The sequence below is a fragment of the Geotrypetes seraphini genome, chromosome 11, assembly GCF_902459505.1.
Source record: "Geotrypetes seraphini chromosome 11, aGeoSer1.1, whole genome shotgun sequence".
NCBI lineage: Eukaryota > Metazoa > Chordata > Amphibia > Gymnophiona > Dermophiidae > Geotrypetes > Geotrypetes seraphini.
This window is the reverse complement of record NC_047094.1, coordinates 20,283,453-20,355,541: the sequence shown is the minus strand read 5'-3', so window position 1 is coordinate 20,355,541 and position 72,089 is coordinate 20,283,453. Positions and strand designations below refer to the sequence as shown.

Below are 72,089 nucleotides of genomic sequence, written 5' to 3'. Positions count from 1 at the left end.
ATGGGGTAAGTGGGCAGTTATGTGGTTGGGCAGCATAGGGGGTGGGAGGGGGAACATGTAAGAAGAGGTAAGTGTTGAACTATTTTGGAGGTTCAGACAAATTTGTCAAAAAAGTGTGTTTTTAGTGATTTTCTGAATATGTGGTATGTTAGTGAATTCAGGATTAGGGTGTTGTTCCATATCCCTGTTTGGAAGGCAAGAGTCCTGTTGAGTAATCTTTTGAATCGGCATCTTTTGGGGGAGGGGAATGTAAAAAGGGAGTGTTCTGCGTGGAAAGCGGAGTTTGTCCTTTCAGATGAAGTGTTTCAGGAGGTAGGTGGGAGCGGTGCCGAAGAGAGTCTTGTAGCATAAGCAGCTGAATTTGAAGGTTATTCTAGCCTCAATGGGTAGCTAGTGAAGTTTCTTGTAATATGGGGTGATGTGTTCAGATTTTTTCAGGCCAAAGATTAGTCGAAAGGCCGTGTTCTGGATTAGCCTCAGTTTCTTGATGGATTTTGTGTGACCCTAAGTAGATTATGTTGCAGTAATCCAGTGATCTCAGGATCAGCGACTGGACCAACAGTCTAAATGATGCGAAATCAAAAAATGGTTTTAGTGTGCATAGTTTCCTTAGTAAGTGGAAGCATATTTTGATTAGGATCGTGGAGTGGGCTTCGAATGTCAGTTGTTGATCTAAGGTGACTCCTAGAATTTTAATGGTAGGATCAATTGGGAAGTTTCTTCCATTTAGGTTGATGGTTCAGTGGGATTGTTCGGAGGGGAGGTCATAAATATTTTGGGTTTTTCCGTGTTTAGTTTTAGGTTGGAATTTGTGGACCATTGTTCAACTTGGTTGATGATTGAAGAGACAAAGTGCCTGGTTTCAGTTGATAGGGTGGAGATGGGGACTACGATTGTGATGTCATCTGCGTAGATGTAAGATTGGAGGTTCAGCTTGGATATTTCTTGGCCTAGGGAGGACATGTATAGGTTGAATAGGGTGGGGGATAGGGGGGGAGCCTTGAGGGACACTACAGGCGTTGATCCATGTCTGGGAGTAGGTTTGCTCACTGATGACTTGATAGAATTGTTTTTATTAGGAAGCCTTTGAACTAGTTAAGTACGTGGCCCGAGATGCCTAGGTGTCAAGATGGCTGAGTAGGATGTCGTGGTCCACCAGGTCAAAGGCGCTGCTGAGGTCAAATTGGAGTATTAGTGCATATTTCCCTGAACTAAGTAGATGTGAGATGTGATCAATGATGGAGGCTAAGGTTGTTTCAATGCTGTAGTGCGAGCAGAATCCAGATTGGTATTCAGGAAGTATTGGGAATTTTTCCAGATAGTTCATAAGGGCAGCGTTGATCAGGGTAAGGAATGTTGGCTACAGGTCTGTAGTTGGAAGTTATGGATATGGGATCTGTGCCATTCTTTACAATGGGTATGATAAGGATGTGGCCGAGGTTGGTTGGGAATTCACCATTTGTCATTAGTTAAGAGATCCAGTCATAGAGCATGGTCTTGAAGGGGATGGGGGCTGCTCTCATGATAATGGGTGGACAGTTGTCTAGGCAGCAGAAGGTTTTGTAGTATTTATTATAGAGCTGGAGAAATAGGAACTAGTTAGGAATTTCAAAGTGGCTCCAAATCATGTCTCCTGGGATTGAGTCATATTGAGGGAGGGGGGGGGTTGGTGGATGGGGGCTGGGTGGGATGTTTGGAAGGAGGTTCTAAGGTTGAGAACTTTTGACGAAGAAATGTACGAAGTTATCAGCGGTTGGCAGTTGATTGGAAGGTTTTTATGGGTTGTCAGTTTCAAATAGTGAGTTGATCAGTTTAAACAGTTCTTTGCTGTTGGTTGTTGAAGTAAAAGTTGCATCATTGTTCCTTGGAAATTCTTTAGTATTCATGGATTTTGGATCTCCATGTTGCTTTGTCCTTTTCCATCTTCGTTTTGTTCCAGATTCTTTCAAGTTGATGTATTTTTCTTTTGATTGTAGCTAGCTTTGAGTCATACCACCCGTCAATTATGTGTTGTTTTTTTGCCTTTCTTTAGTGGAGCAATTTTGTCTAGGATTTGATTGCTGAGTGTTCCAGGTTGTGTTGAAGTCTTTTTCCAAGTCTGGGTTGGATAATAGTTCGAAATGGGACCAGAATTCAGTAGGATTGAGGGTAGGTCTGATGAATGTTGCTGGGTTGTCTTTTCTGTGTTTTGCTGGTCTGTTGGGGTATGGATTGGACCATAGTATTTGGAAGTTGGCTCTCAGGTGGTCCAACCAAATGGTGTCTGTCCAGGTAACGTTAGCTAGGCTGAGTGAAGAGTGAGGGGCTTTAGATGAGGAGATTAAGTCTGGGTGGTGGTTGTGGGGGAATGGAGGTACACTGAGTCACCTGCGCCATCAAAGAATCCTTCCTGTGCTGACACTACTGTGCCACAGGATACAAGTGGGACAAAGCTCTAGCAATTTTCAGAGAACCCTCTGGAGAGTCAAAAGGCTCCAGAGACCAGAATACTCACATCAGTGTGCCAGGGAAAGGTAGTTGACTGCAAACACACACCACATAGCAAGGAGGAAGAAGTGGACAGAGCCAGCTGAGTGACTAAATTCAATTCCTGCAACAACTCAGAAATGCGGTCTGCCAGGGCCGCAAACTTAAATAAGTGCAAGACAATAGAATCATCCATAGGATCTAAGATCGCAGAGAGAGCCGTAGAGCCATCATATAGCCCCTGATCTCCCACTCCAGGAAGCGCTGTACCTACAAACAACGGATCAATAAATATCAACATCTGGGCCCTCCAGATCAGGATCAAGTAGTGCAAAATCTGCAAGTTGAGGCAAGGCCTTGTCCAGAGGTACCATGCCACTAAGACGCCACAGAGGGGGACTGAGACTGTTCAGGGGGAGAACACTTGGTCTGAAACTTTGAGCACACCAATTTCATAAATTTAGAAAAAGTGTCTGGCTCCTGGGACAGAAACTCACTTTTAAATGACTTACATTTGTGTTTTTGGCTGCAGAGGATTCACAACCTGGCTGATGGAAGTACCAGCCATGCCAAGTCCTGAAAATGACAGCCATCTTGCCAGACTAGCCGAGTTTTTGGTCACCTGCTTCAGCAGGGGAGAAGCTAGTTTGGACACTGTAGCAGCACATGGTGCAAGGATGCTCTAAAAGCGATGAATTTGTGCAATCCTGGCAAGAATCCACATGAGGAGAGCCTAAGGACTCCATCCCAGCAGTTTTTCAGGCAAAATTTGCAGTTTTGAAGTAGGGAACTTTAGGGAAAAAACCCCTAAAAGTTAAAAAAAAACAAGATGGCTAAAAATCCAAGATGACCACCGTCAAAAAATTCATGCCAAAATTACAATATTCTTCACACTTCCAAAAAAGTTAAAAGAGCGATTTTAGGCTTTTTCAGGAGGGGGGGGGGGGGAACACCCAGAAACCTTCAAAACCCTACTTTTCCAACCTCCAGATTGCTAAGGGAGAAAAGAACCTCAGTATTGCACAGAAAAGTGAAAGGCGATAATAGCTGACCACCAGTGGTTACTAGCTACTGATATTAAATCAGACGGGGCAAACACATCATAGGTCTAAAAACTCCCATAAACTATAACACATTTCTATAAACACAATGTTTTAGTGTATATAGCCTGTAGAAAAAATTTCAAAATCCAAAGTACTTATCTTGGCAAACAAAGTCTTTAGATGCTTTTAGTACCTGAATGGCAGAGCTTCAACAATCCAAATGATAATCCATACTGTTGCTTTTTGTACTGAGCAGAATGCCAATGCTAAATAACAGGGGCTGTTTCACTACTGCTGCATCAGGGGAACCAAATACACTGCCAACTAACACACTACTATAACCAGTGGTGGTAACATAGTAGATGATGGCAGATAAAGACCCAAATGGTCCATCCAGTCTGCCCAACTGATCCAATTTAAATTTTTAATTTTTTCTTCTTAGCTATTTCTGGACAAGAATCCAAAGCTTTATCCTGTACTGTGCTTGGGTTCCTACTGCCGAAATCTCTGTTAATCTGCACCCATCTGCACCCTCCCAGCCATTGAAGCCCTCCCCAGCCCATCCTCCACCAAACGGCCATATACAGACACAGACCGTGCAAGTCTGCCCAGTACTGGCCTTAGTTCAATATTTAATATTATTTTCCGATTCTAAATCCTGTGTTCATCCCACGCTTCTTTGAACTCAGTCACCGTTTTACTCTCCACCACCTCTCTCGGGAACGCATTCCAGGCATCCACTACCCTCTCCGTAAAGTAGGTTGGTTGGTTATTACTGCCTTTCACTTTTTCTGTGCAACACTGAGGTTCTTTTCTCCGTTAGCAATCTGAAGTCCTTTTGTTTGCTCTATTTACTACTACTATATGAATGGGTTTTTTTTTTGTGTGAAGTTGTATTGTGTGCCATTCAACCATTTTTTTGATTATACTATAGCCAAAGCCAAGGTACCTTATATTAAAAGATGAACCTGCACACAGATGGAGTAATAGTGCTTCTGTCACAAAGCATATTTTATGCTGAGCTCCAGCACCTGGCACTTAAAATATGGCTTTCAGCACTAAAAATAACAAAAGTGATTTACTTCTTGAGCTTGCAAGCAGCACACTGATATAATAGCTGTTAATATTAGAGAAACCCAGAATTTGCAGAGACCTCCAATTGGAAGTACCTTTAAACAAGTAGGAAAGAAAATTAAACTCAACTGCACTTTATTCTTTAATGAAATGAACAAAATCAGCTCTCCCCACACCTTTAGCATATTGCAATAACTTGCATTGCCACGGTAACCAAAAAGCTCCCTTTGAACTGGGATCTCTGACACTGCAGAAAAAGTTCACTAACAAGCTGAAAAACACTGCAAAATAAAGAAACAGCAGATCAGAAAGATACCTTCATGCTCGCTTTCAGAAGGAAAAACTGGAGGGGGCAGCAGAGACCTTGGAGAAGGAGAAGGAGTTGAAAAGCTGTGATTGACATCTTCTGCGGTATGCTCATGAGCACAGATGGATAGTTCAGCATGACATCTACATTACACTGAAACAATGCTTGTAAGACATAAGCAACTGGAGCTTATTGTATACCACCAGTTTCCCCACTATACTTAAAATCTGCACTTCACAAAAATAAAAATAGGAACACACATAAATGAACTGCTGTAAAGCACAATATAATCCCTGAAATAGAAAGCACATAATTATAACATAAAACCCCCATATGCAACGTCCCAATTAGGTAATTAATTTAAGCAAGATATTTCAGATTATTTTCTGTTATCACCACCAGGGCAGAACAGAACAATTGAAGGGCAATGTCATCCTCATTCACCCCTTCAAAAGCAGAAAACAGGACAAGATGTTATACATCCAAAACAGTTCAGTAAGATTTTGAAAAGGTCTAGTAATTCTTCCAGTTTAAAAATCAGAATGAAATGCTGTTATCTCAGCAACGCAAACCTTCGCATGCCACTGCCCATAGGATATCTCCCTTCCCATTGTTGCCAATCTGATTACTAAGACAACAGCTCTAAGGCTGAACCCAGGGTTCCATCTGAACCCTCCACCCTGGGCTCTAAAGTTGGCTTCCAGATGATGATCACGTCTCTCCTTCCTTCACCAGCATCCCCAATCCTGGCAGGCTGGAATATGGAAGACAATACAGAAGTCCAATTGGGGATTTTTTTTTTCATGAAGTACACATGAAGCATTTAGCCAGCTCTTGGCAAGGGTCTGGCATGCAAGGCCTCCAATCAGCAAGTTACTCCTCCCACATGAAAGACAAAGGCCCTGATTTTATAAAGTCTGCCTAAAAGTTAGGCACTGATATTGGCATAACTTAATTGATCAATAGGATTTCTTGAAATAAAAACCATACTCTTCAAGAAATCCCTGAATAAGTCTTCATCAAGAATACCTTCTCCTATCTTCTTCCTGACTCTCTTGAGACTATCTGCCCTATTCTTTACCTTCACTAGTCATGACCACTGATCTCCTTTTGTAAAAGACCTACTATAAATCTTTTGTAATCCGCCTTGAACCGCAAGGTAATGGTGGAATAGAAATCTCTAATGTAATATTGGCATGCAACACCTCAGTTAGCTTTAAATGGACTTAACTGAACATTAGGCACCTAACTCGAAAAACTTGATTCTATTTTTTTAAAAAATTAGGCACCTACTTCAAAGCACCTTCACTATTAGGAGCAGATCATAGGCATGCTTTTTGAGTTAGGAACCTCTGTGAATTAGGTGCCGTTAGGCTCCAATATTGTGCCTAAATTTAGGTGAAGAAAACCCTGGCATAAGTTCGGTATGCCTAAGGCGCTAAGCGTGATTCTACAATAGATGCCAATACCGGCACCTAACTTTAGGTGGTCTTTTTTAAAATCAGGGCAGAAGAGTCTCTCTCCACTTTTGTTCAAGAGGTTATAAATGGATATCAAATCAAGCAGAGGAGTTAACACAGAAAGGTCTTTTTAGGGGATAAGGTATGAAGATGTGGCAAGTCATTTTAGCAGTCAAATCACCTTTATACACTAAGGATAGTCAACTGATTCAGTCTATGACATTTTTCAAACACAGCATAAAAAGGAGAAAAAAAAATATGAAGCAGAAAATAGGCAAATAGGAGATATGGCAAAATAGAGGCAAAAAAGCGGCTGATAGTAATAAAAGTTTGATTACACAATTAAACTAGCCACTCCAGGGAAACGCTCTTTCATAACTTAGGTGATTATTTTCAGCAACTATTCCACTTTATCACCGTATTTAACACTAGACTTATCCTATAAATCCAACTAAAATAATGTAATTAATGTGAAGTGCTCAGACCCACAACCAAAAATGCTTAGTGATAAACACAGCACCGGTTGCCAATAAGACCATCACAGCCTTCACTTTTGTCTAAACCGCCTTGATGTCATATAAAGTAACTTATTCTTAAATGTAAATCATAATTTGCTTAAGAATAAGTTACTTTATATGACATCAAGGCGGTTTAGACAAAAGTGAAGGCTGTGATGGTCTTATTGGCAACCGGTGCTGTGTTTATCACCAAGTATTTTTGGTTGTGGGTCTGAGCACTTCACATTAATTTAGTTGGATTTATAGGATAAGTCTAGTGTTAAATATGTTGATAAAGTGGAATAATTACACAATTAAACATCAAACTATAGAAGTGTCTATACCTCAATATAGCACAATCTCTATCAAAAATAATCCAGTTTAAAGTTAAGGACCTTGTCGCATCACAGAATTTTTCATTCATTGCCAGCTGCAGAGAGGGCATGTGATTCTGGGGATGTTACTTGCCAACTTTTAGGAGAGTGTGTGTGTGTGCGTGTGCTTTTTTTTTTTTGGGGGGGGACTATGCACTGGAGGTGCCTGGGGCATTTTCTTTGGACAAGGTCACCAAATAAAAGGTTTTAAAATCACATCATGCTTCCTAACCTTAAATATTTGGAAGCCATGTCTCTAAAAGTGAAAATAAAACCATGGATGGGGGAGGGGAGGAGGTACTTCTTCCCTCTTCCCCCTCAAAACCCCTATAAAATTTCCATAACTTATATAATTAATATTTGATTCTAAAATACTAAGATCTACTTTTACCAATCTACTTTTTTTTTTAATATTTAAATTACAAAACATAACCCCTTACAATAAACACACACTAAACCAGACTTCTTGGGTTACAAGTTTTCATTTCTTTATGTGAAAATGAATAATGGTACATATACATTAGATTAAACAATACCAGTTTGAACTATAAAATATTCTAGTTTCACATATTCAAATCATTTACACCATGTTTCACTAACTTTTTCCATACCTAGCTCAGATCGTAGCAGTTCTGGCTGCCAACTACAACTGTACAATGCTCTTCACATTATAAATACCTGACAGACGACTTTTACACACAATATAATAACCAAGATAGTCAAGGCACTCAATTATATAATCTGTTTTCATATTTGTTTTTACATCCTTCAAGAAATGTTTTCAACTCAAGTTGTTTACAAATGAATTTCTTTGTGCCCTATATTATCCATGCTCAGCCTTCCAATTCATACAGAGAAATCATGACACATAAGAATCATGTCAAGTACTGATCCCATACAATTTTCATGAACTGATTCTGGACTACACAAAAGGGGGCCAGTGCAAATTTTGTGAAATACAGTTAAGCTGAAATCTAAAATGCTCCTGGAAGAAATTTTACAGGGGGGGGGGGGGGGGGGGAGTGGAGTTCATGCACTTCAGTTACAGAAGGGGCCTATTTTCAGAACAGTTATTAGCAATTTCTTAACTGTTTCCCCAAACTTGCCCTTTAGGCACACCTAACTGGTCTGGCTCTCACAATCAACGGTAATGAACGCGTTCATCTCATGCATATTTCACTGTGGCAATCCTGACTGGCTAATATACCTCCAGGACAATTGAGATATGTTTCTGTAGAATGCATCATAGATTGACGTGTGTAAAGAAAGTTGGTCTCAGTTGGGCAATAATCACCAACAGAACTAGGAAAATCCAAAATCATGCTCAGTTTGTCACGGTCTGAATAAAAAATTGCCTAGGTGCCTACCTCGGAACCAAACGGAAAAGAAAATTACAGACAATTTTATAGCGCAATAAAAATATATTACCTTACACATATGTTTGCCTCTCTGTACATTCATGTGGACTAACGTAGCAACCACACTACTTTATAGTACACGCTGGCATTTATTTTCACCAGATGTTGTACACTGAGCCACAACCATGCAATGCAATTGACAAGGTCACATCTAATAGCCAAAGATACTGAATCCATTACAACCAGAATCCTTTGGACATATTACCCATAATAAAATTTAAACACAGAAATTAAGATTAACCCTCCACAGAATTTCTCCGTTAGAGTAAATCAAATTGAGCCTGTATACATAGCATGCTTCATTTGTTGTCAGGAAAGTTTGGTAATTTATGGTCCCTTCCCCACATAAAAGGAGAACTGAAATGTAGCATACATGTACGATATTCCATATTCTTAAGCATACCATTGAAAAACAAAATACCAAACACAAACCTTCAATCTAAGGTTATTTCACCAAGTATCCTGTCCCAAGGTTGGACTTCCCCAACACAATTTGTAGATATATTTTGGAGATAGCAAGTTTCCTGTAGACATGGACTAATCTTATAAATGATCTTACAAAATAGGCAGATTATGAATCTGCCTATTTCGGGATGCTTTGCATACCAAACAGTACCATTCATACAGTCTTAAAATCTGAACTTTAATAAAGCTCAAGTCTTGGCCGGTGCTAAAAGATTTCAAGCTTGTGCCATTTCAGCCCTTTTTAAAGATATCCTGTGTCCAATATGCACAATTATTTTGGTAACATTTTGCTTGACGTGCCACATTAAAGCAAATAGAACGAGCAAGCTCAGCTTGCCCCTTCTTCCAGAGGAAACCGTTAAATCCAGGGTTGGTAACTCAGTTGCCAAGATGTGAAGCAAGGTGGCATACACCTGACATGCTGATATTTGACTGCTGTAAATGCTAGCATTTTCATCATTTTGTAAATCTATGGGCAGGCTCTGCCAACTTCACGACCAGCCTTCTACTTCTATCTTGCTACTTGGGTGTCAGTAAAAGGGCCAACATGCCATGCCATGTCGACTGTCTTCATTATGACAGCAATGTTCCTCTTTTCTAGTCCAACAGGCTCTTCATTTCAAGGGCCTACTAGAAAAGGAGGGGAGGGTTTCCTCTATTTTTCTGGTGCTTCGCCAAACTCTGGGTGAAATGCACTTCTCAAAACAAAACGTTTTGTCACCCTCACTGTGGATAACTACTGGAAACCATCCCCGTGTCATTCTTTAAGGAAATTGGGAAGAATCAAGAGTATGAATGGGCACAGCCACTAACCCTCAAGCCTCGCACTGAAGAATGCTGGTGTAGAAGGGTTGAGGCAGACACTAAAGAATGACATGAGATGTTTCCAGCGGTTATCTGCAGGGACGGTGACAAATTCTGTTACTGTGCCATTCTCTAAGTGGGCACACAATTGAGATTTGTGGGTAACTAGTGCAGCATATTTCACGCAAATGAACTTATACTGAAATAAGACACTGATCACAAAGAAAGAAATTTGGGTATATTCAGTGGCGCACCGAGGATGGGAGGCACCCAGGGCAGTGGTGCCCCCCTCTCTGCATGCACCCCCCATCCCCCGTTCCTGTTTAGCTTCCCCGGTACGAGCAGCATCTCTTAACTTGCTGCCCATACAGCCGTCGGCTCTCCCCAGACATCACTTCCTAGGTGTGCGACCTGGAAGTCAGAGGGGAGCGCTGAGGCTGGTGCGAGTAACAGGTTGGAGCTGCTGCTTGTACCGACAAAGAGCTACAGCTACGGTGAATGGGAATTGAAGGTATGTGCACAGCAGGGGAAGAGTGGGAAGGAGCAGGGGTGGGGCGGAGAGGTGCCAGCACCCCCCCTACCATGCAAGGGTGACCCGTCAAAAGCACGCCGGATATTGGTGTGCCGACAATCCCACAACAACGTTTGCATGCAGAACTAATGTGCACTGCCACTTCTGCCAGTTTCAGGCCTTAAAGGTTTGCACCAACTACACTGAAAACTCCCATTCTCCTTTCTTTGCAAGTTTCCAGGGAAGGAACATGAACAGTTGAGTGTTCCTGAAAAGTGTACTGTTAGAAAAATATGCCTGATCCACGCACCACTTAGGCACAGGTATTTTTTCGTCTCGAAATGGCACATGCCTTTTATAGAAGCCCACAGATTTTATTTTAAAAGGTGCCATATATAGAAATCAGGCCTTAAGCCTTTATAAAATAGCTTTATACACTTACCCAATAGCACACAAATTTACTCCAGATCTAAGCCAGGCAGCGCCCCAGGTATACATATATGCAGGTTGCATAAAGAGATGCTATTTTTCAGTGCATTTATACATTTTGCCATGCATACCCCTGGATTGTATAATAACCATTTTAAACAAGCTTTATATAGAGAGTTACCTCTATATTAGCATATGTTAAATAAGGGTAAAAAAAGATTATGTACTTATCCTGGAAAGCTCTTTTCCAGTAAATAAGTGTGACATTCTAGACAGTAGGGTTATTTCCCTATAACCATGTGCTGCTGCAGAAAGAATCCACTCTGGATTTTTCACACTGCCTCTGCTATACTTCACTGGGCTCTCTAGCTCCACCTTCAGTTACTCCCCAAGCACGTAGAGCCACTCAATACACATGAAGTAGAGGCACCTGTAGTAAGAGGCCTAAACAAGTTGTTCTGCTCAAAACAAACTAAACTGCCAACACAGGCTTCAAAGGAGCTCAGAAACTATTCTCCAATAAATTGAAACATACATACAAATTCTTCCCAGCCCTCAAGGGCTGACTGGCATCCAAGAATCAGCTTAGAGAAGCAAAAAACAGACTGAAAACTGTAAGTAGGCACAGGAAGGACAGGGCAGGAGTCTAGGATCTCAGCTATCTACTAGAAAAGAGCTTACCAAGGTTAAGCACATAAATCTCTTTTTCCAGTGCAATAGGCGAGACATTCAGACAGGGATGTACAAAAGCAGCCTCCCCCCAAAAAAACAAACAAACCTAGGGTGGGCTTAACGTCCCTTAAGACCAAGAATCCAAAAGCTGAGTCCTGTCTTACCACCATGTTCACTCTGTAGAACTTGGCAAACGTGCGAAGCAAAGACCACATTGCCGCTCTGCAAATCCCCTCGAAACAGAGAGATCTAGCTTCGGCCAACGAAGCCACCACACTCCTGGTAGAACACGCCTTAATGGAAATAGACTATTTCTCTGAAAATGTAGGCTGATGAAATGGCCCTATTGATCCATCAGGAAATCGTAGCCTTGGAAGCGGGAGGGACCCGCTTAACTGAATGAGTCAGCACAAAAACAAATGGTCCGACACAAATAACACAGAAGAACTCTGCGCACATCCAGTTTCTTCAACAGGTAGTTCTGTGTCTTGAAACTTGTCGGCTGACAGGCAAGCAAACACTTCCCGATTAACATGGAAAGCCAAAACTACCTTCGGCAGGAAGGAACTGTCTGAAGGGAAACCCCCCTCTAAAATATGTAGGAAAGAATCCCTGCAAGACAAAACCTGCAATTCAGACATGCCGATGTAATGGCAACCAGAAAAAAAACCTGTCTTGAGCGTCAAGTCCAAGAGGGTAGAAGGGGATCAAAAGGAGCCTTGGTAAGGCTAGACAACACCAAGTTACGGTCCCAGGAAGAGAAAGGGTGCTTAACTGGCAGTTGGACATGAAAAGCCCCCTTCAAGAATCTAGTGAAATCAGGATGAGTCATCAAGGAAGACTTCCAGGATCTAAAACACAGGAGAGCCTGACTACTTGGACCCAACGAGAAGCCAAAGTGAGGCCTTTATCCAAACCAGCCTGAAGGCAGGCAAGAATTAGCAAGATTGGAGCTGAATAAAGGTCCACCTGGTCCTGGACACACCAATGTTGGAAGGCCTTCCATGCCTCAGGCTAAGCAGACAGCATAGACTTCAAGAGTATCAATCAGGGCAGAATATCCCTTATGCTCTAAGGCTGCGCACTCAAGAGCCATGCCGTAAGAGCAAAGTAAACCGGACCTTGCGTGTGAAGATTTGGATAGGTGCTCAGCCGACGGCTGCAATCCTTGTATAGCCTCATCAGATCCACATACCATGGTCTGCGAGGCCAATCTGGAGCCACCAGAATGACATGGCCCAGATGAGCTTCGATCCCAGAATGACCTGGCCATACAACGGCCAAAGAGTAAAAATATACAGGAGAATCTTCTGAGGCTACGACTGCACCAGAGCGTCGAGCCCCTCGCTTCCGCCTTCGATCTTCGACTAAAGCAGCAATCTGCTTTGTTTCTTTTCATGGCCATGAGATCGAAGTGGGGCCTCCTCCAGTGCTCCACTATTGCTTGGAACGCCTCTGGGGACAGGACCCACTCATCTGGATCCAGAGTGTCTGCTGAGGAAGTCTGCTTGAACGTTATCTACTCCCGCTTCCTGAGCCAAAGGAGTGCTCTGGGTCCCTCCCTAGAGATTAACGTAAGCTATTACCGTCACACTGTTGGAGAAGACACCGATTGCTTGGCCCTCCAGTTTCTTCTGGAATCTCGTCAGAGTTAGTCGAATACCTCTGAGCTCCAACCAGTTGATTGCAATCATTGCCCTGTTCAAGGGTGTTGGATACCCTCTCAGCAAAGTAGTCAATGTGCTCCCCAGCACCGAAGGCTGGAATCTGTCATCACCACGATCCAGGAGGCAATGTGTAGCAGTACACCCCTGCGGAGTGATTATGGGAGAAGCCACCAATCCATGTTTGCTCGGGTGTCCAGAGTCCAAGGTAGACGGTCTGCCCAGCAAGAGCAAAACATGCTGAAAGGATGGATGTGCTCCCTCACTCAAGGAATCATATCCAGCATGATAACCATGGATCCCAGAACCTGAAGATAATCTCATGTCGAAGGAGCCGGTCACTTCAGAAGGGAAGAAATCTGAACACACAGTTTCTACCTGTGGGCTTCTGGTAGCTAGACGCAGCCTGCTGCCATGTCAAAAAGGACTCCCAGGTATTCCATTGATTGTGTGAGTATCAGATGGCTCTTCCTGAAGTTAACAATCCAGCCCAGGTCTTCCAACACCTGGAGCACCTGTGCCACTGTGTGTCTGCAGCCTGGCCGATAGAAGTATCAACCATGCCGAGCCCCAAAAATGCCAGCTAGTTGAGCTTTTGGTCACAGCTTGAGCAGAGGAGAAGCTAAGTTGGGCACTGTAGCCCCTCCCTATCTGCACCCTGCAAAGATACTCTAACAGCACTAAATTTGCACGATCCTGGCACCAATGTGAGGAGAGCCCAAGGACTCAAACCCAGTTTTCCAGGCAAAATTTGCAGTTTTGAAGCAAGGAACTTAAAAAAAAAAAAAAAAAAAAGATCATTAAAAATCCAAGATGGCCACCATAAAAAAATTCACAACAAAATTGTGATATTTTACACACTTTCCAAAGAGTAAAAACAGCAATTGTAGGATTTTTCAGGAGGGGGAACATCCAGAAACCTTCAAAACCCCACTTTTTCAACTCCAATGTCTCTCACAGGCTGTCAAGCCTGTGTACTCACTGTGGCCAGACAGGATCAGTGCTGCAGCCTGTTTTTAGCTCTCATAGTAACTGGATTAGAAATATCACCATCACAATGCTGGAAATGCTTATACAAAGCTAATCTTCGGGCTGCCAGTCAGACTATGTCTGACTACACCTTCACCCCTGTGGACCAACAGATGTACACTGGGACGGACGGAGGTGCAACAACACTTCCAGCATCCTGCGAGACACCGCCGAGCCTCCTAAGGACGCCTAACAGCCTGCTTGCGATCCCTGATTAACAGGAGGCGAGACTACCTCAGGGACGGACCTGAGCTCCAGAGAAACTATGCAGGCTGGTTAACAGGTACCCAGAGGGATCAGCCTGTTGGCTATAGACCGAAGTCTATGAATTCTCAAGCAGGCAGAGCTTTAAAAAAATGCTCCAAGCACTAAAGGGGATGAAATTACATTAAAATAAAATGGGGCGAGCAGAACACTCCTGCAGGCACACATGCCCAAGGAAAAAAACTGAAGGTGGAGCTAGAGAGCCCTGTGAAGTATATAACGTAAGCAGAATGAAAAATCCAAAGTGGATCCCTTCTGCAGCAGCATGCAGCTATAGGGAAATAACCCTGTCTAGAATGTCTCACCTATTGCACTGGAATTATTATTCTATTATTGTATAAAGCATCTTTCACAATATATCTGGATTATGTTCAGTTTTATTCACTCATTCACAAAAAAAGGATAGCCAAAAAGTTTGGAACACACTAAAGGGCTGGAGGAAATTAAGCAAATAAAAAGGTGATCTAAAAAAAAAAAAAGCGCAGGTACAAACCAATCAAAGTGTATTTATAATTACCATCGCCACCACGCTCAAGGAAAAGAGAAAGAAAAAAAAAAAAGTTATAGCTAAAATACAAAAATCAAGTCTGAGTGGACATATTTTAAAGAGGGAAGAATAAAGAAAAAAAAAAGTGCCACATTTGAAGATTTTGAATGGGTTTTTCTTGAAAAACTGACTACAGAAGTTCTCACTTTTTTCTGAATCACATAGGTAAGCTCCTAGGCACTCAGAAAGTAGCTGCATTCAAGATCATTGGTCTTGTCAGTCTAACTCAAAAATGCAATGCTTCCTGACAATTTCTAATCAGTTAATAGTTAAATGCATTGAAAAGGCTTTCCAAAAAATAAAGTTGAAGCAAGCTACACAAGCATAAATTAGAAGACTAAAGGAATAAAAAAATAAGTTATACCATAAACTTTGTGCTTACTGTACAGTATTTATTCCAGTAACACCACCATCCTGAACATACTGGAAACAGGCATTAACAAAGTTCTTCCCAGAAAATACCCTACTTTCTGAGAAACTGAACCTGGTTAAATCTCTTCATTAGATTAATAATCTTGCTATTTTACTAAATTCAACTAAAAGCCCTATACAAACTGAATACCTGGGTCTATTACCTTATTTTGTTAAAAGAACAGCACTCATATTTGCAAATGCATAAGGTAATGCTCAAAAACAAAAAAAGGCTCAGAATTCTAGGCTTGAATGCAAGACAGGTATGAAAAAGTTTTCTATATCTATTCTAGAGTAACCATTTGTGACCGATTTGAAAAAAGACTGCCAAACACAGCTAAAATATTTGTGGACAAAAATCAGTTGAATACATCATATTGACTAACAATGCCCATTATTTACAAGATGTAAAAGCCCAAGAGAGCCACACATTGTACACTGCATTCCAGAGTAAATAGTCCCCTTCCCAACACAAAAAAGGGGAAAAAATGCCTTCAGTACATTTGGTCCTTTGATAGCAAATGACTCCTCTGGTTGTGCTCTTCATGCGGAGAAATAAAAAAGTGCAAAACAAGCCACTCAAAGTGCTGCTGCCTTTGAAGAAGACTTTTTCCCCACTTGGGTCACCTTTAATGAACATAATGAAACAAAAACCTTTATATAAACAGTTTATTTACTCTAAACAGCAACACAGACAGAACGCCATATAAACACAAAAGGAAGTGATGCAGAAGCAAGATGCTGGCTGACTTTGGATCCAAGGCTCTTAAGCAATACAACCTAGTTTCCGAAATATAGAAAAAAAATTAGGGGAGGGGAGGGGGGTGAAGGTTATGATCTCTTTCAACACAGCCAGCTAAAAGGCTAAATATAGTTCTAAACATTTTTGAAGCATGCCTGCATCAGATGGCAAAGTAAACTATAGATACTAGTGAATTTATAGAAGTATAAAAGTTTATAATTTTACAGCAGTTGAAATACTGACATCAATATTAAAATAAAAGCAAGTTTTACATCATAACAATCAAAAATACAAAAGACTGAAGGAAGAGACCCTGTAAGAAAAACTTGGGAAATTCAGCAAATTTAGAACTGTGTACAAGTGGCGAATATGGAAAATGGCACACACGACCCCTCCCCTAAGTGAGTATTAATTGTACATAGCATTAGATTTTGCAAAATTTGTAAACAAGTTCTTGCCAAACCAATCCCTTCCTTTTTTTTTTTTTGTGTTTGTTTTTAAGATGCCACAAGGTTGGTGCTTTATGATGGCGCAAACTTCTTCGCTTGTGCTCGAACCCTCTTTTCATATTCCACTCTGTTTTGGCTAGTGTAAAACAAAAGAAAGGGGAAGAATTACAATAGATAGTACAGAATAAACACACAACTGCCATTATCAAGTTCACATTTTATGTGAAAATTGCAGAAGACAGCCACCTGGTGAATTTGTTTGGTCTAGCCATTTCATTATCCTCCTCTGGGTTTCTATTTCCACTGCAACCAGCCTTAACCAGATGTAGCTAAATGTTCCTGATGTTGTTATACGATTACATGTTGCTTTTGCATTTTTAATCCTGCTCCCCTAAGTTACCACAGAAACTGTCCTGGGCAAAGAGCCATAGATTGTAGAATCATCTGAAACCCGGCATTTATCTATCTCGCTGGTTTAAGCTTTGCTGTACTTTCACATTCAGATGCTTTAAATGCTGGATGATGAGATTCTGAGCCCTGGTCTAGAGAATGATATGGGGAAGGGTTCCCATGGTCAACCGCAGCAAACCAGTTAATCTGTGGGAACAGGAAAAAATGTGGCCTGTTTATGGCGGGAATGGGAATAAGGCCTTCTACCGCCCCGCAAGAGCTGTAAACTGCCTTATTCCCGCGGGGGAAAAAAAATACATTGCACCAGAGTCAGCGCGGTAACACCCCCTCTCCCTATGGCTCAGTATCTCCTCCCCAGCTTCCCTCACGCCTACCTTACATAGTAACATAGAAGATGACGGCAGATAAAGACCCGAATGGTCCATCCAGTCTGCCCAATCTGATTCAATTTAAATTTTTTCTTCTTAGCTATTTCTGGGCAAGAATCCAAAGCTTTATCCTGTACTGGGCTTGGGTTCCAACTGCCGAAATCTCTACATGAATAAGTCAACTGTGCCACACTGAAAAATCTTCAGAAGCCTGCTCCGAGGCCTTCCTTCAGCCGACAAGTCCCTCTTTGATGTAAGTTCCGATTTTGTGAAAACCAGACGTTACATCAAGGAGGGACTTGTCAGCTGAAGGAAGGTCTCGGAGCAGGCCTCTGAAGATTTTTCATCATTGGCGTGGCTGGTTCATTTAGGTAATAGGTGCAAGGGGAGCTAGGAAGGAGGTGCCAATTGCCACTATTGCTGTATCCGTGGGGGTGGGGAGCTGGCTGGCTGAAGGACAGTGCTGGATATGGTCTTGGGGGGGGGGAAGAGAGGTGTTGGACATGGAGGGAAAGGAGAGAGAGAGAGAGGTACTGGACTTATGTGGAGGAAGGACTGGAACAGAAGAGAAAAGAGATATGTCAGACTTAAAGCTGAGCCGGTGGGAAGGGAAGGGAGAGGTAACGGATTTGCAGCTCAGAATTGGAGCTACAGGGAAGGGAGAGACGTTGAATCCTTGGGGAGTGTTGAGAGAAGGGAGAGAGGTACTGGACCACAGTGGGGGGAGGGGGGGGAACTGTAGGGAAGGGTAAGCTAGGTGTTCAATCCATGGTAGGTGCTGGACTTACAGGGAGGAGAGAGGGAAGGGAAAGATATGCTAAACCAAAGGGATGAAAGAAGTAAAATATTTAACAGTGAATAGGTGGAGGGAGGGAGGAGGAAAGAGGGCTAGAAGCACATTGGTGGAAGGGAGTAAGAGGAGAGAAGCTGGTCAGAGGGAGATCTACGAAGAGGGGAAGATGGTAGTTATGGATGGGAGCATAAGAAAAGGAACACAGAGGAATGCTGCATGGGGTGGTATATGGACACAGTCAGTGGGGCAGAATCTGGGCCCAAAAGTGCAACAGAATACAGTAACTACACAGAGAGATGGTGGACTTGGGAGGAGAGTATAGAACACAGAGGGGATAGGAATACAGAATAGTGTTGAAAACAGGGAGATGGGCACAAGGGAAATACTAGAAAGAGAAGTATAGGAGACAGAGACGGGAGATGCTGAACATGGGGGGGAAAAACAAACAAAGATGGAATATGAATGGTGGGCATGGGGAAATAAGACATGTCAAAAGGTCAGGAGACCTTGGTGAGTGAGTTAAGGGTAGACAGAAAAAAAAAAGAAACCAGAGCTCGAGACAAATGTGATGCGAAGAATAAAATGACCAGAAAACAAAAAGGTAGGAAAAAATATAATTTTATTTTCTATTTTGTGATTAGAATATATCAGGTTTGAAATATATATCCTGCTAAAGCTGGTGTTGGACATAACTGGGTACCACATAGCCCAGACCATGCTTCTTTAGCTTCCAGCTGGTTTAGGGCTCTCTGACCAGGGGGCAGTTGCCCTAGTTGCACTCCTGCCATGTGTGACTGAAATATTCTGTTTGCTTGAATATTCTACGTAGCATTCTGTAGTAATTTGACTTCAATTTTCTCGAAAGTGGAGGGGATATTTGTGAGGGGGGAGACAGGGGTTTTGTTGAACCTTGCTCTGTTATTTGTGATTTATAAAATGACAAATTGTACAGAATGTTTCTTTTTATACTTTGATAAAATAAATTCAATATAAAATCATAACTACTTGAGGCTTGAACAGATGGGATCAGATGGTTTGTGGGGACAGGGACAAATTTTTCCCCGCATCATTGTCTACCCTGGTCAAAAGGCAAAAGCAGATCTTCTGAATTCTGGAGGGCTCACATGGCAGCATAGGGCATTGTCACTGAGCTAAAGTGGACAAACAATTGATGAAATTCATGTCCCGAATCTTATGGATGCCAGAACTACAGGATGGACAAATAGAGAAACCAAGCACACTGCATGGTTTTCAACCCAGCAAAAAGTATGTTCTTAAGGTACTATACAATTAACTAGAAAAAAGAAATTTAACTGTGCTGCTCACTAGTAAGCAAGAAGCTGCCAGCTAGCTTTAATTTTGGTATAATCACGCTTGTCTCTACTCGCTCTCCTGCATCAAGTGGGCTTTTCATGTTTATGCTTCGGAACAGCCTTCCTTCATGTATCCAAGACACGATATTTTTACTAGCTTAGTCACATGACCAGTTATTTGGCTTTCCTTCTTTATTGCTTAACCCTCTCCATTAAACATAGTACTCTAACATTTTTTAAGCTCTAACTATTGGAGGGTGCCAATGCAGCATTCACTTTTCAGACCTAACACACCAGGTACTTACTTTAGGTTCAGAAAACAACCAATTTTAATTTTTCACATGAAATACTGTAAGGCCTGGAAAAAACAACTTTTTGGCATCATTCCATGGTTGTAAATACTGTATCTGTGGTATTTTCCCATCTGAATGTACCCAGTATGTGTGTTTTTACTATCATCTTTGAAAAAATCTTGAATATCGTTTTTGTTTAAAATGGACACCATTTTGCTGGCCTACATGGTTGACTAGGGGGATGCATACGGCCGCTTAGGTTTGCCTAAGGCTACTTCCAGGGCAAACCATGCCCACACCTAGCCTTAGGCGGGCCTCTCTAGACTCCCGGAGGCAATGCCAATGTAGGTGGCCTGCCTCAGGAGTTTAAAAAAAAAAAAGCGCCTGATCCCAATTGGCTGGTTAGACATCGGTAGGACGCCTACCGCTGCCTACAATCGGGACACCATTTGCAGAATCCGAACCCAAAAGTGCGACAGAATACTGTAATTACAATCACTTATATGCATCATACTGTAATCTACTTCATTTTTATGAGCAGAGAATAGCTATATTTTGGTACAATGTCAACAGGAAACTACTGTATATTCTACTAAAACAGTTATAAGTATTATATGTACATGGAGATGAAATTTAACCCTAGCTGTAGGATGAGTACAACAGCCTTCTAACTTATTCTGTAATAACCAGACTGGAAGGAGTTAGACCGTCTTGAGTGACTAGGTCACATTTTAGACTGCTGTTGATAATTTTACTACTGCTTTTTGGTTGTAAAATGTTGGACCATCCAAAGACTGAGGATTTTAGAAATGGCATTAATTCATGCTCAGACAAGCAGAAGATAGGGAAACTGCTTGAGTATCTGATTGTAAAACTGCTTAGATAATCCTGATGGTATATAAAACACAGCTATTATTGATATTTTTGATTTTTTTTTTTTAATTGCAGCTGATCAGCAATTTACTGCCATATTTATCAAAGCAGAATTGGATTATGGTAATACAAGCAGTTACAGGATATTGATCATTATTAGGATTTATTTAGCCACTTTAAGAAGAAATTCACCCATGGTGGGTACAGCAAGAATAAAGCCAAGACATAGGCGGTAAAAGTACACATTATCACATCTTAAGACAGCATAGATGTGTAAATGGAAGTGGAACAAAGGGACAGAAGATACAGGTCACCAACTTAAGGAAAAATTGCAATAGAGTTAAAAAAAAAAAAAAAAAGTACATGACATTAGTTAGAAGGGTAGATAAGTAAATTCAGTTAGTCTGTACAGCTGGTTTTAGTCTTTGTGTACAACTAGCTAGTAGCTTCTTAAAGGGTTGGGAAGAGGCAAAGTTTCTGCTTCCTGAAATAGAACCTTGCATTAAACAAAGCCTTTCTAGGCGTGTCAGGGCTACTCCTGAGTTACAGGTCAATGTAGATGCATAATCAGCTGGTTTTGCACAATTAGGGAAAAACCAAAAAGTACTAGGATACCGAGGGGACAACATAGGGGTCTCATGGTCAAATCACTTGACTACTTACTGAATTTAAGATTAAATTTAAAGTTCCGAACGTGATTTTTTAAATTTTACACCAGGACGGACTACAGTATTTGAAGGAGAACATTAAAAATCTGTTTACCTGTTATAGAACTGAGATTTGCACAGGACAGGTTGTTAAATGTGACAGCGATTGGCTCCTTTAAAAAAACAAACAAAAAAAAAAACACCTGACAAACTCCTGGAGTAAAGGACCATTAAAGTAGGCCTGGGGAAAGCCACTACTTATCCTTGGAACTAAGTAGCACAGAATATTGTGCCTGGCAGAGTCTCAAAAGTAGCATGTGACCTGGACTGGCCAGTGTGATACAGGATACTGAGTTAGATGGACTCTAGGTCTGACCCAGTAGGGAAATTCATGTTCTTAAAGAGTATGATACACAAAGATGTGCCAGTACTTCATCTGTCACAGGGTACAATTGTAGCACACACAGACAAAAAAGGAGGTATACATTATGCAAATTATTTGCAATTTATAACACAATTGTAATATATTTTTTTAAAAGGCTGTTTCAGATGATTAGGAGGAGGATAGAGTGGATAATGATAGGAATAAGTATGCATGTTTTATGTTGTGTTATTGCTTTAAGTTGCTTTGGATTCCTTTGAGGTAGATGGCTAATTTTACTTAAGTAGAGGGATCATGAACATAAGATGATGATGAAAAGAGAAGACTCAGTAGTTTAAGGAAATATTTCTTTTCAAAAAGGGTTGTGAAATATGGGACAGCCTCCCAGTGGAATATCTGAATTCAAGAACACATGGGCCAAGCACCAAGGATCTCAGAGTAGAAGGGCTTATAGAGCTAAGTAGTTTATAGGCTGTACAGACTTTAAATATGGCAAGACAACTGCAGATAAAGCACAGTTACTTACCGTAACAGGTGTTATCCAGGGACAGCAGGCATATATTCTCACATGTGGGTGACGTCATCTACGGAGCCCCAATGCGGAAGCATTTTCAAGCAAACTTGATTGAAGATTTAAGTTTGCTCTGCTGCTCCACACATGCGTGCCTTCCTGCTCCACTAGGGGGCGCATCCCCTCGTGGTCTCCAGTTCACTTAACTAGCAAAGAAGCCAACCTCGGGGAGGTGGGCGGGTTGTGAGAATATATGCCTGCTGTCCCTGGATAACACCTGTTACGGTAAGTAACTGTGCTTTATCCCAGGACAAGCAGGCATGATATTCTCACATGTGGGTGACCTCCAAGCTAGCTGAAAAGGGATGGAGGGAAGTTGGCAATTTAAGCAAATAGATTTCGCAATACTGATTGGCCGAACCGGCCATCGCTTCTGGACAGTGAGTCCAGACAGTAGTGGGAGGTGAAAGTATGAACCGAAGACCACGTGGCAGCCTTGCAGATTTCCTCAATAGGTGTGGACCTGAGGAACGCTATGGAGGCTGCCATCGCTCGGACCTTGTGTCCCGTTACTCGACCATGCAGCGCGAGACCAGCCTGAGCGTAGCAAAAGGTGATGCAATCGGCCAACCAGTTGGACAAGGTGCGCTTGGAAACTGGGTGGCCTAACCGGTTTGGGTCGAAGGACAAAAATAATTGTGGGACTTTCCGGTGTGGTTGAGTGCGTTGGAGGTAAAAGGCCAACGCTCTCTTACAGTCAAGAGTGTGAAGCGCCACCTCTCCGGGGTGAGAGTGGGGCTTGGGAAAAAACACGGGCAAGACGATGGACTGATTGAGGTGAAAATCAGACACTACTTTAGGCAGGAACTTTGGATGTGTGCGGAGTACTACCTTGTCATGGTGGAAAACAGTGAAGGGTGGGTCCGCTACCCTAACTCGCTCACTAACTCGCCGGGCGGAAGTGAGTGCAAGCAGGAAAATCACCTTCCACGTGAGGAATTTAGGATGGCATTTGTCTAGGGGCTCAAATGGAGGTTTCATTAGTTGAGCCAGAACCACGTTAAGGTCCCAAACCACCGGAGGGGGTTTGAGAGGAGGGTGGATATTCAGAAGAACCTTCATGAAGCGAGAGACTAAGGGGTGGAGCGAGAGGGCTTTTCCTTCCAGAGGCTGATGAAAGGCCGCAATCGCACTGAGATGTACTCGAATGGAGTTGGTCTTTAGGCCGGAGTGAGATAATTGAAGTAAATAGTCAAAGACCAGAGGGACGGGGACCGACACCGGGTCCTGGCTGTGAGAGGAGCACCAGGCTGAGAATCTGGTCCACTTTTGAGAATAGCAGGTTCTTGTCGAGGTCTTTCTAGAGGCCTCCAATATCTCCTTGACTGATTGAGACACGGGGAGAGAAGTCAGGGGGAAAGAAACCAAGCATTCAGATGAAGAGATTGAAGATTGGGATGTAACAGCGAACCCTGACTCTGTGATAGTAGAGAGGGAAACCGAGGCAGAGGCAGTGGATCTCTGACACTGAATTGAAGTAGAAGGGAAAACCAAGGCTGGCGTGGCCAGCGAGGGGCAATCAGGATCAGGGTGGCTTTCACTGTTTTCAGGTGGACCAGCGTCCGCAGGATCAGAGGGAACGGCGGGAACGCGTACAGAAACCTTCCCTCCCAGTCGAGGAGGAAGGCGTCGGCCTCGAGTCGGTCCGGGGAGTGTATCCGGGAGCAGAAGAGGGGCAGTTTGTGATTGTGGGGGGGATGCGAACAGATCTATTTGCGGCGTCCCCCACTTTTCGAACACCTGTCGTAGGGTCTGAGAGTGCAGTGACCACTTGTGTGGCTGGAGGAGGCGGTTGAGTCTGTCCGCCAGACAGTTTTGTTCTCCTTGTATGTACACCGCTCGAAGGAAGGTGTTGTTGGAGATTGCCCATTTCCAGAGGCGCATGGCTTCCCGACAGAGGGACCAAGACCCTGTACCCCCTTGTTTGTTTACGTAGTACATTGCTACCTGGTTGTCGGTTCGGATGAGAACCACCCGGTCGTGAAGCAGATGTTGAAAAGCTGCAGCTGCGAGATAGATGGCCCGGAGCTCTAGCACGTTGATGTGACAGCGGCGTTCTTCTGCTGACCACATCCCCTGAGTGCGGAGGCCATCCAGGTGGGCTCCCCAAGCGTACTCCGACGAGTCTGTGGTGAGTACCTTGCTGTGAGGAGGGGCGAGGAAGAGCAAACCTTTGGAAAGATTTGAAGAGTCGGCCCACCAGCGGAGTGATCGTTGCAAGGAAGGAGTCACTGTCACGGGACGATCGATCGGGTCCCGGTCTTGACGCCATTGAGAGGCCAGGGTCCATTGAGGGATTCTCAGATGGAGACGGGCGAAGAGTGTGACATGGACGGTGGAGGCCATGTGGCCCAGGAGAGTCATCATCTGTCGAACTGATACCGAGGTCATCAGTGAGATCCTTCGGCTCAGACTTACTAACGCCTCTAGACGCGGCGTGGGTAGGAAGGAACGGAGGCGAACCGTGTCCAGCGTGGCCCCGATGAATTGTAGGGACTGCGAGGGGCGTAGTTGGGATTTTGGGAAGTTTATCTCGAACCCCAGACTCTGTAGGTAGATAATAGTCTGTTGGGTCGCTGAGATAACCCCTTCCCTGGACGGGGCTTTGATGAGCCAGTCGTCCAGGTAGGGGAAAACCTGAAGACCCTGGGAGCGTAAGGTAGCTGGCGACCACCACAAGGCACTTGGTGAAGACCCGAGGTGATGATGCTAGGCCGGAGGGGAGGACTCGGTATTGCAGGTGCAGGTCTCCCACCTGAAAACGCAAGAATTTGCGGTGAGCGGGGTGCACTGGAACATGTGTGTACGCCTCCTTCAGATCGAGGGAGCAGAGCCAGTCGCCCTCGTCGATCAGGGGGTAGAGGGTTGGCAGGGAAAGCATCCGAAATTTTTCCCGTACCAGAAATTTGTTGAGGCGTCTCAAGTCTAGTATTGGGCGAAGGTCTCCCGTTTTTTTCGGTACCAGGAAGTAACGGGAGTAGAAGCCCTTCTCCCGTTGGCCGGGGGGAACCTCCTCCACTGCTCTCAGGTGAAGCAGATCTCGAGCTTCGGAGAGGAGTAGGGGTAGCTGCGTCCGGTTGGTAGGGCAATTCCTTGGGGGGTTGTCTGGAGGAATGGCCCGAAAGTTGAGAGAGTATCCTGATGAGATCACGCCAAGGACCCATGCGTCCGACGTGACTTGTTCCCAGCGAGGGTAAAAGACTTTGAGGCGACCCCCGATGGGAAGGAGGCCTGGGACTACGGCGGAGGGGGCCCGCCCCCTTCCGCGTATCCCGTCAAAAGGACGGGGACGGTTTGGTAGTCGCAGGCGGTTGGGACTTGGGCGGGGCCCGATGGTGGGCTTGCGGGCGCCTGGGCGGAGGCCGCGAGAAGGCAGGAGTGGATTTTTGTGGGTAGCGGCGCGGAGGGGCCCTGAACGGCCTGGACGTGGGCGGTCTAGGCTTTTGCCGCACGAGGGAGGCAAACGAGCGTTCGTGTTCGGAGAGGCGTTTTGTAGCCGCCTCGATAGTGTCATCGAACAGTTCTTTACCCACGCAGGGAAGGTTAGCCAACCGGTCCTGTAAGTTGGGGTCCATGTCGACCAGGCGCAACCAAGCTAGTCGGCGCATGGCGATAGCAAAGGCTGCCTCTCTGGAGGAGAGTTCGAAGCCATCGTAGGCCGCGTGAAATAGATGGAGGCGTAGGTTGGAGAGGGACTCTGCAAGCAGGCTAAACGCTCCTTGGCGGGAGGCCGGTAAGTCAGTCTCAAAGGCTCTCAGTAGTCCAATGAGATGTTTGAGATAGGATGTGAAGGTGAAAGTGTAGCTTTGCACCCTAGAGGCCATCATCGCATTTTGATATAGTCTCCTGCCGAACTTGTCTAGGGTTCGGCCTTCTCGGCCTGGGGGGACCGCCGCTGAGACCCTGGAGGGGTGAGCCTTCTTCAAGGAGGATTCTACCAACAGTGACTGGTGGGAGAGCTGCGGTTGTTCAAATCCCGGGAAGGGTACTGTACGGTATTTAGCCTCCATTTTGGAGGGTACTGCTGTGACCATATAGGAGGTCTCGAGGTTTCTGAAGAAAGCCTGTTGGAGTACCGGGTTAGGCGGTAAGCAAAGGGACTCTCTGGGCAGTGATGGCATATCCAGCTCTGCTAGGTACTCTTTAGAGTATCTGGAGTCGGACTGGAGGTCTAAGTCCAAAGCGTGGCCCATGTCCTGGACAAAGCGAGAGAAGGATGGGCGGGATGTTCCCGAGGCCCCTTGCGGGGTCGGTGAACGAGACCTCCATCGGGTGGAGAAGGATGGGGAGGCTTCCCTCGAGTATCGAGGCTCCTGCTCCGATCCACGCTCCGAGACCGGGGAAGCACTGTGAAAGTATTCCGGGGTCGTGGATCTCCGACGTCTCGAGGAGCCCCTCGGAGACGATGCCGGGGTACCGATCGATGACGAATCGGTGACCTCGACCCGGACTCCCTCGGTGAGAGTCTGAAACCTCGGATCGGAGCCCCGGTCCGAGGGGGGGTTCGGAGGATGTGCGGGTTGGAGAGTGATAGCTCCGTCACCCTCAGCGGTCCCGTACGAGGTGTAGGTGAACAGCCTCGTAGAGTGGGGGAACCTCGGGCCTTCTTGGAGGTACGGCGGTTCGAGGTTTCTGTCGTTTTAGCACGACGTTTTGCCCCGCGGCGATCTGTGGAGGGAGAGCGCCTCGGGTGTCTCGGTGAGGAGTCCGAGGAGGATGGGATGCGGCGAAGCTTGCGCGCTTTTCCTCGAGGTGGCTTGACGCGAGGCTCAGGCTGGTCTGGCACATGCGATGTCGAGGCCGGTTGTAGATGGGCCATTGCAGCGGACAGCTCCGATGAAATCATCGCTCGGAGTAGGTCCTGGAAAACGGGCACGGACAGCATCGAGGGCATGTCCACTGCCTCGGTGCGCTCCACCGGGGGCGACCTCGTATCAGAGTATTCCCGTGTGGTGGAGGCATGGCCCGAAGGCTTGGAGGGCTTCGCCGGGGCTGTGAGCATAGGACTTCCGCCATGCGTCGCCGGTGTCCCCGAAGCTGGTTTCTTCGCTGTTGCGGAACCTGAAGAGGGAAGAGGGGACTTACCCGGAGCCGAGGCTTTCTGTTGTCCCGAGGACTTCGGAGTCGAGTCTCGAGGCGATGCCGAGGTATTCGGGGCCGAGGTCAAGGCCGGGGCTGACCTCGAGGCTGAGGTAGAGGGTTGGTCGGCGGCGAAGAGATCCGCCAGCGGGCTTTTCTTCGGCGGAGGGCCCGGTTCTGGAAAGTAGCACACTGGGGGCAGGAGTCGGTTGGATGAGCGGCTCCCAGGCAGAGGATGCACCGGCGATGCGGGTCTGTGATGGAAAGGAGCCGCTCGCACTGGGTGCACTTTTTAAAGCCGGTCAAAGGCCGGGACATAGAATCGAAAGTGGCCGCGGCTCAAATAGCCACGCGGCCACGGGGACCGGGAAGCCTCCGGGTCGGTCAAAAACGAAGCAGGAACAAGTTGAATAAGAAGAAAATTCGCGCACAGCGACTTAATCGAGAAAAAAATAAGAAAATCGCGGTGCTAGAGGCAGTTGGGGCAGAGCCTGAAAAAACACGACTTCTAGGCTCAGCGGAAAATTTTGAACTGGAGACCACGAGGGGATGCGCCCCCTAGTGGAGCAGGAAGGCACGCATGCGTGGAGCAGCAGAGCAAACTTAAATCTTCAATCAAGTTTGCTTGAAAATGCTTCCGCATCGGGGCTCCGTAGATGACGTCACCCACATGTGAGAATATCATGCCTGCTTGTCCTGGGATAAAGTGCTATTTTCAAGTATTAATCTCCTTTACTTTTTTTCTTGGCTCAGTTACTCTTAGAATGCATCAGTCGGATAGGCCATAAAGTACCATGAGTCAGCAGCACAGAACATACCAAAGTACATAAGCTGGAATAGTTAGTCAGGCTTTCAGGATATCCACAAAAATATACATGTGCATGTTTGCATATATCAGGTCACCTCTATATGCAGCTCTTCTGCAAATTCACAGGCTACTGGATCCATAAGGCAATGTGGCAGCAAGAGGTTGCTGTACACCCTATACAAGTCACTGAAGATTTGGGGACATATTACTAATATTTTAGAATCTGAGATTCCTTTAACTTGGTACCATTTTGTATATCAAAGATCCCCTAGATAAATATAAAAGAAGTCTCTTTTTAATTATGACAAGTACAGCTATACAATTGATTACATGTAACTGGAAAAACTGGGATCGTCTCAATTTTGTATTCTGGTGGGCAAGTTTATGTCAAATATATATGAAAAAATGAGAGCTGATCAGTTAGGGAATTTAAAAAAAAAAACTTTAATCTAATATGGGGTCCATTAACATCTTTTGTAGATTTAATATAATTATACATTTTGTTGTTAGAAGAATTGCACCTCCAGGGAGGGAGGGGGGAGGGTGGGAGGAATATAAGGGTTATAATCAAATATTATTATGGATGGGGGCAGGGTGGTTTATAAGTTTAAAATATATCTAAGTGGATAAATGTGTAATTTTATGTTTAAAATATGTAGTGAATTACGGAATTATGATAAATTTATAGATACGTGAATGATAAAGAATAGTTTAGGTGGGGGGTTATTGATCTGTAAGAATCTTGTAATATTTTAAGTGATGTCTATAGTGTAAATGTTATTTATTGTTCTTCACTTATTGAAATTTTAAAATGAATAAAGGTTATTAAAAAAAAAAAAAAAAGATTTAAGGATCAATTTCTCAAACCACAATGCATATTTGTAAACAGGAGCTACTTATTAATCTGTGATGAGGGATAACTGTATTAATACGTAGACCATTAAAAGGGTTCAAGTCCTACTAATGGAGTCCAGCCCATTTGAAGAAGAGAGGAACCAAACAGCTTCAGAAAATGGCATGTAATTTAAATTTGCATGCTAATTTTTAAAAATTTCAAGCAGCTAGACAGGTGAAAGTAACACCAAGAGTTTTTCTTTCTCTTCCCTTATAAGCAGAGAATGGGAGACAAAGTCTCTGTGAATCAAACCTTCAGGAGTTGTAAATTGAAAGAAGTTAAAACATGCATCCCAGTTTAGCCCAAATTCAATCCAGTGGCAACGCTTCTTGCTGTTTTGTATACTAACCAGTAAATTGTGTAAGCCTCTGCTTGAGCGGGATCTTGAATATTTGGTTCATTTAGAAGTTCTTGAATTCCTAACAAAATCTAAAGAAGAAAATTGCAGGATGTACAACTTTACAAGGTTTTCCTCAAAATCAGCAGTACACACACACAAACAACTAACATTTGGTACATTAAAACAAAATGTTAATTTCACAAAGGGGTCAAGTTAGACATGGAAGCAAGTCACTTCACCTGTTTAATTGTGATTGCTGGCCTCCAATCCTTGTCTTCCTCTAAGATTGACAGACATACTGTGCCCGAAGGATATACATTTGGGTGAAATAATGGTGGTTCAAATTTACCTAGAAAAAAACCCAAGATATTAAACATTTCCTGATAAAGTGTGCACAGACTGTAATCCATAATTTGAACATGGTTTTCGTCCCAATTTCAGTTTCAATGATTTCTAAGGTTCAAGGCTTATTATCTCAGAATCGATATTTACTACAAATTGACCTTCCTGCTGCTTTTGATGTAGTAAACCATATCTTGATTCAATTACTCTTAGATATAGGATTACAAGAAAAAAAATTCTAAGCTGGTTTAAAGGATTTCATACATTATGCTTTTATGTGGTAAACTTTGAAGGTAAGACATCTGCTGCATGGATGCCATATTGTGGTGTCATGCAGGGCTCGTTATCTCCGATTCTTTTCAACATTTATATGACCACATTAAAACACTATAAATTAAGTTCCATCGCGATTATGCTCACTTATAAGAACTTAAGAATTACCGCTGCTGGGTCAGACCAGTGGTCCATCGTGCCCAGCAATCTGCTCACGCGGCAGCCCTCTGGTCAAAAACCAGTGCCCTGAGACTAGCCCTACCTGCGTACATTCTGGTTCAGCAGGAACTTGTCTAACTTTGTCTTGAATCCCCTATGATAGACTCCGAAGAGCGTTCCAGTTTTCTATCACTCTCTGGGTGAAGAATTTCCTTATGTTCATACGGAATCTATCCCCTTTCAACTTTAGAGTGTGCCCTCTCGTTCTCCCTACCTTGGAGAGGGTGAACAACCTGCCCTTATCTACTAAGTCTATTCCCATCAGTAGCTTGAATGTTTCGATCATGTCCCCTCTCAATCTCCTCTGTTCGAGGGAGAAGAGGTCCAGTTTCTCTAATCTTTCACTGTACAGCAGCTCCTCCAACCCCTTAACCATCTTAGTTGCTTTTCTCTGGACCCTTTCCAGTAGTACTATGTCCTTCTTCATGTATGGGACCAGTATTGGACGCAGTACTCCAGGTGAGGGCGCACCATGGCCCGGTACAGCGGCATGATAACCTTCTCTGATCTGTTCGTGATCCCCTTCTTTATCATTCCTAGCATGCTGTTTGCTCTTTGACGCTGCCGCACATTGCGTGGACGGCTTCATCAACTTGTCGATCAGAAATCCTAAGTCCCTTTCCTGGGAGGACTCTCCAAGTACCGCCCCGGACATCCTGTATTTGTGCATGAGATTTTTGTTACTGACATGCATCACTTTACACTTATCCACATTGAACCTCATTTGCCATGTCGATGCCCATTCCTCGAACCTGATTACGTCACGTTGCAGATCTTAGCAATTCCCCTGCGTCTTCACTACCCTGAATAACTTCGTATCGTCCACAAATTTAATCACCTCGCTCGTCGTACCTATGTCCAGATCGTTTATAAAGATGTTGAAGAGCACGGGTCCAAGCACCGAGCCCTGCGGCACCCCACTGGTGATGCTCTTCCAGTCCAAGTATTGTCCATTTACCCCCACTCTGTTTCTTATGCTCTAGCCCACAGTTCTTCAACTGCCGGTCCGCGGACCGGTGTCGGTCCGCAGAAAATTTCTGGCGGTCCACGCAGGGCTGGCGAGATCAATTCAGCAGTTAAATTTCCTGCCGACTGCAGTTCCTGCTCACTAATGTTCCTCCCAGCCTCATGCGATTAAGACAGGCTGCCAAAGTCGGGGCCTTCCCTCTCTGAGTCTCGCCTGTTTGGAAACAGGAAGTTGAAACAAAATAGGCGGGACTCAGAGAGTGAAGGTCCCGACGTGGCAGCCTGTCTTGATCGCCGCCCCTGCCCAGTTGCTGAAGAGGGCCGTGGAGAGAGCTGCAGATTCAGGTGCAGGTGGAGGGAGATGGTCAGCGTGTGCGAGCAAGATCCTGGGGAGCCTTCACAGTGACTTCCTCCCCTCCCACCAGCTCTCCTACTTGCCAGGGCAGTGATTTACCGGCAACTTCCTGCAGGCAAGTACTGAGAGCTGCTGGAAGGGGAGATCGCCACTGTAGGAGGCAGGGAAGCTGCTGGATAAAGGGAGAGCTGTTACTGGACTTGGAGAGAGTTAGAAGGAAAGATGCTGCTGGGAGGGGAGGAGGGAAAGGGATGGGAAGAGAAGAGAGTTAATGTTGAATAGAGGGAGGAGGGAAGGGAGAAGAAGGAGAGATGCTGCTGGAAGGGGAGGAGGGAAAGGGATGGGAAGAGTTAATGTTGAATAGAGGGAGGAGGGAAAGGAGAAGAAGGAGAGATGCTGCTGGGAGGGGAGGAGGGAAAGGGATGGGAAGAGAGTTAATGTTGGATAGAGGGAGGAGGGAAGGGAGAAGGAAAAAAAGGAAGGAGGGAAGGGAGAAAGAAAAAAGGAAGGAAACAGCTGGCAGGGAGATTACAGGAGGGGAAGGGGGTCAGGGTGGAATGGAGAGATCAGATGAGGGAAAGGGGAGAGAGAGGAATGAGAAAGTAGAGAGACATTGATGCTGGAAAGGGGGTCAGCAGAGAAATGAGAGAGGGATAAAGATGCTAGATCTGGTGTAGGAGAGATAAAAATGAAGAAGGCAGTGAAGCTGGAATGAATGATGTCAAAAAGGAGAGGAGGAATAGGCTGGATGGACAGGGAAGAGGGGCATAGAAATAAGTCAGATACATATGGAAGGGGGAGAGGGCAGACAATGGATGGAACGGGCAGATGCTGGAAGGAAAAGAGTGAAAAGAAGATGAAAGCAGAAACCAGAGACAACAAAAGGTAGAAAAAAATAATTTTATTTCTATTTTGTCATTAGAATATATCAGATTTGAAATATATATCCTGCTAGAGACATAACTGGGGACTGCAGTATTCTGTTAGCATGATATTTCTATGTAGCATTCTATAATAACTTGGCTTGTTCAGTTTTCTTGATAGTAGAGGGGATATATGTGAAGGGGAGGGGAGACAGGGGTTTTGTTGGTCCGTGTTCTGTATATTTGTATTTATAAAATCACAATTGTTCAGAATATTGTTTCTTTTTATACTTTAATAAAATACGTTTAACATAAAATCATAATTGCGGCTTGTGCAGATGGGATCAGATGGTTTGCGGGGACCGAGCTCGCGGAGATGGGGCGTAAAATGGGTTTTTTAATTTTTGTCCTAGTAGTTTGCCGGTCCACAAAATAATTCTTTTATTTCTGCCGGTCCACGAGTGTAAAAAGGTTGAAGAACACTGCTCTAGCCAGTTTTTAATCCACGTGAGTATTTCACCCTCGATTCCATGGCTCGCAATTTTCTGAAGTAGTTGTTCATGTGGAACCTTATTGCACGCCTTCTGAAAGTCCAGATATACAATGTTGACCGGGTCGCCCTTGTCTATCTGCCTCTTTACTCCCTTGAAGAAGTGCAGCAAGTTTGTCAAACAAGATCTGCCTTTGCTGAAACCGTGCTGGCTGGTCCTTATCAGATCCTGTCCGTCAAGGTGATCAATGATGCGGTCCTTTATCAGCGCCTATACCATCTTTCCTGGTACCAAGGTCCCCCAGGACAGGTTTGGGAACCACTGTACTAGAGTAATGGGTGTTTTGGATTCTTCTTTTTTCAATACCAGGTAAATAATCTTACCAAAAAAAGTTTCTTTAGTCTTCGCACGCTGAGAAAAGTTAATCATCTGTTCCATCAAGATCATTTTGCAGTATTGGTTCAAACTATTATCTTGGCACATTCTGGATTACTGTAATTTCATTTATGTGGAATTAAGCAAAGGAAACAAGAGACGTCTGCAACTGATTCAAAATGCTGCAGCAAAATTGATTTTGGAAAAAAAAAATTCAGTCATGTGTCACCTCTGTTGAGGAAATTACATTGGCTTCCATTTCAATTGAGAGTTCGATTTAAATGTGCTTGTATAATCTTTAAAATTTTACATGGACTATTTGTTCCTTTGATGTCTTTATCTCTAAACACCATGAGATCTTTGGGCACGAGAACAACTTATATGTATAAGCTCTCCTTTCCTTCATTAAGAGGAATTAAGTCTATTAGTAAAATTTCGCATTCCTTTCCATGCTTACTAACAGTAATATGGAATGGACTACCTCCTCAAATTAGATTGCTTTTATCTCTTCAGATCTTTCACAAAACCTTAAAAACCACTATGTTTCATCGCTTTAGGCTATAAGCTCCAATGAATGTTAATAGATTTTTTCTTTGTGATCTAATTATGTAAACCGAATTCAGCTCCTACTTTTAGGAGATGATTCAGTATATAAGACTAAGAATTAAATTAAATGCAGCATTAAGTCTTTCCATCTCAAATTCAAGTTCAAGAACACCAGAGATTACATAATTTCTCAAGACTGACTCTTGGAGATATCCCGAATCCTGCTGCTCTTTATTTCCCAGTGTGACAACATTACTTAATGGTCTAAGCCGAGATAGAGACCTGAAATAGTTGTCAGTGGTTCAGAACTAATTAAGCTCCCTACAAACACAAACTCCGGATCCGACTGCTGGGCTCACGGTGAAGAAATGTTCCAAACTCAGCTACACCGAAGAGGACATGCGAGGTAGGACCCAACAAGGACCCCTTTCTTTTAGTATGAGGCATTGCAGGAAAATTCAGCGAAGAAAGTCAGCGACTAAGCAGAACGCAGAGCTCACCGTGTTCATGCTGCCATCTTGATTCTCCCCAGGTTCCAGACCAATTCATTTTTGCCTATAATCCTCTCCTGACCATGAAGCATTTCACTTCCTAGAGGCCCAGATGATGTGGCTAACAGCTTCCAACTGATAAAAGTGGGCAAGCAAATTCTTAGCTACAGTACTCATCTATTACTGGTTGTGGGAAATGTAGTATGGCAGGGCTGCCCAAGTCCAGTCCTCGAGATCTACTGGCAGGTCAGGTTATCAGGATATCCACAATGAACATGCACAAGAAAGATTTGCATACCAAGAAGGCAGTGCAGGCAAATCTCTCTCATGCATATTCAACGTGGATATCCTGAAAATCTGGTCTGCCAGTAGATCTTGAGGACCAGACTTGGGCAGCCCTGTAGTATGGTATGAAACAAACATCTATATGTCCCATTACATTTGCATCAGCTGTCCCCTACACATAGCACCAATATAATGTATTGTACCCCTTCCCACTGCTATCTCCCCTCCACCCTTTCCATGTCACAGCAATTCTAAAACTATATAATCAAGTAGCACTTTATTCCAACTTAGACATTTACAGATTTTCCAGGACACATCTCCTCAGGATTCAAGAGTTTAAGTGCTAGCATTACAGAAGCTTTAGTCTCCCTCTAAGACATGGGAAATGCAGAAGATAATTGCAATCCATGCAAAAGGAAACCTTCCCAGATGTCCTTTCACTTTCTCCAGCTGTGGCAGTACTGGGGAATGTCATTCCTTACAGAGGGGAGACAACTTCCATCTTGTTTGCCTACAGAACAAAAGTAAAATGAAGGCTGTGCAGGTGACAGGGGGTTGTACAGTACTTGGAGGTTTGATTAAATGAGGATCTAGAATAGAGAATGACACGGTGGCGGTTTACCCGCGGCCACCGCATTTTAGCCGCGGGTCACCCGCCGAAAACGGGGAAGAAAACTAGCAGTCGCTGCGACGACGGGGACAAGGCCATTCACCGCCCGCGGGGCGGTGAATGGTCTTGTCTCCGCAGTGAGGTATCAAGGATCGCGCGGTCCCCGCAGCCACCGCCCGCCCGCCCGTAGCATTTAGCCAGCTCCCTCCCTCCACCTCACCTTAAATTTCGAGTTTTCCGGCTTCCTTTTTTCCGAGCCGCACGTGTTCAAAAATCCGTGCACGCGCGGCTGCGCGAGTCAATCAATCTTCTCCTCTGACGCAACCGGAAACAGGAAGTTGCAGGAGAGGAGAAGTTTGATTGACTCGCGCAGCCGCGCGTGCACGGATTTTTGAACACGTGCGGCTCGGAAAAAAGGAAGCCGGAAAACTCGAAATTTAAGGTGAGGTGGAGGGAGGGAGCTGGCTAAATGCACGGCTTTTTGAACGCGTGCGGCTAGGGAAAAAGGAAGCCGGCAAACTCGGAACGAATATAAGGCGAGGTGGAGGGAGGGTGGGGGCTGCTGGACCATTCTTCATTACTTTGCCATACTAATTCCATTCTATGTTAGGTGCCACGGACTCAGATTCGAGTCCTAGCGATGATGAGTTAAAGATCCCAAAAGAAGCCAACTTCTAAATCCAGTGGTTAGAGCTACACTACACTCCTTGTGACCCTGGGCAAGTCACTTAATCCCTATTGCTTCTGACACAATGGGCAGTTCCAAAGACCAAGACTGGCCAGTGTCAAAGACAGGATGCTGAGCTTGATAGACCCTTAGTCTCCACTGTTTTTAGTGATCAAAAAAGTTCTATGTTTCTATAATCACCCTAATTCTGTTATCATTGGACTAGATATTCAAAATGATTTAAATGGCCAGGACAGGCTCCTGGCTGTTCAAATCATCTGTCCAGGGCTAACCAGGCATTTTCAATCTTCATGTTCAGCCCAAATGGTGTCACACAATTCAGCAAAAATACCCAATGTTGTTCCTCATAATTTAAATATTGCTCATAGAAGGAACAACATTGGGTATTTTTGCAAATGGAAGTTGGAGGGTTAATTCCCTTGAAACAGCCAATTGAGTGAAACATGAATTCATGCTGGGACACAAGATAGGTTGAATTTGTTTTGAATTTAAAAAGAAAAATGATCAATGAAGAATACTATAATGGCAAGAAAATATAATGATAAAACAGCAACTAATTTTGCCTATTTTTATATATTAAAAAAGTACTACATAAGGTGAATGTCCATATTGCTGTCTGTTGTTCTGCTGAGCACTGGCATTGAAACAGCAAAATGCATTTATTGCATACTTGTCCTCTGTCGCAAACATTATGGTGGTATATTAGTTGTGTTAATAAAAATTTATAAACAAAGCCCTGCCAGCTGAACATCTCTTTCTCTAGTTCAGCAGCAGGAACTTTGATTTATAAGAATGGAATACGCTAAATATTAGAGTACTAAGGCTTATATGGATGCTGCGGGGACGGTGACGGGGCGGTGAATGGGATGGCAGTGGCGGTGACGGGGCGGTGAAAGGGATGGCAGTGACGGTGACGGGGCGGTGAATGGAATGGCGGTGACGGTGACGGGGCGGTGCAGAGGATGGTGGGCCGGGGACGGGGACAGATTTTTTCCCCGTGTCATTCTCTAATCTAGAAGACAGACAAAACTACCAAGTTGATGTATTGAACGGTGTCATACGACTCTGGAACACTCTTATCAGAAGAGCAATAGCCTACATAAAAGCCTAGGCCTCATCAAGAGAGTCAAACAGATAAGATGTCTTGTAACTCGTTTTAAGGAGCCATCTGCAGGATTTTGGATTAGGGCACTAGTGAAGGAAAAAGTAGGTATCATTCCTATGCACACCACCAACCACCACCAATTTGATTACAGTAAGCCCAGTAGGGTAGCCCTATGCTGCCGCCAACTCCTACATGAAGCAGAACCAATGCTGGATTAAATGCTGCTTGTGGGGTGGCTCACAGGCCATATTAATCCATGGTAGCCAGCAATCTGTGGTACAGAAGTATCACAGGCAGATGATCCCTGTGGTAATCAAAAATATAGTTAAGGACTCACCTTTTTCAGCATCTTGATAACTACCCTCACTATCTCCATAGGAATCAGTCTTGTGCCAGTTACTTTTTACATAAATAAATTCTTAACAAACTACCACTTTTGTTATTAAAAATAACACACCAATAGTAAGAATATCCCTTTCAATTTACTTACATTTGGGGGGTGAAGATGGGTAATCATCCTTAAAAAGCATCCTTAATTTAAATAAGCCTCCTTCCCATGGCGTCTAAAAATAAAATAAAAAATCTTTTAAATCCAGAATTGCAAGTAACCGCTAAAATTGAGATGGAGGGATGCTTTCCTTGGAGAGTGAGTGAAGTGGAGGAGAAATTTTATTTGCATCACAGAATCTTCTTTATAAGGCATGGAAACCTCTCTGAGCATCCACTAAGATTTTCACACTTCAGAACATCAACTAGTACGTTAACCTAGTTGTTAAAAGCACCGTGCAGACATTCAAGGAAGCCCATTGAAACCCCACTGCTGGAAAATTAGGTTTATACCTTCAATAATCTTCTGTTAGCCCCTGGAGGATTCCATACACTAGGTAGTCTGGACCTAGCTGGCTCACTAGTTCCTGTATGATGTTCCCTCCATGGCCTCTGGTTGGTCGGGTAATCCACCAGATAGCGATGCATCCCGGCCTGGTGTCTAGTGGCTCTGGATTGGCCTCACTGCCTGTGGTATGTGGATCTCGTACATATTCAGTGGGACGAGACACTCCGGCTCCCTCCATAGATATCTTCTCAGTTGGGGACCGGTGTCCATGGATACCCATGGTGTTTTGGTCTTAAGGCATGGTTCTTGAGCACTCAGCCTTGATGAAGCACGGTTATTCAGAGGTAGTTATCTCGACTCTTTTGTGCTTGAAGAAACTCTCTACTATGGCTTCTTCTGCAAAGCCTGGAAGGCTTTCTCACAGCGAGGTGCTAGGAATCAAGTGGAGCCTGAGAAGGCTCCCTGTTCGGTAGTTCTGGTTTTCCTTCAGGAGGATTTAGACAAATGGCTGGCAGTGGCCTCCCTGAAAATTCAAGTTGCAGGCTTTTCGTGTTTTCAAGCATGCTCTTCCAGATGTGACTAGGTGTATGAGGGGGACGTTTCATCTGCGTTTTCTTTTCCCTTGGTGGAATCCTACCATCATTTTACTGGGCCTTGGTGAGGCCCCTTTTGAATCACTACAGGACGAATTTCTTCTGGACCTAACGATCAAAATGTTTTTTTCTAGTCTCCATTGTCTCAGCATGGTGTATTTTGGACTTTATGCTCTTTCGTGCATGGAACCCTTTCTCCATCTTACAGATAGGGATGTTCCTTCGTACTGTACCTTTCTTCTTGCTGACAGTGGTCAGCTTTCCATGTCAACTAGGAGGTTAGGTTGCCTGCATTTCATCCAACAGATTTGGAGTGCAAAGATCAGATCTTGCGCAAATTAGATGTCCAGAGGATCTTGCTCCTTTATTTGGAAAGGACTATTGAGTTAAGGCTGTCTGATCACTTTTTTGTTCTCACTGCTGCACCTCACCTGGTAAGCCGGCATTCAAGTCTTCAATCGCTTGATGGATTAGAATGGTCATTTCCGTGACTTCTGTCACCTGCGGCAAGCAGTTGCCAATGTCGCTTAAAGCGCATTCAACGAGAAGTGTAGCTGTATCATTGGTGGGGGGGAGGGGCATCTCAAGCGATTCATCCTGATGAAATTTGCAGGGCAGTTTCTTGGTCCTCTTCACACTTTTGCCCAGTTTTACCGAGTTGTTGCAGTGGCGCGTTCTGATGCCATTTTTCAGGACCTTGGGTTTGAGAGCAGGTTCTTCTGTCCTTCCCTACCTACCGTGGTTTTGGTATGTCACCTAGTGTATGGAATCCAGAAGGGACGTATCGGAATGCTCCTTGTGATATTGGGCAAGTCACTTAACCTTTCACTGCCTCAGGTACAAACTTACAATTTAATGCCTTCTGGGGACAACGAAATACCTAGTGTACCTGAAGTAAGCTCACCTCGAGCTACTACTGAAAAACAAAAAAAGTTTAAATCTAAATTTAAAAATGTACACCAACATATTTAACATGGATTTTAAAAGTGTAAATTGTTCTTACCTGATAAAATTTTCTTTCCATGATTCCTGCTAAACCAGTACAGACTGATGGGTTATGCTACCCTTCTAGCAGCTGGAGGTAAAGAACCTGGAACTTTCCAGTGACAGAGTATAAGGCAGGGTGCAGCACTGGAACTTGCTAAATACTACTGACAGCATTGCAGAATGAAAAATTCAGCTATATACATGAAAATTAGAGACCCCCCACCAACCTAAAGATTCCTATAGATCCCCTCTGCAAAGCACCAATGAGCAACAGACTAAAAGAACAGATGAGCAGAAACTGCCTATAAGGTTGCCATCCGCTCACATGGTAACTGAATCAGTCTAGCAAAAAATCAAGTAGAAAAGTTACAAGACCAGACCAAAATTTCAACTTCCTGATCCTGCTGGACCAGTATGTACCAAAGCTTCAGGACCATGGGCAGGAGGAAGACAAGGTTCCCTTTGAATGTCACTCTCAAAAATGCAATCTTTCCTGGCATGCAAATCCAGACTGTAGTGCTTAAAAGAATGCAAGGAAAATCACAATCATCACTCTGCAAATATTTTCTGGAGTGACCGCCCCAGATGCGCTGAGCTCTCAACCCTTAATCACCCACCTTGATACATCTTTGAAAAAGGACAATTCAGATGCTGTTTCACCCTTATATGGCCCACCAAACAAGATGTCCGATTTCTTAGAAATATGACCTTCAAATAATATAGAGCCTATAATGTTCAATTTAAGTATAGTTCAAGTTAAGTATACTAGGAAGCCCAAATTTCTCATTCTGAGAAAAAAAGCTGGCAGAGTTGATTGACATGAAAAGGAGAAAGCACCTTAGGAAGACAAGCAGAACTGTACATAAACTAGGAGGGAAAAAGAGCTTGCAATTCAGAGATACTGCCACCAAAAAGTACTGCCTTTAAGATAAGGTCTTTCACCAAAGTTCACTTCACCAGCTTGAAGAGTGAATATGCAGAAGCATTCAATTCCAAATTCCGATCCCACTACAGAACTACTGGCTGGAGAGGAAGATTAAATCCACTGGACCCTGTATAAACATCTCATTGACTCACCCCTTGCATCAGGGCAACACTGCCACTTTAACTCTGAAGGAGCTTTGGGTCAGTCCTTTATCAAGGACTCGAAGAAAGGCTAAAATGGTTAGAACATCTATCCATTAAGTGGAGAACCCCCAACCAAACATCATAACAGACACCAGACCCATGCATCTTCCAGAGAAATTAAAAACCTGTGTTTTTGCATTAACACTGTGCTCCTTAAACAGATAATTTCATAGACCAGAGTGTAAACCAAAAAGGGACTTGGCTCCCCTATGAGCACCAGATTGACAAAGCAGCTCCTGAAGACAACTAACAGTGGATCCCCCAATGGGATTAGCTTAATGCACCACAGCCTGCAAGGCCAGTCTGGCAGAATGAGGATGATCAGACTCTGTTGGTTGTCATCCTCAGAAGGATGTGTCCAAATGGTAACCAAGGAAGAAAGCTGTATAAAAGGACTCTCCTGGGCCAGGAATTGAGAACTGCATTATTCCCACTGAACCACTGCCTTCAAATGACGGATGCAATGAAATCAGACTGAATGACTAACACCTTACCACCAACTGGGAGACCCATGGGCCCAATCCCCATTCTCTTGTATTCAGCACATACACCAGAGGAGAAAGACCACCTGCACAGTCTACATTTCAGCTATGTTGGTCTCCCAGCAGAACAAACTCCTCAAGAGTCAGCAAAATGGCTCTGGCTTCCAGCCTGCTGATGCTCCAAGAAGGCTCCATATACAAACCATGTACACTGGATCATTTGGTCCTGGCAGTGGACCTCCCATCCCAACAGGTACATATCAGTAGTCCAAAAGGGCTCCAAATTCAGTCCCAATAGAAGGCTGCTAAGGGAGATCCACCAATTAGGTCCCAATCGCACTGAAGACAGAAAGACCATAACTCTTGGAACTGGGGACATCACCTGGAGAGGATAAGCTAAAGTAGCCTAATAGAGCCCTTGCTCAAGGGCCACCTCCCAAGCCCACCACCATGGAGCCCAAAACATGCAAGTTAAACATCCTAAACCCGGACAGCACTGCAGAAAAGTATCCCCTGGATATGATCCTCTAGAGCAGTGTTTTTCAACCGCTGTTCCGCGGCACACTAGTGTGCCGTGAGATGTTGCCTGGTGTGCCGTACGGTCAGGGCCGCCATCAGGGCAGTACCACCAGTCCTGCATTCAGGGGCCCGGAGCTGACAGGGGGCCTGGGCTCCCCCAGGGTCCTAGGCCACAGTCTAGGGAGAGGGGCGGTCCGCCCCACGTGGACAGGAGTTCAATACATCTCGAGCCGCGAGGCTCGTCTTCTGTTCCTGCCTGCCCTGCAGCTAACATATAGCCGATCGCAAGCGTTCCCCGATGTCAGCGCTGACGTCGGAGGGAGGGCTTAAGCAAAGCCTGCCCTCCGACGTCAGCGCTGACGTCGGAGAATACTTCCGTTCGGCTATTTGTGCGCGGCAGGGCAGGCAGGAAGCAGAAGACAAGCCTCGCGGCTTGAGCTTCGTTTTGCTGAGAAAGTTGCAAAGATGGGCTGGGAGGCAAACACGGAACACAAAAGGGGGGAGGGAGTGCGTTTTGGACACAAGGCATGAACTTGGGAGAGAGGAAGGGAGGGAAAGAGATGCTGAGGTGGGGGAGGGAATGGGTTTTTGGACACAAGGCATGAACTTGGGAGAGAGGAAGGGAGGGAAAGAGATGCTGAGGTGGGGGAGGGAATGGGTTTTTGGACACAGAAGGCATGGACTTTGGAGAGAGGAAGGGAGGGAAAGAGATGGTTGTGTACACGGGGAATAGAAGAAAGGAGAATTTTTGGTCATAGGGAGGGAGTGAGGTACAGATAGTGGCATACCAGGGTGGGGGGGGCGGTCTGCCCCACCCCGGGTTTACGTCCCAAGGGGGTGCACAGCTGGCCACCCTCCAGTGTTGTCCCTAGGCCGGCAAACTGCGGCTCTTTAGGCACTTGAGTGCCACCGCCGCCATCGGGAACAGGCCGGCGCCAAGTTCTCCCTGCTTTTCCCTGTGGGGCCGGCCAACTCTCGCCACTCGCGTCAATTCTGACGTCAGAGAGGACATTCTGGGCCAGCCAATCGTGGCTGGCCTAGAACGTCCTCTCCGACGTTAGAATTGACGACGGGTGGTGAGAGTTGGTCGGCCCCGCGGGGAAGAGAAGCAGGGAGAACTTGGCGCCGGCCTGTTCCCGATGGCGGCGGTGGCACTCAAATGAATTACTTTATATATAGTCAATATAGGCACAGAGTTAAATTTTTTAACATTTTCTAATGGTGGTGTGCCTCGTGATTTTTTTCATGAAACAAGTGTGCCTTTGCCCAAAAAAGGTTGAAAAACACTGCTCTAGAGTCATAACACCTTTCCTAAACCAGTCTCAAACCAGGTCCCTAGATATTAAGAGGGGGTGACGGAATAGTTCACTACCAAACTAGCATTTTGAAATCACTTTTCAAGTTGCGACTCTGGATCCCTTCCCTCAGAGTTGGCACAATCTGCCAATTTTACAGGTATGGATAGACTAAATCCTTTACTTCAGACAAAGACAGCTACCACCATCACTATCTTTTTTTTTTTTTTTTGGGGGGGGGGGGAGGGAGAAGGAGGTCATCGACTCTATGGCTAACCCAAGCCTTGGATTGGAAATACTTGTTGAATACACAGAACTCTTAATGTTGATATAAAGAACTATGCCTCAGTAACGTCCAGAAAGGTAAGGAACTCTATACAAAAATGGGAAAAACTCAAAGACCTCCCCTCCCCAGAAATCACAAAATATATGGAGCGTCTCCTTCAACTCCATTCCCCCACCAAAACCTGTTTGATGGCCCCCAAGTTTAGCCAAGGCCTTGAAGCAGCTCCCAACACCCCCTTCTTTATCAGTGAGCCACCAAGAAATACCATAAAGACACTGGAAAGGGGTTCTACCACCTCTAAAGTCAAATGAGGTTCCCCCCCCTAGGAGCAATAGGAGTGCGACCCCAAACAAAGCATCAGGAGATCTTATGTACCAGCCCATGCAAGCCTCATTATCTATGGATCATACTGGGCATGCCAACATGGCAGGCGCAGACTGAGAAAACTCCTCAGACCCACTACTGCAACTATGTCTCCTAGCTCAGGGTTTGTTTTTTTCTGCCACATTTTTAAAAAAAGAACTTCCAGCAGTGAAACACCTGTAGACTGATCCCTGTGTGCCAAACACCCACCCATATGCTCAGCCTAATGGCCACAGGCTGCAGGATCGTGTCCCAGGCCTGAAGAAAGAATTTCTACTGTACCACTCCACACTGCAGACTATACTGAAATTCCAAGGCTGCACCACTCATACTATGAAGATCAAAGTTTTCAGCCTCCATCTGCTGGACTGGTAAAATAGCCCAGTCTGAAATAATCTAGCAGATAAGAGAAGAGTCTTTAGCTGTCTAAAGACTATTTAAGGATTTAAACACCTACACCTCGTTTCTTTCAAATGAAATCTATTCATTCAACTTTACATTTGCAAAGCCAACAATACAGTTACACATATAGACAAAGCAGAGTAGAAATAAAAGGGGTGGGAGGTAGCAAGACACTCTCACAATCAGTAACTTTCAGGCTGGATGGGTGAGGGCACAGCATGTTCTGTCTGATGTAGTTTGCAGGTACTTTTTTTTTTTGGGGGGGGGGTGATTTGCGAGGAAAAACAGCTAAGTGAACATTGGGGAAAGAAAAAAATAAAGGATATATGGCTTAAAAAAAGGGCTAAAGTGGCAGAGCTGCAACATTTAAGGTTGCTATTCAGCCTCAACTATCAGGTTATATTGACCTATAAGGTGAATATTACAATACTAAATCATAACATGCATCATCTCATCCATTACAATATATGAGCTGCCAGATCAAAAAGCTCAATCAAAAAATCTGGTATCACAATCCATATGCCTATCTTAGAGCTAGAACTGGCTGGTCCAGTTCTCTCATTCCCTACATGGAATTTCAGCACTAAGACTTGGAACCCAAGCACAGTACTGGGTAGAGCTTTGGATTCTTGCCCAGAAATAGCTAAGAAGAAAAATTAAAAAAAAATAAAATAAAATTTAAATTGAATCAGGTTGGGCAGACTGGATGGACCATTCGGGTCTTTATCTGCTGTCATCTATGTTACTATGGTAAAAAGCATAGCTACAAATTCATACAGGCAATGGCTAACACTAGGACAAGATCAGCCTGATATACATGAGTTACCAGGGGCAAGGCGATGGGTAGGGGAAGAGAGAAGGTTGGTTCTAACATATCACCCATGGAAAGAAGTTAGACATTCAAACTAGTCACCGAGAAAAGCTAGGTCGCACAGTTGCTAGGATGTATAAATGAACTTTCATAAGTGTAAATGTATCTGATCACCAAGAAACAAACAAACATTTATAAATAAATGCCAAACAGAAGCCCTTACCCCTTTCTTTCCTGGGATAGCACACTCCCAGTTCATCAAATTCATTGTGCCATCTGGATTCTTTGTTGGTACTGCCACAAACCCCTAATTAAAATAGGGGGAAAAAATTCAAACTTAGAATTTAAAAGTTTGTAAATTGCAGCTTATGCATAAATACATGGCTGAAATAAAACCTCTATAATTATTCCACCTTGACTAACGCATTCACCTTCTATAATGCAGTGTGGAAACTCCCTTCCAAGATGGTGAGGAGAGTGTGGCGCAGTGGTTAAGAGCTACAGCCTTGGCACCCTGAGGTTGTGTGTTCAAACCTATGTTGTTCCTTGTGACCCCCTGGGCAAGTCACTTAATCCTCCACTGCCCCAGGTACATTAGATAGATTGTGAGCCCACTGGGACAGGCAGGAAAAAAATGCTCGAATAAATTCAGGTACTCGAGCTCCACTGGGAGAACAGTATAGAAAACTGAACAAATAAAAAATAAATAAATGCCTAACCTCAGTCGGCATCGGTTTAGTGCAGGGCCCCCTCATTTACAGATATGGAGCTGTGAAGTACTTACAAATGGATGGTCTTTTCGCCAAGCTTTCCTCTCCTGTGCAAGCCTGCTCAGGGCTATACCAGACATATTCAAAATCCCTACAGAAAAAGAAATAAAAAGGTTTATTTTATATGGCTAAAATGTCTGCTCTCATTTTGAAAGGATAAGAAAAATCAAGTTATTTCAAATCACTTTTAAGCCTTTAATTAAGCATGAATGATTTCTGTTAAAAATAGTAACAGAGACAGAATACATAAACATTACCAGCCATGGTAGAAGAAAAATTGTAATCCCTGCATACTAACTCCACCTAGTGTTTCCTATTTATGTTACAAAAACACCCAATTGAAGAAACAGAGCTGCAAAGACACTATTTAAAAATTACATATACAAGTGTGATTATTGCTTTTAGAGCATAGAGTACTTTGACCCTTCCAGAAAAACAAAAAGTCTATGCACTATACTTATTGGTCCTTTTTAATAAAGGGTTATGCCACTGTGAAAGAATTGCACAATATTAATTTTTCTATCATTAATTAAATCTGTTGTCCTAGTTTTGTGTGCTACAGAGATACTCAATACCAATTTTTTCTGAAAAACTGTGTTTACTTCGCAAAATAAAGATGCATTTAATATATAGACAGAACATTATAATAAACATAACACCTAGTCCCCAAAGAATTAAACGAATAGGACGTTAATTTGAAATTATAAGCGTTTTTCTAATCTTACTCTTCTTATTTTTCTTTTCCTTTAAAAGGCCATTAATATTTAAACTATTAACCAATCCAAACATTATCTTCATATCCTGAAAGATTTTAAAAATAATTAAAGCATTTTTAATCAATTTTTATTATATTCTTTCTTAAATGATCCCTTCCTTGTGTGCAAATCTTAAATGTTTTTTTTTTCTATAAATTGTAATTCTACCCATTACCCAATTGTTCCAGTTTGTATTAATTTGTAATAGAACAAAAATGATTAGTATGTATTATCTTATCTTATTTGTATTTGTCATCCCTACCTTTTTTCTATATATTAGAAATATGTAATACGCATTGAAATATTGGATATTGCGTAATGTACACTTTTGCAGTAATGTACACTTTTGCAGAATTTTGTTCTTACACACAAGTCAAAGGGATTTCCCCAATTAAGCTGTGGGTTGTTTTTTTTTTGTTTTTTTTTAACAGGGCTCTTAAAGCTGCAGTAGCAGCAAAAACAAGCTATATTCCCTAAAACAGGGAAGAACTGACAGGTTTCCAAAGACAACACCTGGGGTTGCAGGTGAGCCTTGGGGAGGGGGTGTCACCCCAACAGGGGTGCTAGGCAGACTCCAGAGGACTGGAACCAAAGCCACAACTGGCCGCACTATTTAAACTAGAGGCTGCAGAACCAAACTCTACACTCGACTAGGTACAAACAAATCCATAACACTAGGAGAGACTCAGGCTCAATCACGCTGCATGGTTGTGACCAGCATCAAATAGCAACCTACTACCTGATGAAGGTAGAGAAAAATACTGGATTTTTCCAGGGGTACCACAGCTTATTCAATCTTCTCTATCGCCACCTGCTGGTAGGAAGCGATAACCCATTTGGGCAGAACAGTGAGCTAATACCAAGTGGCAGATGAAATTTAATGTGGACTAATACAAAGTGATGCCATTGGGAAGAATAACCTCAGGTCCTTAATCACAGTTACTGGTTAGCGCCCAAGAAAAGGATCTGGGTATTGTAGACAATACGATGAAACCTTCCACCCAATGTGTGGCGGCAGCCAAAAAAGCAAACAGGATGCTGGGAATTATTTTAAAAAAGGGATGGTTAACAAGACTAAGGGCTTCTTTTACGAAGGTGCGCTAAGCATTTTAGCGCATGCACGCCAAAAAATCTACCGCCTGCTCAAAAGGAGGTGGTAGCAGCTAGTGAACGCTATTCTGCGCATTAAGGCCCTATTGCGCCTTCATAAAAGGAGCCTTAAGAATGTCATAATGCCCCTGTATCGGTCCATGGTGCGACCTCATTTGGAGTACTGTGTTCAATTCTGGTCTCCTTATCTCAAGATAGATATAGTGGTGCTAGAAAAGGTTCAAAGAAGAGCGACCAAGATAGTAAAGGGGATGGAACTCCACTCATATGAGGAAAGACTAAAATGGTTAGGGCTCTTCAGCTTGGAAGAGGGGAGATATGATTGAAATCTACAAAATCCTGAGTGGAGTAGAATAGGTACAAGTGGATTGATTTTTCACTCCGTCAAAAATTACAAAGACTAGTGACACTCTAAGTTGAAATACTTTTAAAACCAATAGGAGGAAATTTGTTTTCACTCAGAGAATAGTTAAGCTCCGGAACGCGTTGCCAGAGGATGTGGTAAGAGAGGATAGCGTAGCTGGTTTTAAGAAAGGTTTGGACAAGTTCCTGGAGGAAAAGTCCATAGTCTGTTATTGAGAAAGACAAGGGGGAAGCCACTACTTGCCCTGTATTGATAGCACAGAATATTGCTACACCTTGGGTTTTAGCCAGGTACTAGTGACCTGGATTGGCCACTGTGAGAACGGGCTACTGGGCTCGATGGACCATTGGTCTGACCCAGTAAGGCTATTCTTATGTTCTTATATTTCATACACATTTTATTTCCTTTGTGTATTATTTCCGTATGCTTTGTGCTTTCCCATATTAAATTTACTTTCCATTATTGTATTTGCTTTTAGACCTTGATCAACTAGCCACCGCCTCCTCACTGAAGAACCTTGTGTCAGTGGATTTTCTCTTGGGGTCTTTGACCGCCCGATAATTTTTAGATTTTCAAGTCAGTTTTGAAGCAGCAACGAGAACGGCTAACTCCCGATGCCGAGACTTGTCTTCACAGCCTTACTCCAAGGCAGTTGACTTCAATGTCCAGCTCTACCTCAGCTCTTTCGGTGCTGCTGCCATCGGCAGAACTGAGTAAGAAAGCTAAGTAGGAAAAGCACTATTCTCCTTCCAATGCTGTTGCATCACAAGCATCTTTATCAAAGCAGCAACAACTAGATGCCTCTACACATGTGCAGTAGTCGGTACAGAATGCACAGGCGCCTGTTCCAGTATCTGTGCAGCAATCAGCACAATTTATGCCGCCTACCGCACAAGCGCCATCTTTACAGCAGCAAGCACATTTTATGCCACCTACTGCACAGCCGCTCCACTTCCAACAGGCACCATATGTACTAACTACCGTACAGGCCCCTGTCCTCTAACATCTGAATATGTTGCTATGGAATGGGCTAGCCAGGCTACTACAGTTGCACACTGCTAAATCCCATCAACACACCCCTAGTCTCGACTGGGTTTGAGCAAGGTAAGATATTGCAGACTGTTGCTCTCAGACTTCTGCACATGCATTATGTACGCTTAATGAAGACATCAATGACACATGCTTATCACCTGCGGCTATGGCCACATTAACATGGGGGTGAGGGGGACACAACGTATTGTCTGACTCCCAATGATCTTCATGGCATCAACGTCAATGTTCTCCCCCCTCCTGGAGGTCAAAACTCTACTCCTAAACATAGCGCGACCAGACATCCTGCTAGACGCTCCCCTTGTCACTCACCACCACTGTTCCAGGTCCATGGGGCAATATGATAAGAACCATGATGCTGACTTGTCTCTCTTCCTGTTGCTAGCAAGTTCCGAGTCCCGACTAGAACAATTCTCCAATGGCAGTCTTTCAAATTCAGCTTCACTGCCTGATCAGACTTTTACCCCTTGCCAGTCTGTCCTTTACCAAGTTTATTAGACAAATGGGGAAGGATCTCCCAATTAAGATGAGCCTGAAATAGAACCTACCAAATAATTCAGAGAGGCACTCAATTACAAGCAGTTACTGAAACACTGCCTGAAGGTTTCTCTACACAACCTTATGAAAAAGGCCTTGCTCACCTTCTATACCAATTGCTCCAAAGAGATTGGATTCCCTGTGTTCAACAAACCACAGCTACCATATCATAATACTTCTAGCTCATTGAGAGGTCTAGTTAAAGTATCCCCAAATCTAACAGACTGCAAACAGTGCCTACATTGAAGATAAAAAGTAAAAACCATAAATTATCCAAATCATATTTTTTCTTTAATATTAGTAAAAGATTTGATCGTACCCTGGATCACAAGTTGTGACAGGGTACCCAGTCCCAGACTTTGCCATTTACTAGCAGGGATTACAGAGACAAGCTCTCTTTGGAAAGAACAAATATAGCAGAAACCCCCCCCCCCACACACCTCCACTGGGACCCTATCTAGACTTAATAAAGTGCCCCTAGGTATCAAACACATGTTGCGTAAAGGGGTTATTTGTTGATGAATTGCTCTATGCCTTAGAATTTATCCAAAGATGTTCCCCTAAATTGCCACGAGAAAAATTGGCCTGTTTAAACTGCATATATGGTTTCATATGTTCCCCAGGCTGCTAGTCCCAGAAACGTCTAATCTGTGAAGCTATACAACAGCTCTTTAAAATCAGGTACTCCTAGCCCTCCTGATTCTCTCCTAATTAGAAGTAGTGCGTGAAAAAAACACATACATTTACCTCCTCCTATAAAATTGATAATATCTTGCTATTTCTTTAACAATTTCTATCCCATCGGCACAGGTAGCGTCTGGAAAAAATATAACAGTTGAGGTAGCACACTCATTTTAATTATAGCTAGGCTCTGCAACACAGAAAGTTCTCCCTAGTAAATCAAGATTAAATAAAGTGGAAAGGTCTCCTGAGATTTTGACCCATATTTAAAGCAAATATGAGCCCACTTAAATGGAAAATTCTCCCGAGTTTGTTCCCAATCTTCCCCTTGGAGATTGATGAGAGCTTTCTTGTCAAGATTGGCCTAAAAACCTGAGACTTCCCCAAACTGTTTCATTTCCCTTAAGATCATCGGCAAGGATGTCAGGGGTTGGACAACCATTAGTATGACATCTGCAAATAAAGATTTTTTATTGACCTGCCTCCACTGGAATCCCTTGTTATATCAGGGTTCTCCTGAATCTTGTGAGCAAAGGGCTCCATCACCAATATGAATAAGGGGGATAAGGGACACTTCTGTCTAATACTCTGTCCTAAAGCAAAAGCATTCGTATATTGTCCATTATCTTTATTTGATCTTGGGAATTAGCATATAATGTTAATATCCCATCTCCAATCTTCAGCTATGCAAACAAAATCCCAATGCACGTGGCCAAATACTTTCTCAGCATCAACCACTAGTAGGATAGCCAGGATTATGCTTGTATTAGGCACTCCAGATTAAGTGAAGGACCCTTTTAACATCATCCAACATTTGGTGTCCTAGTACGAAACCTGCTTATCAGGAGAGATTAATGATGGGAGAAAAGGAACTAGTCTATTTGCAAAAAGTTTTACAATCTACATTGATTAGAGATATAGGGACATATCCCTCCCTGGTTTGTACAGAATAGTAATACCTACAGTATTCATTGTTGATGGAATAGCTTGATCTCAGAGAATTGAATACCCTCACCAAAAGGCCCCCCCAAATACCTCAAATGTTTTATATAAACTGTTGGTGAAGCCAGCTATTCCTGGACTTTTACCTGCTAATAAGTCCTTTATAACAGAGGAGACTTCAGTTAAAAAAAATAGGTTCATCCTGCTTTTTACCTTGCCTGAGAGGATATGGTAGGTAATTGATGAACATTCTGTAGAAATGTTTGAAGTGAAAAAAGTATCTTTGGCATAAAGTTGGCTATAAAATTGTATACACCTTTGATCAACTTGATCCAACTTAAGTAGAATCTCTCCCTTGCTCCCCCGAATTTTGTAGATATTATTTTGTAATTTTGTCTGAATCTACTAGCTAACAATTTCCCCGCTTTATTCCCCCATTCATAATATTTGTCATAGCATTCGCAATTAAACTCCACCGACTAACTGGAGTTTAACCTTTTCTCAGATTCTAGTTCTGTTTACTAATGACTTTATCTTATTGGATTGGTATTATCTTCCAGAGAGGTTACCTGAGTATTCAGCCATTTCTCTTTTCTCTCAGTACTGCTTTAAGCCCTTCTCATAAAATAGGGTCCTCAAAATCAGAGATGTCATTAAATTGTTAAGTATTGTATGATTTCATATTGGATGTCTTTAACAATGGGGTCCCTTATAGCAAGGATTCATTAAGTCTCCAAAAGGTTGGACCTTTATGAGGAGCCCCCATCTCAAGTGTTATAAAGCTTGGGAAGCCAAAGTCCATACACAAGTATCGTATCACTCCGTGAGTAACTGTTGTGTACAGCTGAATAAAAAGAATAGGATGTTAAATAATTTAGTCGAGTATGAAAAAAAGTAGCAAGTGTGTTGAAAGAAGTCTGTGCATGTTGTGACATATCTCAAGGTTTCTCATGCATAGTTGTACTTGGTTCAGTCAGGAAGACCTCGTGCAAATCAAGTAAGAAACTGCTAGATTTGGAGCACCATTCAGTTTTTTCTCACAAAAGATGGGAAGCAGCCAAAGGAAATCCATGAACACAACTGCAGTTTATGGTGAGTCTGCCTCATCATCCTACAAAGTAAAAATTTTAGAGCAAGCAAGAGAGTCCATTGAAGATGAGCCTCACACTGGATGGCCTATAGAAGCAACTTCAACAGAAATATGCAAGAAAGTCAAGGATTTAAATTTGTTAGGCAGACGAATTAAGGTTTCCCAAATTACTGAAGAAATAGGCATCTCGGCAGGTACACAGTTTAGAAAATAATTCATGAAAAGTTGGGCATGTCCAAGGTTAGTGCAAGATGAGTTTCAAGAATGTCGATGCCATGTCAGAAGGCCAAAAGGCTCCAATGCTGTCAGAAGAACTTGGAGATGCGCCATAAAGACCAAGTGAATTTTTTCATCGTTTGGTGACTGGAGATGACTTGGGTCTATCACAGAGATCCTGAGTCCAAAATGGAGTCAATGCAGTAGAAGCACAAGTCATCCCCCACCCCCAAAAAAGGTCAAGACAGACAAGTCTGCAGGCAATGTCATGGCAACTGTCTTCTGGAATGATGGACTTTTGCTTCTGGAGTTCATGCCACATAAGAACCATAACCGGGGAGTTTTACACCAACACAATGATTACTTTGCAGGAGTCAATCAAGGAAAAAGTCAAGGAGAAAAAAACAAGGAAAAACTCACTGCAGATGTGTTGCTTCTTCACGACAATGCACTAATGCACATGTCAAAACAATCTCAGGCTGCCATCCAAGAATGTGTGCTTCAGCAGCTGAACCACCCACCCTAAAGTCCTGACCTGGCTCCCTAAGATTATTTCTTGTTCTGAGTTTTGAATAAATTTCTCTGTGGACAGCAATTTTCAAGTGATGAAGATGTCAAGGAAACTGCAAGGTCCCGGTTTGAAGATCAAATAGAAGAATTTTTTTCAAAGGGGTTAAAGTCACTGCAGAAAAGTAGATGAAGTGTATGGGCTAACAGGGGACTATACTGAAAAATAAGAAAAATCATTTTTTTTAACTCTTTTCTTTCCTACTTGAACACCTGTCTACAGACTAGGATTACAAGTCCTCCAAACATCTGTAAAATGGAATTCCTGTATTGACTTCTGAAGGGTTCTACATTCACAAGTTTTATAATTAGAGGCAAAAGCTCTATCCAATTTAGGATTCAACACATTAAAATCCCCTGCCATCAGCAGCACACACCCCCCCCCAAGTGGTTAATTAATAATTCCTGTATCCCCCACCAGAATTGTGTTTGGCTACCATTAGGGGTATAAATGTTGACTAGTATAACCAATATATCCCACAACATGCCTATCAGGACTACATATCTACCATGTCTATTGCTATACATTCCTATGAAATAGGGTAGCTACTCCTCTACCGTCCCCCAGGACAAAATGAGCAGACAGATGAGGAAATGTTTTCAGAGATTAGGAAAGATGGAAAATGGTATAATAATGAGTGAATTCAATTACCCCCAACATTGACTGGTTAAATGCTATATCAGGAAGTTCTAGGGAGGTAAAATTCCTAATGTCATAAATGACTGCTTCAGGAACCGACAAGAGAGGGAACTATTTTAGATTTGTTCCTTAGTGGAAAGCAAGGCCTAGCACAGGAGTTAAATGTATTGGGTCCGCTGGGAAACAGTGATCATAACAATCAAATTTGAGCTGATACTGGGAGTGACATTGCAAAAGAAATCTACTGTAGAGGCATTTAATTTTCAAAAGGGCGACTGATAAAATGAGGAAAATGGTTAAAAAGAAGCTAAAAGGATCAGTTGCAAAGGTTAGGACTATACACTTCTCCCTCAATATTCGTGGGGGTTAGGGGCAGAGCCGGCCCGCGAATATTGAAAATTTGCAAATAACTTTTGGGTGGCTCCAACTCACCCCCATCTTCCTCCTGGGATCCCGGACCCTTTTTTTTTTAATGAAATGCTGCTTACCAGACTTTCCCAGAGCTTACCTGGTGGTCTAGCAGGCTTTTGGGGCAGGAGCGATCATCCTATACGCCTGCCCCGTACAGATCACTCACACAAAATGGCTGCGGGGAGTTCCCATCGTAGTCTCGATAGACTACGGGAACTCATGGCAGCCATTTTGTATGAGTGATCTGCATGGGGCAGGAGTGTAGGAATATTGCTCCTGCCTCGAAAGCCCGCTAAACCACCAGATAAGCTCCAGGGAGGTCCGAGATGCAGCATTTCATTAAAAAAAAAAAAAAATGCGAATAACCGAATCCGCAGATACTGAAACCGCGGATTCAGAGGGAGAAGTGTAAACCAGGCATGGATGTTATCTAAAAATACCATCATGGAAGCCCAGATCAGATGTACTCTACATATCAGCAACGGTGGAAAGAAGAGAAAACGAGAGCAGGCATGGTTAAAATGTGAAGTGAAAGAGGCTATTAGAGCCAAAAATATATCCTTTAAAGAATGGAAAAAGGATCTGAATGAAGAAAATAAAGAGACAAGCACTGGCAAGTTAGATGTAAAGTATTTATAAAGAAAGTCAAGAAAGAATATGAAGAGAATCTTGCAAAAGAGGCAAAAACTCAATTTTTTTTAGGTACATCAGAAGCAGAAAACCTGCGAGGGAATCCGTGAGACCGTTGGATGATCAAGGAGCAAAAGGAGCGCTCAGGGAGGATAAGGCCATAGAGGAGAGACTGAATTAATTCTTTGCTTCTGTCTTTACGGAACATGTAAGATCTACCTGAAGCGGAAATGGTTTTCAAGGGTGATGCAGAGGAACTGAAAGAAATCTCGGTGAATCTGGAAGACGTACTAAGCCAAATCGACAAGTTAAAAAAGTGATAAATCACCCAGACCAGATGGTATACATCCCAGGGTACTAAAAAAATTCAAACATTAAATTGCTGACCTGCTGTCAGTGATCTGTAACCTTCGCTAAAATCGTCTGTAGTCCCTGAAGATTGGAGTGTAGCCAATGTTACGCCTATTTTTTAAAAAAACAGTTCCAGGGGAGATGCGGGAAATTAGACCGATAAGCTCGACTTCAGTGCTGGGCAAAATAGTGGAAACAATTATAAAAAATAAAGTGGAACATGTAGACAAACATGATTTAATAAGACAGATTCAGCATAGGTTCAGCTGATGGAGATCTTGCCTCACCAACTGCTTGACTACTTTGAAGGTGTGAATAAACATGTGTATAAAGGTGAGCTGGTTGATGTAGTGTATCTAGATTTTCAGAAAGCTTTTGACAAAGTTCCTCATGAGAAAATTAAGAGTCATGGGATAGGTGGCAAAGTTCAGTTGGGTATTAGGAATTGATTATCAGATAGAAAACAAAGGGTACGGTTAAATGGTCATTTTTCTCAATGGAGAAGAGTAAACAGTGAAGTGCCACAGGGATCTGTATTGGGACCGGTGCTATTTAACTTATTTATAAATGATCTGAATATTGGGACAATGAACAAGGTGATTAAATTTGCAGATGACATAAAACTGTTCAAAATTGTTAAAACGCATGCAGATTGTGAAAAATTGCAGGTAGAACTTACGAAATTGGAAGACTGGGCATCCCAAGTGGCAGATGAAACTAAATGTAAACAAATGCAAAGAGATGCACATTGGGAAGAATAACCCAAATCACAGTTACCGGATGCTAGGGTCCACCTTGGGAGTTAGCGCCCAATAAAAGGATCTGTGTGGCATTGTGGACAATATGATAAAACCTTCTGCCCAATATGGCAGCAGCCAAAAAACACAAACAAGATGCTAGGAATTATTATAAAAGGGATGGCTAACAAGACTAAGAATGTTATAATGCCTCTGTATTGCTCCATGTTGTGACCTCACCTGGAGTACTGCATTCAATTCTGTTCTCCTTAGCTCAAGAAAGATATAGTGGCACTTGAAAAGGTTCAAAGAAAAGTGACCAAAATGATAAAGGGGATGAACTCCTCTCATATAAGGAAAGACTAAAAAGGTTAGGGCTCTTCAGCTTGCAAAAGACGGCTGAGGGAAGACATGATTGAAATCTACTCCACTTAGGATTTTGTAGAACGGGTACAAATGGATCAATTTTTCACTCCGTCAAAAATTACAAAGACTAGGGGACACTTGAAGTTACAGGGAAATCTATTGGTTTTATAATAGGAGGAAATATTTTTTCACTCAAATAGTTAAGCTCTGGAACGCATTGCCAGAGGTTGTGATAAGCAGATAGCGTAGCTGGTTTTAAGAAGGGTTTGGACAATTTCCTGGGGTTAAAGGCCATAGTCTGTTATTGAGAAATAGTTTCAAGTTTATTAGGATTTTATATACCACTCGCCAATCCTAAACTTTTTTTAAAAAAAGTTTAAAATTGGGTAAAATAAGACACAAACGACAATATTTGATACAAAAGGAAAACACTTTTGGGATACATTGTTTCTGAAAATAAGAAAGGGAAGGAACAAATTTGGAAAGGGAATAAATAGTTTAACTTCCTGATTCATACCTCAAATGCATCTTTAAAAAGAAAGGTTTTTAGGCTTGCTTATTTTAGCCAGGTTAGTTTCTTGCCTCATATTTGAAGGGAGAAAGTTCCACAATATGGGTGATCAGAGAAAATTGTTTTACGGCTCATGTTGTAGAAGATCGGCAGATGGATGGAATAATCAAGCAAAAGAATTGAGTGTCACACTTAATGTCATGAGTACCAGAGCCTAAAAAGTTAAATCAGTATTTATTTATTTATTTTTTTTATTTATACAGATTTTAACAATTTTAATATCGATTGATATCAAAGTATTTATTAAATGGACCTCAAAATCCACAGGATATTGATCCCTGAAGTAGCAAGACTTAGAAAAGGGATACTTATAGATTATCACTGGTCTGCACCAGAGAAACAATTAGCTAGGGAGAAAACCTAAAAAGGGGGACAATAACTCCCTAGACTTCTAATCACCATGCTAAATTTAAACCAAAAGAAGGCTCAGGAACTCCTTCCATTAAGGGGAGTAGTATCAGGAGGTAAACTTAAAACAACCCAGGGAAACAGCTTGTCAACAGCGTTTTACAAATACAAATGGGAAGTAGATGATAAACGCAAAAGCATAACACTTAGCTTAACTGCAGTTTTTGCATTGCTATCTGATGTATCTCAGTTTGCGGCTCTCCAACCACAGTCCAGGGCAGTGCCGTGAAAATCTGGCCACGATCCTTGGCAGGAAACAAAAAAACACTATAGGCTGCTAACAACCCGGGTTCTTACATTTTCAACAAGAGAACTTGTTTCACTATAGATTTTGCAGCGTCAGGAACAAACTGACCTCTCTGCTAACAACTGCAACTGGAAGGAGAGGAGTGAGGCTAGTAAAGGGCTGATCAGGTGACGTCATCCAGCAAGCAAAATTCAAGTTTCAAAAAACCTAAACAGCATAGTGTATCGAGAAGAGGTATAGCAATATCAACAGTGCAAACTTTATTTTTCTCTTATTTTGATATTTTTATTTTTTAGTTACCGTAATTTATTTAAAAAAAAAAAAAATAAGGACCCACCACTCAAAATTAGAAGAAAATAAGGAATAAAAATTTTTAGAAAACTATTTCAAAAATAGTTATAAAAATAGTTTCAAAAGAACAAAAAAGATATTGTTTTACCGTAAAATTTCACTACTATAAGTATGGCAATAAAGCGGGGAAGTTGCTAGCATCTATTACCAGGAGTTGGAAGGGGTCTAGTTACATATCTACTATACATGATGGCCAGGGTAGAAATCTGACCACGCAGATGGAAATTTCAGATAATTTTTACCGTTACTTTGCAACTTTCTATGCGGCTCCAGGTCCTTACACAGGACCGGATGTTGCTGACTATCTGGAAGACGCCGGTATGCCTAAATTGTCCGATGGTCAGATTTCTCTTTTGAATAGGCCATTGCGTTTACGGGAAGTATTACAGGCTATAAAGGTGCAGTGGTCTTCCACTGCACCCGGGCCTGATGGTTACTCACCTGAGTTCTACAAAATCTTGTCTCTTTCTATTGGGGGTCCACTTTTGGAGTATTATAAGACCATACAGATGCAACAGACTCTCCTGCGTTTTGCCAATGAAGCCCCGATTTCTTTAATCCCTAAGCCCTCTAAACCACATACAGAATTAGAGTCGTATAGACCGATATCGCTTATAAATGTGGCTATAAAAATTTTTGCACGCATTTTGGCAGACCGTTTAGCTCCCCTGCTGCCATAACACTGGAACAAACAGGATTTGTGAGGGCACGCCACTCTGTTCTTAATGTTCGGAGATTACTCCTGGCTTACTCCCGTGCGCAACAGAACCAGCTTCCGGGTCTCCTTGTGGGACTTGACGCTGCCAAAGCCTTTGATAAGGTAAACTGGCATTATTTATTTCAGGTGCTGCAGTATATGGGGATACAAGGATGGTATTTTGATTCTTTGCTGGCTCTTTACACGATGCCTTCAGCTTCGGTATTAGTTACTGGGGTGCAAACCACCTCATTCCCTATTGGAAGGGGTACGAGACAGGGATGCCCATTGTCCCCATTACTATTTCTCCTATACTTGGATCCACTCCTTCGTACGATACTGCCGGATGATGAGATTGAAGGACTGCCAGAGGGAAATTTCCAGCTATGAGTGGTAGCCTTTGCAGATGATCTTTTACTCTGGGTAATCCTCAGCACTCGCTACCTCAAGCGTTGGAATTAGATGAATTTTACATCTATTCTGGATTGACCCTGAATAAGCAAAAATCTTTGGCACTTCCTATGGCTCCTGAAGTGAGTGCGCAGTGGAGGGGCGACTTCCCTTTGCAGTGGGCTACTCAACATTTGGTGTACTTAGGGGGTCAAAATTCCACAAGACTTAACCAAATTGTATAGATTAAATGTATATTGCCCTTGTTTCAGCAAACAGAGGCAACTTTACGAAATTGGTGAGCTTTCCCACTTTCCCTCTCAGGTCGAATAGCTTTATATAATATGATGATAGTGGTACCACAATGGCTTTATTTACTACAAATGCTCCCTTTAATGATAACTCAACGCCATATTGCACAACATTCAACCCAATTGTCTGTTTTTTTTTGTGGCAGGGTAAACGGGCTCGGATTTCGTTATACATATTGATGCTGCCCAAAGATCAGGGAGGGTTTGGATTGCTAATATCTTTAGGTTTAACCTCGCTAGTCAATTACGACATATACATGACTGATTTTATAATACTACACACTTTTCATTGCCTGAGGTGGAGTGTTCCCTTTATAGTCCATATCATTTTAGCTATCTACTTCATGTTAGTTACCTCAGTTGCAGATGGATCCATTACTGCCTGCTCTGCGTAAAACCTGAAGGACAGTACGCAAGCTTCTAAAGATTTCACTGCAGCATACCCCCTGTCTCCTTATAGTGGGCAATGGGGATTTTCAGCCCAGTATGGTTCCCTCCTCCTTTACGAATTGGTCATGGTGTGGACTCCATTATGTGTCTCAAGTGGTTACACCGGATGGATTACCAATTAAATTTGAGGAACTTCAAGAGACTTATCGTTTGCCAGTCACGAACTGGTATGCCTATAGGCAGTTGCATCATTGACTGAGTTGATCCCCGACTGTGCTACAAGAGGACGTTCAAGAAAAATTGACAGAGGACGTTTGTCTCACAGCAGAAGTCCCTATATCATTGAAATTTCATCACAAGTTTCTACAGGAAGTATCAGGCAAATTGGATTACGAGGACTTAGCCCAGAAATGGACTCTGGATTTGAATGTTACTATTACAGCAGATATGATCAAGAAAGGTGTTCGCCTAGGCAATAAACATATCCCTCAAGCCATAGAGAAAGAGAGGAAATACAAATTTTTGTTGAGAGTTTTTTGTGCACCAAAAAGAGCATACAAGATACGTATTTGTGCAGGAGATTGCGTCCATCCGCAGGCCAATCTTGGCCATATGTTTTGGACTTGTCCATTTATTTCTCATTTCTGGACTTATACATGAACGTTGCTCGATCATTCTAGTGATGAAGAAACGGGAAGGCTGGCCAATATAGATCTTATCACAAGGACATGTGATTAAATAACATTTTTTGAACTATATGTGAAAGATCCTTGTATTTGGCTCCATTTTTTACCCTGAGCCTAACCAAGAAAAGCCTCCACAGACTTCAGCGGATTCAGAACGCCGCAGCTAAGCTTGTTTTCGCGAAAAGCAAATTTGATCACGTCTCACCACTCCTGTCTAAGCTCCATTGGCTCCCAGTAATCCCCAGGATCCACTTCAAATGTGCGTGTCTAGCCTACAAGATCCTACATGGCATCCTTCCTGCCCTTATCCCTCTATCCTGGAACTCCCCAACCCCTACTTCCTCCAGATCCTCCCAAATTTTTAAACTATCCTTCCCTTCCATAAAAGGTATTTCCCATGTAGGCAAACTTGGGTCATCCCTCCCCTTTAGAATCACTGAGATCTGGAATAACCTCACCTCCCCTCTCCGAACCTCAAGCTCCCTCCAACTCTTCCACAAACACCTAAAAACCTGGCTATTCTCAAAACTGTAACACTTCCCCCCTCTTAGGCCTCTCACCTTCCCCCTTTAATCTCTCCACTGTAGTTCCTCTCTCATCCTTCTTCCTGTAAACCGTGCCGAGCTCCGCATTCGTGGAGATGGTGCGGTATATAAACCCAAGGTTTAGTTTAGTTAGTATCTTCTATGGTTACCTCACAAATTGAACAATGGCCACAATTATGAAAGCCAAGATGGTTCCAGACCAGACATCTGGCTTGCACAGACAATCAGTTAAATTCCCATTCCTAGAGTAGGTGATCATACAATGATGTTGAGCTAGGCGTGGGTGACTTTCAAACATCTTCCAATGTTTATGGATAAGACGCAATTTTGTAAGAAGATGAGGAAAATTTGAGATTGCATGTAAGATTCTGATGATCCTGAGATTTGTTCCGAGGTATCAAAAGTAAATCTCGTTGGTTATTCAGAGCTCATTTATAAGCCTGAGCGACTACTTTCTTAGGGTATCCATGCTGAAAAAATTTTTGTTTCAAAGATTCAGATTTATCTACATAGAGTTTTTGTTTTACAGATTCTCCGGTATCTAAAAAAATTTGGATACTGGAAGGCTGTCTTTAAGGCTCTTAAGGGTGCATACTGGAGTAGCTTAGGAAAGTATTCCTGTCCATAGGTTTAACAAAGACAGTGGTGCACAACAGATTCCCTTGCTTGAATATTCTGACATCCAAAAAAGAAATTTCTTCAAAATGACACTGTCAAATTTGATATACAGTGGTGCCTCGCCTAACGAACGCCTCGCACAGCGAACGCTGCGCACAACGAACTTCTTGTCTTGATTCGTACAACGGACTTCGTTTCACACAACGAAGTCGCCCGAGCTGCATCCTTCCACGCAGGCACTGCGCTTAACTGCCCTCTCTCACTTGTTTCCCCCGATTATCCAGCATCTAGCCCTCCCCCCCAAACACTTCCTGTTTCCAGCGTCAGAGGGGACGGGGTATCGAAGCGCGAGCGAGCTGCGGAAGTGGTGTTGGTGGTGGACGGCCTCAGGTATGAGTTAGGATGGTGGGTGGGGAGGGGAGGCCTGAGAGCGAGCATGCGCGCACAGGGAGGAGACGGGGAGAGACGCGCTGGATTGGCAACGGTTGCTCTCTGTCGCCTCCCGGCTCCAGCGGCGTGACAGTTTTCAAACAGGCGCGTGGTTCTTTCTAAGCAGAACCACCAGCTTTAACGGCGCTGACTCCCGACTACAGCCTCCAACAGATGACTGCTTCCCATTGCATCCGGCCGCTGGCAGGTCTCGCGCGCAACAGCCAATGGGTGCCAGCCACGAGTCGGCCAGCACCAGAGGGGGGAATCAGGAGAGACGAGCATCAGAGGGTGGAGGAGAGGCAAGGTAGAAGAAGAAAATCAGAGAGGAGGAGAGAAGCAGAGAGAGAGAGATTGGACAAAGAGGAGGGGATGGTGAAGGAGGAAGAGAACAGAAAAGGAAAGCATAGGAGGAGCATTAGAGAGGGAGAGGAGAAGACAGTTTGCCAGCCTGAGAAACTCCCTAACCCCTTATGCTGCTGCAAAGGGAAATGGGGAAAAATGACAGACAGACAGCGGGAGGGAGGGAGAACGAATTATTTTTTTTTACATGTATTGTTATGGGAAAACGCGTTTCACATAACGAACTTTTCGCATAACAAACTTGCTCCTGGAACCAATTAAGTTCATTGTGTGAGGCAGCATACATATAAAAAATATGTCCGACCTCAGCCGATTCTCTAGCAAAGTTCTTCAACGATAAGGTCTCCACCTTGAGGCGCTCCTTCCCACCTGCAATCTCCTACAAATCTCTGATTCCAATTGACCCCCAACCTATCCCAACAGACTCCTACCCTATCCCAGCAGACAGATCCTGGTCTTCCTTCGAACTTGTTTCCAAATCCCTGGTCTATAATCTCTGCCTCAAATTGAAATCCTGCAACTGTACCTTGGATCCTTTCCCCTCCTACCTCTACGAGAACACTCCCCCTCAGGCCATCTCATCTCTTACCATTCTCATAAACTCCGCCCTCCATTCGGGTCTCTTCTCCCCAGAAATGGGCCATATTTCCTTAACCCCACTACTGAAAAAACCTGAGCTTGACCCCTCTACACCATCCAGCTACCGTCCAATAGCTAACATTCCCCTTCTTACCAAGATGCTAGAGTCCATCATATCCACTCAACTATCTTCCTACCTTGAGAAATTCACTATTCTTCAACCCTACCAATACGGCTTCCGTCCCAATTTCAGCACCGAATCCCTTCTGACCTCCTTAATCTCAAAAGTTCAATATCTCCATTCTCGCAACAAGTTCACCGACCTTCTTCAATTTGACCTCTCTGCAGCTTTTGATGTCGTCCATCATGATATTCTAATTTACCAACTCACCGAGATAGGCATAAACTCCACAGTCCTTGACTGGTTCTCGAAATTCTTACGCTCCCGCTCCTACATAGTCAACATGAAGGGCACTTCTTCCTCCCCCTGGAACCCGATCTGTGGAGTCCCGCAAGGCTCACCTCTCTCTCCTATCCTCTTCAACATTTATATGTCCTCCCTTAAACTCCTCCATCTCTCCCCCCTTGAAACACTCTACACTTACGCAGACGACATCTTTGTCCTCCTCGAGACTGACCGGAACCTCACCAACCTCTCGGTGAACATATCCTCATGTATATTGAACCTTCAATCCTGGGCCCACACTGTGCAGATGAAACTGAATGAATCTAAAACAAAACTTCTCTGGCTCGGCCCAAAATTGGACCAACTGCCCACCTCCATCCCACTGTCCTCTGGCTCCACTCTGCATCTTGAATATTCTAGTAAAGTTCTGAGAGTCACCATTGACTACACTTTCCTTCAACGACCACCTCAACTCCCTAGTAAAAAAATGCTTCTTCAGCCTTCACATGCTGAGAAAAGTGAGATCCTGTTTCCATCAAAAACACTTTGCCGTCCTTGTCCAATCCACCATTCTTTTCAGACTGGACTACTGCAACTCTATCTACCTTGGCCTAACAAAAAAAAACCTTCAAAGACTCCAGCGGGTTCAGAATACCGCTGCTAAGCTTATCTCCGCAAAAAGCAAATTCAACCACGTCTCACCGCTTTTATCCAAGCTCCACTGGCTTCCGATTATTTCCAGAGTCCACTTCAAATGTGCCTGCCTCACTTTAAAGATCCTACACGGTATTCTCCCTCCCTTCATTCCTCTTCTTGGAACTCCTCTAACCCCAATTCTGCCTTATCCACCCAAAAACTGAAACTTTCATTTCCCTCTCTAAAAGGTGTTTCACTTGTAGGAAAACTAGGTTATTCCCTCCCTTTCAGAATCACTCAGCTCTGGAACAACCTTACCTCTCCTCTTAGGAATCTGAGCTCCCTCCAACTCTTCCGTAAACATTTGAAAACCTGGTTATTCTCAAAAATGTAACTCCTCCTCCCTCTCTGGTTATTCTAGTCCTCTACATTTTCTCTTCATTTTGCCTCTTCCCTCCACTGGAGTTCCTTTCTACCCTAACTCTTGTTAACCGTGTCGAGCTTTACGAATGTAGAGATGATGCGGTATACAAACCTAAGGTTTAGATTAGATTAGATATTAATGTGGTAGGTGTTTAAATCTGCCACAAAGTAGTCCAACTCCTCCATCATTCCCGTCCACATTAAGAAGATATCGTCGATGTAGCGGTACGAACATTTTACATGTTGATACCAATTAGGGGAATACATCCACCTCTGTTCTAAATCGGCCATAAAGAGGTTGGCAATCGAGGGGGCAAATGAAGCCGCCATAGCCACTCCTGAGATCTGAGCATATATTTGATATTGAAAAATAAAATGGTTATTTCTTAAAGCCAGTTCAGTTAAGGCTATCAAAAACTCAGAAGGGACTTGCCAAGGTCTTGGGTGACTCTCTAGGGCTTCTTTAACTACATTGACGGCTTCATCTTGAGGAATAGATGTATAAAAAGAATGGACGTACAGAGTAGCTAGAATTATTTGCTCTGAGATTAATTGATGTGTTTTCAACAGCTTCAGAAAGTGAGTTATCTTTAATCAACGATGGAATAGAGCTGGTCAACAGAAGAATAAATGTATCAACATATTTATAAACCTGTTCTAGGAGGGAGTCTCTGGCAAAGACAATAGGACGACCAGGAGATGTAGGATTCTTATGAATTTTAGGTAGTGTATAGAAAATTGGGGTTTTGGCTTCTCGATAGTTAAAAAAAAAAAAATCATTTTTCAATAGAAGACCAGATTTTAAAGCTCCATCAGTGAGTTTATTAATTTGGAGCAGCAAGAAATCATGAGGATTATCATTGTTGATTATAGGTATGAAGCAGAATTTGTAGTATTAACCTGATAAGTCCTATCAGAGAAATAAGACTTAAACCATCCTAGAGCGGTTCCAGAAATTCCCAGTGAACAAAGTCTGAGCAAAAGAAGCGAATGATCAGCTGGATCAAAGGCAGCTGTTAAGTCCAGAGATACAAGCAGAACAGATTTTCTGTGGTATAGAAAATATCTAATGGAAGTTAGGAGTCATAGGAGTGAGAGCTCAGTGGAATGGTGCAGTCTAAAGCCAGTTTGTTTAGGATTAAGGCGTTTGTCTTCTCAATGAAAGTAGTCAGTTGGTTAAACACCATCTTCTCTGTTAGTTTAGCAAGAAATGGGATGTTTGCAATAGGTCGATAATTAGAACAGTCTTTTGCACACACATTTGACTGTTTAAGAATCAGTCCAATAGTAGCTGATTTCCAGAGTTTTGGCATAATGCCAGTAACAAGGCTGCTGGATATCATGCTATGGACCAAAGGTCCTAGGATGGAGAAAAAAAATCGCTTTAACGATGGTAGTGGTAACCTGTCCGATGGGTTTCTCATCATATTTAGGGTTTGTTGAATCTCCACAAGAGGGGGCTGACTAAAGTTAGAAAAACTGCTGAAGGGAATACGTTTGATCTTTTCAGGAGAGGTGTTGGGGCAGGTAGCCTGAGTACATATCGAGTTAAGCACAGAGATTATTTTACTGATAAAATGATCAACCAAGTCCTGGGCTGGGGGAACTGAGGCATTCAACAGTGTACTATTGGATTACTGAGAGATTTCACAATCTTTTAGAATTATTGGCTGCTGTGATCTTCTTGCTATAGTAAGATTTTTTTCCCTTCCTGAAGCACTATTTTATAGGACTGTGCTTTATCTTTATAATGAATCAAAGATGATGGGGATCAATGATGTCTCTAACGCCTTTCTAAGGACCAGACTTGGCGATGGAGAATGAGTTCCGATAGCATGGAATGTTGCTACTCGTTGGGTTTTGGCAAGGTACTAGTGACCTGGTTTGGCCACCGTGAGAACGGGCTGAGCTTGATGGACAATTAGTCTAACAGTAAGGCTATTCTTATGTTATTACTAGAACTAAAGTACATATTAAAGAAGGCTTTAAAACTAAGAAAGCTCTTCAGCATTTCTTTTTACAGGCGAGTCTCCTGGAGAAATACCATAGCTAAAGACAACTGTTTTAATTTCTTTGTGCAATAATCTCTGCTTTGTTAGGGTTATTTAAACCTTCCACATTAAAAAGTACCTACAAACAATCCCAACACAAACTTCTAGGTGTCACGTTTGACCCAAAAACTAACTTACCACAGTCAAATTAGCACAGTAGTTTGAAGCTGCTTCCAAAGACTACGTACGATACGCTCTCTCCAAATTACTTGAGCCAGCATCCATCAATACCTTCATTCATTGATTGATTAATTTCATGTTGGGATTACTGTTAATTCTCTCTATAAAGGCATAACTCAAAAGGGGAAAAAAATGCTTACAGATTGTGCAAAATACCACAACGTAATATTCAACGCTAAGAAATATGACCACTACTCATTAAGGCCCACTGGCTTCCTAGAATAGCATATAAAATCCTTTTGCTAACATTCAAAATCCGTTCTACCAATTCTCCAGATTTCATGAACAGATTGCTCATGCTATACACCTCCCAAAGATCCCTCCGCTCCACATCTCAAAACTTACTTGCTATTCCATCTTGAGAAACGTCAATACGATGCGCTCAAACATTTTCACGCTTACAGCTCCTATCCTCTGGAACACTACGCCAAACTACTTAAGAGAAGACACATATCTTTTCACGCAGATCATTATTTGCCTTTCCAACTCCCAAAGGATGCCAATTCAAAAGATTCATCGACAAGTCACTCTCCTTCCAAGCAGGAATCTGGAATACCCTAAGTGACTTACTCCTTAACTCATCGTTATACCAATCATTCAGAAGATCACTGAAAACCCATTTATTTGACAAATTTGTTTAAACCTCCTCAAATGATTTCCTCTATGTCTACTTGCATGCTCCTACCTCCTGTTATATATAATTACGTTGCACGCCCATTTGTTTACTCCTACTTCATGCTCATGATGTAACTTTGCTGCCTCTCTTGTTGTAAACCATCTTGAACTGAAAGGTATCATGGGAAATAAATAAAGCTATTATCTTTAACTGACTTCAAGTCCCAAATAAAAACCTACCTGTTTAAGGGTGCTTTTAACGTATAACCGTCCTGTTTAGGATGTGACTTTTCTGAATTTTATTGAACTACCCGTCATCTGATCCCTTTCATGGTATACTCCCCATTTGTGGTTTTTTTCATGTAGTTCTAACTTCCTCTTGTTCCAGATTGTATGTTCGTCCTTCAAGTTTTTGTATGACAACCCAAAACTCAGTGTTCAGTATTCATAAATATATGTACTTTTTAACCTTTGGATGTACACCGCCTTGTAATTTGATGGTATAACAAATTTTAATAAAACTTGAAACCTCTTAAATAACCATTCACTTAAAAAGGTCTATTAAAAACACCCACACCCACCCATGCATTCCCTTGAACTATACATATCCATTCTCCTTTTGTCAACCTTTTCTCCCCCTTACCTTTCAAAATGTCCAACACCCCGGCACCATACTACACTCTATGGGAGGTATAATCCATCAGCTCTCAGTTGATAGTTGTTGAAGAGGGGAACTATTTGAAGAATATCACTCAAATTGCTAAAAGTTTTATACTTCCCCTCCAGCCAATTTGAGAAAACCCAGTGAGGTACTACTCAAAAGAACAGCAATATCAAAATCTGAGTACTACAGTCGTTTTCAAAGTCAGCTCCTGTATGTCCTGCTTTTGTGTCACCGCAATCTATTTTATATTTTAGCCTTTTTAATTATGTACACTGCTTAGATAATACGTAAGCGGTATATCAAATTTTAATCAACTTGAAATTTGGCAGTCGCAGTGTTTGCCGGCAAATAGAAGAGGACAGCTTGTAAGTATACTACTGCCATCATAAAGCATCCTCCGAGTGAGATGTGTGGGGCTGCGTATCCAGAGATGTTGTGGGTCAATTGCAGGTGCCTGATGCTGACAAATACATAAAGGAGGTCCTTCAGTCCAAGGTCCTGCCCTCAGCCAGAGACATCTTTGGTGCCAGACAACCATTCATTTTTCAACAGGATGGCGCTCCAGACACAGCCAAAAAATGCCTCGCCTGGTTCAAAGAGAAAAATGTAGAGTTGCTGCACTGGCTAGAAAACAGCCCAAATCTCAACCCCATTGAGAACCTCTGGGCCAGATTAAAAAGAGCAGTAGCGAAAAAGCGACCACCCAACAAATATGAGCTAGTTCCACATAGCACCTATTATCTCGTGGACAGCATGCCAAGAAGATGTTAGGCAGAAATCAAGGCTAAGGGATATCAAACACGCTACTAGCGAGTGATGAAATTATTGGACTATTATTAGCTTGGGTAGCTTATAAACACCATTAATGGGATTGACTTTATATCGACACCTTACCTAAGAACAACACACAGATTTGCTACTCAGGAAATGTTTCTCAGTTCTTTGGAAACTCCGAACCATTAAGAAATATTTTGATACAGCTTCCTTTCGTTTGTTAGTTCAGTCATCGATACTGAATGGCCTTGATTATTGTAATATAATCTACCTGGGCGCCTATAAGAAAATCTTCAAAAAACTAAGAGTGTTTCAAAACACTGCTGTCCGACTGATTTTCGGTCTGAAAAAATGGGAGCACGTTACTCCTTATTACCAAAAATTACACTGGCTACCGATTGAGGCTAGAGTTTTATTCAAATTCTCATGTATTTGCTTCAAATCAATCTTCGGAATGTCCCCAGGTTACCTTGTTTCCCAATTCTCTTTAAATCACTCCAATAAGTGCACACATAGAGTCCAGTTATTCACATATCCTGTCAAATCGTGTCGTTTGAAGAGATTTTGAGAGAACTCTCTTTCCAGGCAGCCAAAATGAATGCGTGGCTTGGCAAAATCATGCCAGGAGTCTCATCCTATTATTTTTTTAGAGAACTATTAAAGACACGACTATTTGACAAATTTGTAACCCAAGCTTCCTAATGCTTTTTAAATACAGCATGTATTGTGTACATTCTAGAAATTGATGTATCTTTAACTGTATATTCGCTGGATGTTCAGCCTTATCTGCTGTGAACCGCCTAGAACCATTCATAGTCTGGCGGTATATAAGAATAAATTATTATTATTATTATTATGCTGATCTTAAGTGATTACAGAGTTTCTGTTATTGTCCAAATCGTATATACTCTTTTGAGCAAGGACAGTCTCTTCTACGTTTTGATATACAGTGCTGTCTAGTAGCACCATAAAAATGATTAGTTAAAATGTATGCATTAAATAAAAAGCAGCTATTACATCATAATTGTATTTAAGCGTAATGCCTAAAATTACAAAAAGCTAGCCTATTTAACTGATTTATAACCTAAGACCTCTATGCCCGACTTATGGCCCCCTTATATTGTACCTGTATCCTGCTTACCCATATAAATTTGTATCTTCATTTGCCGATTGTACTTATATTCGTTGATTGTCCAGCCCTTCCTTGTTGTACCTATAGTCGCTGACTGTACCTATATTCGCTGATTGTCCAGCCCTTCTTTGTTGTAAACCGCCTCAAACTACTATGGCTTTGGCGGTATATAAGAAATAAATTATTATTATTAACATGCTAGGGGTTTCCACAATTTTGGCCACTAGTGTACAAGTTCCTCCAAAATCATAGAAAATATTGACATTTTAAGGACCCTTCTTTTAAAATCAGCTGAAGTATTTTTAATTTACCTATGCCACTGCATGATAACTTCTCAATTGCTTTAAGAAAATGTTTTACTTGAATATGTATAGAAAGAGTATGACTAGAGCTAAGATATACGAGTATTTTTAATTTATCCAACTAAGGGTGGCAACTTTTAAGACAGCTAGCAATTATGGTAAATGTGTCAAGTATTCCAATTAAATGAAAAGTAGAAATAGCATTCAAAAGTCTAAATCCCACACCCTTCCTGAGAAACATCAACCACTTTCAAAAAGCTATTTAGAAAAGATTTTTTAAAAATCTATCTTAAAAATGTTTCACCTTTATAACAAGAATAGACTAGTGAATTGAACTTTGAAAAAGCATCTGTGGGTTGATAAGACTGCTGAACAATCTAAATAAAAATGCAATGGGGGGGGGCAGTACTTGGAACTAAGTTGCTCAATATTCATACAAAAAAAATTTGAACGCCCCCTTAAGATATCAAAGCAGGGTTTATGCAGCAACTTAAAGGCACTGAGAAAATCTGAAAGAGCTTAGGAGTTAGCCAAGTGATGAAGAATCTCAAAACTCATCAGCGCACAGGAGGTGGGGGGGGGGGGGTAAAGTTAGAGGGCTAAGGCAATCCTGTACTGTAGTTCACTTTTTCGAACGGCTGCATGCTTTCTGCAGCATGACATCTCAAACACAAACAGGCAGCCCGCCCCGCTGGACCACAACAAAAGCGGCATGCCTCTAACGAGCGGATGTACAAAGGTACAGCGAGTTAAGGAACGTCTCTGAATACAGAAACGTTCAAGAGGGGAGGGCGAATAACCAAAGAAAGAAGCGGCGGATTAAACATTTTCCGCTCAAGTTCCTCAAAGTCGGCTTGGTTACACTAGAGAAAAGGGGAGATGTGCCGGGAACCACCAGAGGAGGAAGCCCGAGCAGGGGAAGTGCGCGCAAATATTAACGCGCGCGGGGAGAGAGAAAAGCGCTAATCCATCCTTTGGCTCTGGGGGGGGGGGGGTGGAAGAGGGGCAAGTCGCGTCTCACGGGGAAGCTCACAGTCCCTCCGCTGCCGGACGGGTCGGGAGAGTCCGCCCCCATCCAACTGGAGGAAGGGGATTCCCACTTAGGAGAGGGGGGATGGGAGGAAAAAGCTGAAGGAACTGAGGAAAACGGGCGGCGGAGGAGAAGCCGCCGCTCTCGCCTTCCTCAGGCGCTGCAAAAGCAGCTCGCCCGCCGCCCTCCTCCCCCTTCCCCACCCCCGCCGAGGCTCAGCGAGGGGGGGGAGGGGAGGGAAGAGCGCAAATAACGCGCACGGGAGGCGCAGGGCCCCCCCTCCCGCGCAGCCCTTACCTGCTGCGACCCTTCACCGCCCCGAAAAGCGCAAAACGAGGGGCTCCTGCAGCGCCGCGGCGTCTCTTTGTCTCGGGACAAAGCCCCCCTGAAGTTTCCCTCCCGAAAAAACAGCGCTGAACCTGGCCCAGGCTAAGTAGGACCTCGTCCCCCGAAGGACCCCTCCCGTCGCCGACACCACGGAGCAGGCATTCAAAGAGAAAGCCCGGGCGGCGCGCTCCCGCCGAAGCAGCCCCCTCCCCTTCAGACCCTGCCCCGGAGAGTTTGGGGGGGGGAATATGTCCCGAACCTCTGAGACCTACTAGAATAGGCAGCGGCAGAAACGTTGGGCCCGGTACCAAATTCCAACGCGCCAGCCGGAAAGGCCCGATTCCCCTCAGCCACCTGGGGGGAGGGGGGCAGAGAGAGGAGCATGAGGCGAAGCCCCCCCGTTTATAAGCGTTCGGACAATAAAAGAAGCGCAGCAGGCAGAGACGTAGCCGACTATGGATTTAAAGGAGCCGCGTCCCATATGCTTAGGCACCGTCTCCAAACTCACCGGCGAGCCCATCCACTGGGCCTCGGGAAAAGAGGAAACCGAGGAAAAAAATAAACGTTAGGCATAGGGCAAGCCTCGAGCTCTCCGCATATGGCGAGTCTGCAGCCTCGGGCACCAGCTGCTGCTTTCCAATATGTCCATTGAGCAAGGCATGCTGATGAAGAACGGGCTGAGGCCCAGAAAAACTGGCCCACCGTCTTAGCACCTGCGAGGCTCCCCAGCAGGAGTGTTTCTAAAGCTTCTGTTCATTGGCCAAGATTGAACGCTGGGCGGGAAGAGCAAACGAAAACAGCCAATCACGTTGCCTTTTACAAAAAGGCACAGTTGTTTGGCAACCAAAATAACAGAACATTGTAGATGATCCCTTAATCAAAGCCTATCTTTCAAAATAGCTGTAACACTTGGATTAAAACCTATTTTAAATAAGAAATACTTTGCATGTGCTATATTGTGGGACTTGTAACAACATAGCAAACAATAACCTCTGGATAATAAGTCATCTTTCATGAAATTATGTACAGAAATTTTTA

The 72,089-nt window shown here is 43.3% G+C and overlaps 1 protein-coding gene across 5 annotated transcripts; it reads right to left on the bottom strand.

The window, feature by feature from the left end:
• Positions 1-16,089: 16,089 nt before the first annotated feature.
• On the bottom strand, positions 16,090-71,752 carry UBE2I (ubiquitin conjugating enzyme E2 I). 5 transcript variants are annotated; one of them, XM_033964029.1, is made up of 7 exons: positions 71,560-71,752; positions 45,494-45,570; positions 44,933-45,016; positions 37,499-37,571; positions 29,639-29,748; positions 29,409-29,488; positions 16,090-16,762 (listed from the first exon to the last, which is right to left on the bottom strand). In XM_033964029.1, the coding sequence occupies exons 2-7, from the start codon at positions 45,557-45,559 to the stop codon at positions 16,699-16,701; spliced, it is 477 nt and encodes a 158-aa protein (XP_033819920.1). In that variant the 5' UTR covers positions 45,560-45,570; positions 71,560-71,752; the 3' UTR covers positions 16,090-16,698. The 5 variants fall into 5 exon arrangements, with proteins under 5 accessions (XP_033819920.1, XP_033819917.1, XP_033819921.1 ...); XM_033964026.1 differs by lacking the exon at positions 71,560-71,752 and adding an exon at positions 71,324-71,473; XM_033964030.1 differs by lacking the exon at positions 71,560-71,752 and adding an exon at positions 71,311-71,466.
• Between the last annotated feature and the right edge of the window lie 337 nt (positions 71,753-72,089).

What these genes read in the sequence shown, in the direction of transcription:
- UBE2I (XM_033964026.1), bottom strand. Translation starts at nt 71,435, where the DNA reads ATGCTCCTCTCTCTGCCCCCCTCCCCCCAGGTGGCTGAGGGGAATCGG. An exon ending in GGCGAAAAGACCATCCATTT is followed by an intron (nt 45,017 to 45,493) that starts GTAAGTACTTCA and finishes TATTTTAATTAG; the next exon opens with GGGTTTGTGGCAGTACCAAC. An exon ending in GAGGCTTACACAATTTACTG is followed by an intron (nt 16,763 to 29,408) that starts GTTAGTATACAA and finishes GTTTTACACTAG; the next exon opens with CCAAAACAGAGTGGAATATG.